Source organism: Cavia porcellus, unplaced genomic scaffold, assembly GCF_034190915.1.
Source record: "Cavia porcellus strain 051 isolate PalLab524CR breed Dunkin Hartley unplaced genomic scaffold, mCavPor4.1 scaffold_13, whole genome shotgun sequence".
Lineage (NCBI taxonomy): Eukaryota > Metazoa > Chordata > Mammalia > Rodentia > Caviidae > Cavia > Cavia porcellus.
Window position 1 is genome coordinate 74,191,354 of NW_026947496.1, and position 72,089 is coordinate 74,263,442.

Below are 72,089 nucleotides of genomic sequence, written 5' to 3' on the forward strand. Positions count from 1 at the left end.
CATTCACTAATAGGAGTGAGAAAAACATCAAGGGGTGGTGCGCATTGTATGGGTGTGTGTTACATTACATTCACTAGTAGGAGTGAGAAAAACATCACGGGGTGGTGCACATTGTATGGGTGTGTGTTACATTACATTCACTAGTAGGAGTGAGGAAAACATCACGGGGTGGTGCGCATTGTATGGGTGTGTGTTACATTACATTCACTAGTAGCAGTGAGAAAAACATCACGGGGTGGTGCGCATTGTATGGGTGTGTGTTACATTACATTCACTAGTAGCAGTGAGAAAAACATCACGGGGTGGTGCGCATTGTATGGGTGTGTGTTACATTACATTCACTAGTAGGAGTGAGAAAAACATCACGGGGTGGTGCGCATTGTATGGGTGTGTGTTACATTACATTCACTAGTAGGAGTGATAAAAACATCACGGGGTGGTGCGCATTGTATGGGTGTGTGTTACATTACATTCACTAGTAGGAGTGATAAAAACATCACGGGTTGGTGCGCATTGTATGGGTGTGTGTTACATTACATTCACTAATAGGAGTAAGAAAAACATCACGGGGTGGTGCGCATTGTATGGGTGTGTGTTACATTACATTCACTAGAAGGAGAGATAAAAACATCACGGGGTGGTGCCCATTGTATGGGTTTGTGTTACATTACATTCACTAGTAGGAGTGATAAAAACATCACGGGGTGGTGCGCATTGTATGGGTGTGTGTTACATTACATTCACTAGTAGGAGTGAGAAAAACATCACGGGGTGGTGCGCATTGTATGGGTGTGTGTTACATTACATTCACTAGTAGGAGTGATAAAAACATCACGGGGTGGTGCGCATTGTATGGGTGTGTGTTACATTACATTTACTAATAGGAGTAAGAAAAACATCACGGGGTGGTGCGCATTGTATGGGTGTGTGTTACATTATATTCACTAGTAGGAGTGAGAAAAACATCACGGGGTGGTGCGCATTGTATGGGTGTGTGTTACATTACATTCACTAATAGGAGTGAGAAAAACATCGCGGGGTGGTGCGCATTGTATGGGTGTGTGTTACATTACATTCACTTGTAGGAGTGAGAAAAACATCACGGTGTGGTGCGCATTGTATGGGTGTGTGTTACATTACATTCACTAGTAGGAGTGAGGAAAACATCACGGGGTGGTGCGCATTGTATGGGTGTGTGTTACATTACATTCACTAGTAGCAGTGAGAAAAACATCACGGGGTGGTGCGCATTGTATGGGTGTGTGTTACATTACATTCACTAGTAGCAGTGAGAAAAACATCACGGGGTGGTGCGCATTGTATGGGTGTGTGTTACATTACATTCACTAGTAGGAGTGAGAAAAACATCACGGGGTGGTGCGCATTGTATGGGTGTGTGTTACGTTACATTCACTAGTAGGAGTGAGAAAAACATCACGGGGTGGTGCGCATTGTATGGGTGTGGGTTATGTTACATTCAGTAGTAGGAGTGAGAAAAACATAACGGGGTGGTGTGCATTGTATGGGTGTGTCTTACATTACATTCACTAGTAGGAGTGAGAAAAACATCACGGGGTGGTGCGCATTGTATGGGTGTGTGTTACATTACATTCACTAGAAGGAGTGAGATAAACATCACGGGGTGGTGTGCATTGTATGGGTGTGTGTTATGTTACATTCACTAGTAGGAGTGAGAAAAACATCACGGGGTGGTGAGCATTGTATGGGTGTGTGTTACGTTACATTCACTAGTAGGAGTGAGAAAAACATCACGGGGTGGTGTGCATTGTATGGGTGTGTGTTACGTTACATTCACTAGTAGGAGTGAGAAAAACATCACGGGGTGGTGCGCATTGTATGGGTGTGTGTTACGTTACATTCACTATTAGGAGTGAGAAAAACATCACGGGGTGGTGCGCATTGTATCGGTGTGTGTTACGTTACATTCACTAGTAGCAGTGAGAAAAACATCACGGGGTGGTGCGCATTGTATGGGTGTGTGTTACATTAGATTCACTAGTAGGAGTGAGAAAAACATCACGGGGTGGTGCGCATTGTATGGCTGTGTGTTACATTACATTCACTAGTAGGAATGAGAAAAACATCACGGGGTGGTGCGCAATTTATGGGTGTGTGTTACAGTACATTCACTAGTAGGAGTGAGAAAAACATCACGGGGTGGTGCGCATTGTATGGGTGTGTGTTTCGGTACATTCACTAGTATGAGTGAGAAAAACATCACGGGGTGGTGCGCATTGTATGGGTGTGTGTTACGTTACATTCACTAGTAGGAGTGAGAAAAACATCACAGGGTGGTGCGCATTGTATGGGTGTGTGTTACGTTACATTCACTAGTAGGAGTGAGAAAAACATCACGGGGTGGTGCGCATTGTATGGGTGTGTGTTACATTACATTCACTAGTAGGAGTGAGAAAAGCATCACGGGGTAGTGCGCATTGTATGGGTGTGTGTTACATTACATTCACTAGTACCAGTGAGAAAAACATCACGGGGTGGTGCGCATTGTATGGGTGTGTGTTACATTATATTCACTAGTAGTAGTGAGAAAAACATCACGGGGTGGTGCGCATTGTATGGGTGTGTGTTACATTACATTCACTAGTAGCAGTGAGAAAAACATCACGGGGTGGTGCGCATTGTATGGGTGTGTGTTACATTACATTCACTAGTAGGAGTGAGAAAAACATCACGGGGTGGTGCGCATTGTATGGGTGTGTGTTACATTACATTCACTAGTAGGAGTGAGAAAAACATCACGGGGTGGTGCGCATTGTATGGGTGTGTGTTACATTACATTCACTAGTAGGAGTGAGAAAAACATCACGGGGTGGTGCGCATTGTATGTTTGTCTGTTACATTACATTCACTAGTAGGAGTGAGAAAAACATCACGGGGTGGTGCGCATTGTATGGGTGTGTGTTTCGTTACATTCACTAGTAGGAGTGAGAAAAACATAACGGGGTGGTGCGCATTGTATGGGTGTGTGTTACATTACATTCACTAGTAGGAGTGAGAAAAACATCACGGGGTGGTGCGCATTGTATGGGTGTGTGTTACATTACATTCACTAGTAGGAGTGAGAAAAACATCACGGGGTGGTGTGAATCGGAGGGTCTGAATTAGGATAGGCAGTGAGTAGCAATGTAGGATAGAGAAAAGCACCGCGGGGTGGTCAGCATGGGCAGGTCAGGGAACATGCAGTGGGAATGCAGGATAGGTTTCTCAAAAACATCGCGGGGTGGTGCGCATTGTATGGGTGTGTGTTACATTAGATTCCCTAGTAGGAGTGAGAAAAACATCACGGGGTGGTGCGCATTGTATGGGTGTGTGTTACATTACATTCACTAATAGGAGTAAGAAAAACATCACGGGGTGGTGCGCATTCTATGGGTGTGTGTTACATTACATTCACTAGTAGGAGTGAGAAAAACATCACTGGGTGGTGCACATTGTATGGGTGTGTGTTACATTACATTCACTAGTAGGAGTGAGGAAAACATCACGGGGTGGTGCGCATTGTATGGGTGTGTGTTAAATTACATTCACTAGTAGCAGTGAGAAAAACATCACGGGGTGGTGCGCATTGTATGGGTGTGTGTTACATTACATTCACTAGTAGCAGTGAGAAAAACATCACGGGGTGGTGCGCATTGTATGGGTGTGTGTTACATTACATTCACTAGTAGGAGTGAGAAAAACATCACGGGGTGGTGTGAATCGGAGGGTCTGAATTAGGATAGGCAGTGAGTGGCAATGTAGGATAGAGAAAACCACCGCGGGGTGGTCAGCATGGGCAGGTCAGAGAACATGCAGTGGGAATGCAGGATAGGTTTCTGAAAAACATCGCGGGGTGGTGCGCATTGTATGGGTGTGTGTTACATTAGATTCACTAGCAGGAGTGAGAAAAACATCACGGGGTGGTGCGCATTGTATAGGTGTGTGTTACATTACATTCACTAGTAGCAGTGAGAAAAACATCACGGGGTGGTGCGCATTGTATGGGTGTGTGTTACATTACATTCACTAGTAGGAGTGAGAAAAACATCACGGGGTGGTGCGCATTGTATGGGTGTGTGTTACATTACATTCACTAGTAGGAGTGAGAAAAACATCACGGGGTGGTGCACATTGTATGGGTGTGTGTTACATTACATTCACTAGTAGGAGTGAGGAAAACATCACGGGCTGGTGCGCATTGTATGGGTGTGTGTTACATTACATTCACTAGTAGCAGTGAGAAAAACATCACGGGGTGGTGCGCATTGTATGGGTGTGTGTTACATTACATTCACTAGTAGGAGTGAGAAAAACATCCCGGGGTGGTGTGAATCGGAGGGTCTGAATTAGGATAGGCAGTGAGTGGCAATGTAGGATAGAGAAAAGCACCGCGGGGTGGTCAGCATGGGCAGGTCAGGGAACATGCAGTGGGAATGCAGGATATGTTTCTGAAAAACATCGCGGTGTGGTGCGCATTGTATGGGTGTGTGTTACATTAGATTCACTAGTAGGAGTGAGAAAAACATCACGGGGTGGTGCGCATTGTATGGGTGTGTGTTACATTACATTCACTAATAGGAGTAAGAAAAACATCACGGGGTGGTGCGCATTGTATGGGTGTGTGTTACATTACATTCACTAGTAGGAGTGAGAAAAACATCACGGGGTGGTGCGCATTGTATGGGTGTGTGTTACATTACATTCACTAATAGGAGTGAGAAAAACATCAAGGGGTGGTGCGCATTGTATGGGTGTGTGTTACATTACATTCACTAGTAGGAGTGAGAAAAACATCACGGGGTGGTGCACATTGTATGGGTGTGTGTTACATTACATTCACTAGTAGGAGTGAGGAAAACATCACGGGGTGGTGCGCATTGTATGGGTGTGTGTTACATTACATTCACTAGTAGCAGTGAGAAAAACATCACGGGGTGGTGCGCATTGTATGGGTGTGTGTTACATTACATTCACTAGTAGCAGTGAGAAAAACATCACGGGGTGGTGCGCATTGTATGGGTGTGTGTTACATTACATTCACTAGTAGGAGTGAGAAAAACATCACGGGGTGGTGCGCATTGTATGGGTGTGTGTTACATTACATTCACTAGTAGGAGTGATAAAAACATCACGGGGTGGTGCGCATTGTATGGGTGTGTGTTACATTACATTCACTAGTAGGAGTGATAAAAACATCACGGGTTGGTGCGCATTGTATGGGTGTGTGTTACATTACATTCACTAATAGGAGTAAGAAAAACATCACGGGGTGGTGCGCATTGTATGGGTGTGTGTTACATTACATTCACTAGAAGGAGAGATAAAAACATCACGGGGTGGTGCCCATTGTATGGGTTTGTGTTACATTACATTCACTAGTAGGAGTGATAAAAACATCACGGGGTGGTGCGCATTGTATGGGTGTGTGTTACATTACATTCACTAGTAGGAGTGAGAAAAACATCACGCGGTGGTGCGCATTGTATGGGTGTGTGTTACATTACATTCACTAGTAGGAGTGATAAAAACATCACGGGGTGGTGCGCATTGTATGGGTGTGTGTTACATTACATTTACTAATAGGAGTAAGAAAAACATCACGGGGTGGTGCGCATTGTATGGGTGTGTGTTACATTACATTCACTAGTAGGAGTGAGAAAAACATCACGGGGTGGTGCGCATTGTATGGGTGTGTGTTACATTACATTCACTAATAGGAGTGAGAAAAACATCGCGGGGTGGTGCGCATTGTATGGGTGTGTGTTACATTACATTCACTTGTAGGAGTGAGAAAAACATCACGGTGTGGTGCGCATTGTATGGGTGTGTGTTACATTACATTCACTAGTAGGAGTGAGGAAAACATCACGGGGTGGTGCGCATTGTATGGGTGTGTGTTACATTACATTCACTAGTAGCAGTGAGAAAAACATCACGGGGTGGTGCGCATTGTATGGGTGTGTGTTACATTACATTCACTAGTAGCAGTGAGAAAAACATCACGAGGTGGTGCGCATTGTATGGGTGTGTGTTACATTACATTCACTAGTAGGAGTGAGAAAAACATCACGGGTTGGTGCGCATTGTATGGGTGTGTGTTACGTTACATTCACTAGTAGGAGTGAGAAAAACATCACGGGGTGGTGCGCATTGTATGGGTGTGGGTTATGTTACATTCAGTAGTAGGAGTGAGAAAAACATAACGGGGTGGTGTGCATTGTATGGGTGTGTCTTACATTACATTCACTAGTAGGAGTGAGAAAAACATCACGGGGTGGTGCGCATTGTATGGGTGTGTGTTACATTACATTCACTAGAAGGAGTGAGATAAACATCACGGGGTGGTGTGCATTGTATGGGTGTGTGTTATGTTACATTCACTAGTAGGAGTGAGAAAAACATCACGGGGTGGTGAGCATTGTATGGGTGTGTGTTACGTTACATTCACTAGTAGGAGTGAGAAAAACATCACGGGGTGGTGCGCATTGTATGGGTGTGTGTTACGTTACATTCACTAGTAGGAGTGAGAAAAACATCACGGGGTGGTGCGCATTGTATGGGTGTGTGTTACGTTACATTCACTATTAGGAGTGAGAAAAACATCACGGGGTGGTGCGCATTGTATCGGTGTGTGTTACGTTACATTCACTAGTAGCAGTGAGAAAAACATCACGGGGTGGTGCGCATTGTATGGGTGTGTGTTACATTAGATTCACTAGTAGGAGTGAGAAAAACATCACGGGGTGGTGCGCATTGTATGGCTGTGTGTTACATTACATTCACTAGTAGGAATGAGAAAAACATCACGGGGTGGTGCGCAATTTATGGGTGTGTGTTACATTACATTCACTAGTAGGAGTGAGAAAAACATCACGGGGTGGTGCGCATTGTATGGGTGTGTGTTTCGGTACATTCACTAGTAGGAGTGAGAAAAACATCACGGGGTGGTGCGCATTGTATGGGTGTGTGTTACGTTACATTCACTAGTAGGAGTGAGAAAAACATCACAGGGTGGTGCGCATTGTATGGGTGTGTGTTACGTTACATTCACTAGTAGGAGTGAGAAAAACATCACGGGGTGGTGCGCATTGTATGGGTGTGTGTTACATTACATTCACTAGTAGGAGTGAGAAAAGCATCACGGGGTAGTGCGCATTGTATGGGTGTGTGTTACATTACATTCACTAGTACCAGTGAGAAAAACATCACGGGGTGGTGCGCATTGTATGGGTGTGTGTTACATTATATTCACTAGTAGTAGTGAGAAAAACATCACGGGGTGGTGCGCATTGTATGGGTGTGTGTTACATTACATTCACTAGTAGCAGTGAGAAAAACATCACGGGGTGGTGCGCATTGTATGGGTGTGTGTTACATTACATTCACTAGTAGGAGTGAGAAAAACATCACGGGGTGGTGCGCATTGTATGGGTGTGTGTTACATTACATTCACTAGTAGGAGTGAGAAAAACATCACGGGGTGGTGCGCATTGTATGGGTGTGTGTTACATTACATTCACTAGTAGGAGTGAGAAAAACATCACGGGGTGGTGCGCATTGTATGTTTGTCTGTTACATTACATTCACTAGTAGGAGTGAGAAAAACATCACGGGGTGGTGCGCATTGTATGGGTGTGTGTTTCGTTACATTCACTAGTAGGAGTGAGAAAAACATAACGGGGTGGTGCGCATTGTATGGGTGTGTGTTACATTACATTCACTAGTAGGAGTGAGAAAAACATCACGGGGTGGTGCGCATTGTATGGGTGTGTGTTACATTACATTCACTAGTAGGAGTGAGAAAAACATCACGGGGTGGTGTGAATCGGAGGGTCTGAATTAGGATAGGCAGTGAGTAGCAATGTAGGATAGAGAAAAGCACCGCGGGGTGGTCAGCATGGGCAGGTCAGGGAACATGCAGTGGGAATGCAGGATAGGTTTCTCAAAAACATCGCGGGGTGGTGCGCATTGTATGGGTGTGTGTTACATTAGATTCCCTAGTAGGAGTGAGAAAAACATCACGGGGTGGTGCGCATTGTATGGGTGTGTGTTACATTACATTCACTAATAGGAGTAAGAAAAACATCACGGGGTGGTGCGCATTCTATGGGTGTGTGTTACATTACATTCACTAGTAGGAGTGAGAAAAACATCACTGGGTGGTGCACATTGTATGGGTGTGTGTTACATTACATTCACTAGTAGGAGTGAGGAAAACATCACGGGGTGGTGCGCATTGTATGGGTGTGTGTTAAATTACATTCACTAGTAGCAGTGAGAAAAACATCACGGGGTGGTGCGCATTGTATGGGTGTGTGTTACATTACATTCACTAGTAGCAGTGAGAAAAACATCACGGGGTGGTGCGCATTGTATGGGTGTGTGTTACATTACATTCACTAGTAGGAGTGAGAAAAACATCACGGGGTGGTGTGAATCGGAGGGTCTGAATTAGGATAGGCAGTGAGTGGCAATGTAGGATAGAGAAAACCACCGCGGGGTGGTCAGCATGGGCAGGTCAGAGAACATGCAGTGGGAATGCAGGATAGGTTTCTGAAAAACATCGCGGGGTGGTGCGCATTGTATGGGTGTGTGTTACATTAGATTCACTAGTAGGAGTGAGAAAAACATCACGGGGTGGTGCGCATTGTATGGGTGTGTGTTACATTACATTCACTAGTAGCAGTGAGAAAAACATCACGGGGTGGTGCGCATTGTATGGGTGTGTGTTACATTACATTCACTAGTAGGAGTGAGAAAAACATCACGGGGTGGTGCGCATTGTATGGGTGTGTGTTACATTACATTCACTAGTAGGAGTGAGAAAAACATCACGGGGTGGTGCACATTGTATGGGTGTGTGTTACATTACATTCACTAGTAGGAGTGAGGAAAACATCACGGGCTGGTGCGCATTGTATGGGTGTGTGTTACATTACATTCACTAGTAGCAGTGAGAAAAACATCACGGGGTGGTGCGCATTGTATGGGTGTGTGTTACATTACATTCACTAGTAGGAGTGAGAAAAACATCCCGGGGTGGTGTGAATCGGAGGGTCTGAATTAGGATAGGCAGTGAGTGGCAATGTAGGATAGAGAAAAGCACCGCGGGGTGGTCAGCATGGGCAGGTCAGGGAACATGCAGTGGGAATGCAGGATATGTTTCTGAAAAACATCGCGGTGTGGTGCGCATTGTATGGGTGTGTGTTACATTAGATTCACTAGTAGGAGTGAGAAAAACATCACGGGGTGGTGCGCATTGTATGGGTGTGTGTTACATTACATTCACTAATAGGAGTAAGAAAAACATCACGGGGTGGTGCGCATTGTATGGGTGTGTGTTACATTACATTCACTAGTAGGAGTGAGAAAAACATCACGGGGTGGTGCGCATTGTATGGGTGTGTGTTACATTACATTCACTAATAGGAGTGAGAAAAACATCAAGGGGTGGTGCGCATTGTATGGGTGTGTGTTACATTACATTCACTAGTAGGAGTGAGAAAAACATCACGGGGTGGTGCACATTGTATGGGTGTGTGTTACATTACATTCACTAGTAGGAGTGAGGAAAACATCACGGGGTGGTGCGCATTGTATGGGTGTGTGTTACATTACATTCACTAGTAGCAGTGAGAAAAACATCACGGGGTGGTGCGCATTGTATGGGTGTGTGTTACATTACATTCACTAGTAGCAGTGAGAAAAACATCACGGGGTGGTGCGCATTGTATGGGTGTGTGTTACATTACATTCACTAGTAGGAGTGAGAAAAACATCACGGGGTGGTGCACATTGTATGGGTGTGTGTTACATTACATTCACTAGTAGGAGTGATAAAAACATAACGGGGTGGTGCGCATTGTATGGGTGTGTGTTACATTACATTCACTAGTAGGAGTGATAAAAACATCACGGGTTGGTGCGCATTGTATGGGTGTGTGTTACGTTACATTCACTAGTAGCAGTGAGAAAAACATCACGGGGTGGTGCGCATTGTATCGGTGTGTGTTACATTACATTCACTAGTAGGAGTGATAAAAACATCACGGGGTGGTGCCCATTGTATGGGTTTGTGTTACATTACATTCACTAGTAGGAGTGATAAAAACATCACGGGGTGGTGCGCATTGTATGGGTGTGTGTTACATTACATTCACTAGTAGGAGTTAGAAAAACATCACGGGGTGGTGCGCATTGTATGGGTGTGTGTTACATTACATTCACTAGTAGGAGTGATAAAAACATCACGGGGTGGTGCGCATTGTATGGGTGTGTGTTACATTACATTTACTAATAGGAGTAAGAAAAACATCACGGGGTGGTGCGCATTGTATGGGTGTGTGTTACATTACATTCACTAGTAGGAGTGAGAAAAACATCACGGGGTGGTGCGCATTGTATGGGTGTGTGTTACATTACATTCACTAATAGGAGTGAGAAAAACATCGTGGGGTGGTGCGCATTGTATGGGTGTGTGTTACATTACATTGACTTGTAGGAGTGAGAAAAACATCACGGTGTGGTGCGCATTGTATGGGTGTGTGTTACATTACATTCACTAGTAGGAGTGAGGAAAACATCACGGGGTGGTGCGCATTGTATGGGTGTGTGTTACATTACATTCACTAGTAGCAGTGAGAAAAACATCACGGGGTGGTGCGCATTGTATGGGTGTGTGTTACATTACATTCACTAGTAGGAGTGATAAAAACATCACGGGGTGGTGCGCATTGTATGGGTGTGTGTTACATTGCATTCACTAGTAGGAGTGATAAAAACATCACGGGGTGCTGCGCATTGTATGGGTGTGTGTTACATTACATTCACTAGTAGGAGTGAGAAAAACATCACGGGGTGGTGCGCATTGTATAGGTGTGTGTTACATTATATTCACTAGTAGGAGTGAGAAAAACATCACGGGGTGGTGCGCATTGTATGGGTGTGTGTTACATTACATTCACTAGTAGGAGTGAGAAAAACATCACTGGGTGGTGTGAATCGGAGGGTCTGAATTAGGATAGGCAGTGAGTAGCAATGTAGGATAGAGAAAAGCACCGCGGGGTGGTCAGGATGGGCAGGTCAGGGAACATGCAGTGGGAATGCAGGATAGGTTTCTGAAAAACATCGCGGGGTGGTGCGCATTGTATGGGTGTGTGTTACATTACATTCACTAGTAGGAGTGATAAAAACATCACGGGGTGGTGCGCATTGTATGGGTGTGTGTTATATTACATTCACTAGTAGGAGTGAGAAAAACATCACGGGGTGGTGCGCATTGTATGGGTGTGTGTTACATTACATTCACTAATAGGAGTGAGAAAACATCACGGGGTGGTGCGCATTGTATGGGTGTGTGTTACATTACATTCACTAGTAGGAGTGATAAAAACATCACGGGGTGGTGCGCATTGTATGATTGTGTGTTACATTACATTCACTAGTAGGAGTGAGAAAAACATCACGGGGTGGTGCGCATTGTATGGGTGTGTGTTACATTACATTCACTAATAGGAGTGAGAAAAACATCACGGGGTGGTGCGCATTGTATGGGTGTGTGTTACATTACATTCACTAGTAGGAGTGAGAAAAACATCACGGGGTGGTGCACATTGTATGGGTGTGTGTTACATTACATTCACTAATAGGAGTGAGAAAAACATCACGGGGTGGTGCGCATTGTATGGGTGTGTGTTACATTACATTCACTAGTAGGAGTGAGAAAAACATCACGGGGTGGTGCGCATTGTATGGGTGTGTGTTACATTACATTCACTAATAGGAGTGAGAAAAACATCACGGGGTGGTGCGCATTGTATGGGTGTGTGTTACATTACATTCACTAGTAGCAGTGAGAAAAACATCACGGGGTGGTGCGCATTGTATGGGTGTGTGTTACATTACATTCACTAGTAGGAGTGAGAAAAACATCACGGGGTGGTGCGCATTGTATGGGTGTGTGTTACATTACATTCACTAGTAGCAGTGAGAAAAACATCACGGGGTGGTGCGCATTGTATGGGTGTGTGTTACATTACATTCACTAGTAGGAGTGAGGAAAACATCACGGGGTGGTGCGCATTGTATGGGTGTGTGTTACATTACATTCACTAGTAGGAGTGAGAAAAACATCACGGGGTGGTGCGCATTGTATGGGAGTGTGTTACATTACATTCACTAGTAGGATTACATTCACTAGTAGGAGTGAGAAAAACATCACGGGGTGGTGCGCATTGTATGGGTGTGTGTTACATTAGATTCACTAGTAGGAGTGAGAAAAACATCACGGGGTGGTGCGCATTGTATGGGTGTGTGTTACATTAGATTCACTACTAGGAGTGAGAAAAACATCACGGGGTGGTGCGCATTGTATGGGTGTGTGTTACATTACATTCACTACTAGGAGTGAGAAAAACATAACGGGGTGGTGCGCATTGTATGGGTGTGTGTTACATTTCATTCACTAGAAGGAGTGAGAAAATCATCACGAGGTGGTGCGCATTGTATGGGTGTGTGTTACATTACATTCACTAGTAGGATTACATTCACTAGTAGGAGTGAGAAAAACATCACGGGGTGGTGCGCATTGTATGGGTGTGTGTTACATTAGATTCACTAGTAGGAGTGAGAAAAACATCACGGGGTGGTGCGCATTGTATGGGTGTGTGTTACATTAGATTCACTAGTAGGAGTGAGAAAAACATCACGGGGTGGTGCGCATTGTATGTGTGTGTTACATTACATTCACTACTAGGAGTGAGAAAAACATCACGGGGTGGTGCGCATTGTATGGGTGTGTGTTACATTACATTCACTAGTAGGAGTGAGAAAAACGTCACGGGGTGGTGCGCATTGTATGGGTGTGTGTTACATTACATTCACTAGAAGGAGTGAGAAAAACATCACGGGGTGGTGCGCATTGTATGGGTGTGTGTTACATTACATTCACTAGTAGCAGTGAGAAAAACATCACGGGGTGGTGCGCATTGTATGGGTGTGTGTTACATTACATTCACTAGTAGGAGTGAGAAAAACATCACGGGGTGGTGCGCATTGTATGGGTGTGTGTTACATTACATTCACTAATAGCAGTGAGAAAAACATCACGGGGTGGTGCGCATTGTATGGGTGTGTGTTACATTACATTCACTAGTAGGAGTGAGAAAAACATCACGTGGTGGTGCGCATTGTATGGGTGTGTGTTACATTACATTCACTAGTAGGAGTGAGAAAAACATCACGGGGTGGTACGCATTGTATGGGTGTGTGTTACATTACATTCACTAGTAGCAGTGAGAAAAACATCACGGGGAGGTGCGCATTGTATGGGTGTGTGTTACATTACATTCACAAGTAGCAGTGAGAAAAACATCACGGGGTGGTGCGCATTGTATGGGTGTGTGTTACATTACATTCACTAGTAGGAGTGAGAAAAATATCACGGGGTGGTGCGCATTGTATGGGTGTGTGTTACATTACATTCACTAGTAGGAGTGAGAAAAACATCACGGGGTGGTGCGCATTGTATGGGTGTGTGTTACATTACATTCACTAGTAGGAATGAGAAAAACATCACGGGGTGGTGCGCATTGTATGGGTGTGTGTTACATTACATTCACTAGTAGCAGTGAGAAAAACATCACGGGGTGGTGCGCATTGTATGGGTGTGTGTTACATTACATTCACTAGTAGCAGTGAGAAAAACATCACTGGGTGGTGCGCATTGTATGGGTATGTGTTACATTACATTCACTAGTAGGAGTGAGAAAAACATCACGGGGTGGTGCGCATTGTATGGGTGTGTGTTACATTACATTCACTAGTGGGAGTGAGAAAAACATCACGGGGTGGTGCGCATTGTATGCGTGTGTGTTACATTACATTCACTAATAGGAGTGAGAAAAACATCACGGGGTGGTGCGCATTGTATGGGTGTGTGTTACATTACATTCACTATTAGGAGTGAGAAAAACATCACGGGGTGGTGCGCATTGTATGGGTGTGTGTTACATTACATTCACTAATAGGAGTGAGAAAAACATCACGGGGTGGTGCGCATTGTATGGGTGTGTGTTACATTACATTCACTAGTAGGAGTGAGAAAAACATCACGGGGTGGTGCACATTGTATGGGTGTGTGTTACATTACATTCACTAGTAGGAGTGAGGAAAACATCACGGGGTGGTGCGCATTGTATGGGTGTGTGTTACATTACATTCACTAGTAGCAGTGAGAAAAACATCACGGGGTGGTGCGCATTGTATGGGTGTGTGTTACATTACATTCACTAGTAGCAGTGAGAAAAACATCACGGGGTGGTGCGCATTGTATGGGTGTGTGTTACATTACATTCACTAGTAGGAGTGAGGAAAACATCACGGGGTGGTGCGCATTGTATGGGTGTGTGTTACATTACATTCACTAGTAGGAGTGAGAAAAACATCACGGGGTGGTGCGCATTGTATGGGAGTGTGTTACATTACATTCACTAGTAGGATTACATTCACTAGTAGGAGTGAGAAAAACATCACGGGGTGGTGCGCATTGTATGGGTGTGTGTTACATTACATTCACTAGTAGGAGTGAGAAAAACATCACGGGGTGGTGCGCATTGTATGGGTGTGTGTTACATTACATTCACTACTAGGAGTGAGAAAAACATAACGGGGTGGTGCGCATTGTATGGGTGTGTGTTACATTTCATTCACTAGAAGGAGTGAGAAAATCATCACGGGGTGGTGCGCATTGTATGGGTGTGTGTTACATTACATTCACTAGTAGCAGTGAGAAAAACATCACGGGGTGGTGCGCATTGTATGGGTGTGTGTTACATTACATTCACTAGTAGGAGTGAGGAAAACATCACGGGGTGGTGCGCATTGTATGGCTGTGTGTTACATTACATTCACTAGTAGGAGTGAGAAAAACGTCACGGGGTGGTGCGCATTGTATGGGTGTGTGTTACATTACATTCACTAGAAGGAGTGAGAAAAACATCACGGGGTGGTGCGCATTGTATGGGTGTGTGTTACATTACATTCACTAGTAGCAGTGAGAAAAACATCACGGGGTGGTGCGCATTGTATGGGTGTGTGTTACATTACTTTCACTAGTAGGAGTGAGAAAAACATCACGGGGTGGTGCGCATTGTATGGGTGTGTGTTACATTACATTCACTAATAGCAGTGAGAAAAACATCACGGGGTGGTGCGCATTGTATGGGTGTGTGTTACATTACATTCACTAGTAGGAGTGAGAAAAACATCACGTGGTGGTGCGCATTGTATGGGTGTGTGTTACATTACATTCACTAGTAGGAGTGAGAAAAACATCACGGGGTGGTACGCATTGTATGGGTGTGTGTTACATTACATTCACTAGTAGCAGTGAGAAAAACATCACGGGGAGGTGCGCATTGTATGGGTGTGTGTTACATTACATTCACAAGTAGCAGTGAGAAAAACATCACGGGGTGGTGCGCATTGTATGGGTGTGTGTTACATTACATTCACTAGTAGGAGTGAGAAAAATATCACGGGGTGGTGCGCATTGTATGGGTGTGTGTTACATTACATTCACTAGTAGGAGTGAGAAAAACATCACGGGGTGGTGCGCATTGTATGGGTGTGTGTTACATTACATTCACTAGTAGGAATGAGAAAAACATCACGGGGTGGTGCGCATTGTATGGGTGTGTGTTACATTACATTCACTAGTAGCAGTGAGAAAAACATCACGGGGTGGTGCGCATTGTATGGGTGTGTGTTACATTACATTCACTAGTAGCAGTGAGAAAAACATCACGGGGTGGTGCGCATTGTATGGGTATGTGTTACATTACATTCACTAGTAGGAGTGAGAAAAACATCACGGGGTGGTGCGCATTGTATGGGTGTGTGTTACATTACATTCACTAGTGGGAGTGAGAAAAACATCACGGGGTGGTGCGCATTGTATGCGTGTGTGTTACATTACATTCACTAATAGGAGTGAGAAAAACATCACGGGGTGGTGCGCATTGTATGGGTGTGTGTTACATTACATTCACTATTAGGAGTGAGAAAAACATCACGGGGTGGTGCGCATTGTATGGGTGTGTGTTACATTACATTCACTAATAGGAGTGAGAAAAACATCACGGGGTGGTGCGCATTGTATGGGTGTGTGTTACATTACATTCACTAGTAGGAGTGAGAAAAACATCACGGGGTGGTGCACATTGTATGGGTGTGTGTTACATTACATTCACTAGTAGGAGTGAGGAAAACATCACGGGGTGGTGCGCATTGTATGGGTGTGTGTTACATTACATTCACTAGTAGCAGTGAGAAAAACATCACGGGGTGGTGCGCATTGTATGGGTGTGTGTTACATTACATTCACTAGTAGCAGTGAGAAAAACATCACGGGGTGGTGCGCATTGTATGGGTGTGTGTTACATTACATTCACTAGTAGGAGTGAGGAAAACATCACGGGGTGGTGCGCATTGTATGGGTGTGTGTTACATTACATTCACTAGTAGGAGTGAGAAAAACATCACGGGGTGGTGCGCATTGTATGGGAGTGTGTTACATTACATTCACTAGTAGGATTACATTCACTAGTAGGAGTGAGAAAAACATCACGGGGTGGTGCGCATTGTATGGGTGTGTGTTACATTAGATTCACTAGTAGGAGTGAGAAAAACATCACGGGGTGGTGCGCATTGTATGGGTGTGTGTTACATTACATTCACTACTAGGAGTGAGAAAAACATAACGGGGTGGTGCGCATTGTATAGGTGTGTGTTACATTTCATTCACTAGAAGGAGTGAGAAAATCATCACGGGGTGGTGCGCATTGTATGGGTGTGTGTTACATTACATTCACTAGTAGGATTACATTCACTAGTAGGAGTGAGAAAAACATCACGGGGTGGTGCGCATTGTATGGGTGTGTGTTACATTAGATTCACTAGTAGGAGTGAGAAAAACATCACGGGGTGGTGCGCATTGTATGTGTGTGTTACATTACATTCACTACTAGGAGTGAGAAAAACATCACGGGGTGGTGCGCATTGTATGGGTGTGTGTTACATTACATTCACTAGTAGGAGTGAGAAAAACGTCACGGGGTGGTGCGCATTGTATGGGTGTGTGTTACATTACATTCACTAGAAGGAGTGAGAAAAACATCACGGGGTGGTGCGCATTGTATGGGTGTGTGTTACATTACATTCACTAGTAGCAGTGAGAAAAACATCACGGGGTGGTGCGCATTGTATGGGTGTGTGTTACATTACATTCACTAGTAGGAGTGAGAAAAACATCACGGGGTGGTGCGCATTGTATGGGTGTGTGTTATATTACATTCACTACTAGGAGTGAGAAAAACATAACGGGGTGGTGCGCATTGTATGGGTGTGTGTTACATTTCATTCACTAGAAGGAGTGAGAAAATCATCACGGGGTGGTGCGCATTGTATGGGTGTGTGTTACATTACATTCACTAGTAGGATTACATTCACTAGTAGGAGTGAGAAAAACATCACGGGGTGGTGCGCATTGTATGGGTGTGTGTTACATTAGATTCACTAGTAGGAGTGAGAAAAACATCACGGGGTGGTGCGCATTGTATGGGTGTGTGTTACATTAGATTCACTAGTAGGAGTGAGAAAAACATCACGGGGTGGTGCGCATTGTATGTGTGTGTTACATTACATTCACTACTAGGAGTGAGAAAAACATCACGGGGTGGTGCGCATTGTATGGGTGTGTGTTACATTACATTCACTAGTAGGAGTGAGAAAAACGTCACGGGGTGGTGCGCATTGTATGGGTGTGTGTTACATTACATTCACTAGAAGGAGTGAGAAAAACATCACGGGGTGGTGCGCATTGTATGGGTGTGTGTTACATTACATTCACTAGTAGCAGTGAGAAAAACATCACGGGGTGGTGCACATTGTATGGGTGTGTGTTACATTACATTCACTAGTAGGAGTGAGAAAAACATCACGGGGTGGTGCGCATTGTATGGGTGTGTGTTACATTACATTCACTAATAGCAGTGAGAAAAACATCACGGGGTGGTGCGCATTGTATGGGTGTGTGTTACATTACATTCACTAGTAGGAGTGAGAAAAACATCACGTGGTGGTGCGCATTGTATGGGTGTGTGTTACATTACATTCACTAGTAGGAGTGAGAAAAACATCACGGGGTGGTACGCATTGTATGGGTGTGTGTTACATTACATTCACTAGTAGCAGTGAGAAAAACATCACGGGGAGGTGCGCATTGTATGGGTGTGTGTTACATTACATTCACAATTAGCAGTGAGAAAAACATCACGGGGTGGTGCGCATTGTATGGGTGTGTGTTACATTACATTCACTAGTAGGAGTGAGAAAAATATCACGGGGTGGTGCGCATTGTATGGGTGTGTGTTACATTATATTCACTAGTAGTAGTGAGAAAAACATCACGGGGTGGTGCGCATTGTATGGGTGTGTGTTACATTACATTCACTAGTAGCAGTGAGAAAAACATCACGGGGTGGTGCGCATTGTATGGGTGTGTGTTACATTACATTCACTAGTAGGAGTGAGAAAAACATCACGGGGTGGTGCGCATTGTATGGGTGTGTGTTACATTACATTCACTAGTAGGAGTGAGAAAAACATCACGGGGTGGTGCGCATTGTATGGGTGTGTGTTACATTACATTCACTAGTAGGAGTGAGAAAAACATCACGGGGTGGTGCGCATTGTATGTTTGTCTGTTACATTACATTCACTAGTAGGAGTGAGAAAAACATCACGGGGTGGTGCGCATTGTATGGGTGTGTGTTTCGTTACATTCACTAGTAGGAGTGAGAAAAACATAACGGGGTGGTGCGCATTGTATGGGTGTGTGTTACATTACATTCACTAGTAGGAGTGAGAAAAACATCACGGGGTGGTGCGCATTGTATGGGTGTGTGTTACATTACATTCACTAGTAGGAGTGAGAAAAACATCACGGGGTGGTGTGAATCGGAGGGTCTGAATTAGGATAGGCAGTGAGTAGCAATGTAGGATAGAGAAAAGCACCGCGGGGTGGTCAGCATGGGCAGGTCAGGGAACATGCAGTGGGAATGCAGGATAGGTTTCTCAAAAACATCGCGGGGTGGTGCGCATTGTATGGGTGTGTGTTACATTAGATTCCCTAGTAGGAGTGAGAAAAACATCACGGGGTGGTGCGCATTGTATGGGTGTGTGTTACATTACATTCACTAATAGGAGTAAGAAAAACATCACGGGGTGGTGCGCATTCTATGGGTGTGTGTTACATTACATTCACTAGTAGGAGTGAGAAAAACATCACTGGGTGGTGCACATTGTATGGGTGTGTGTTACATTACATTCACTAGTAGGAGTGAGGAAAACATCACGGGGTGGTGCGCATTGTATGGGTGTGTGTTAAATTACATTCACTAGTAGCAGTGAGAAAAACATCACGGGGTGGTGCGCATTGTATGGGTGTGTGTTACATTACATTCACTAGTAGCAGTGAGAAAAACATCACGGGGTGGTGCGCATTGTATGGGTGTGTGTTACATTACATTCACTAGTAGGAGTGAGAAAAACATCACGGGGTGGTGTGAATCGGAGGGTCTGAATTAGGATAGGCAGTGAGTGGCAATGTAGGATAGAGAAAACCACCGCGGGGTGGTCAGCATGGGCAGGTCAGAGAACATGCAGTGGGAATGCAGGATAGGTTTCTGAAAAACATCGCGGGGTGGTGCGCATTGTATGGGTGTGTGTTACATTAGATTCACTAGTAGGAGTGAGAAAAACATCACGGGGTGGTGCGCATTGTATGGGTGTGTGTTACATTACATTCACTAGTAGCAGTGAGAAAAACATCACGGGGTGGTGCGCATTGTATGGGTGTGTGTTACATTACATTCACTAGTAGGAGTGAGAAAAACATCACGGGGTGGTGCGCATTGTATGGGTGTGTGTTACATTACATTCACTAGTAGGAGTGAGAAAAACATCACGGGGTGGTGCACATTGTATGGGTGTGTGTTACATTACATTCACTAGTAGGAGTGAGGAAAACATCACGGGCTGGTGCGCATTGTATGGGTGTGTGTTACATTACATTCACTAGTAGCAGTGAGAAAAACATCACGGGGTGGTGCGCATTGTATGGGTGTGTGTTACATTACATTCACTAGTAGGAGTGAGAAAAACATCCCGGGGTGGTGTGAATCGGAGGGTCTGAATTAGGATAGGCAGTGAGTGGCAATGTAGGATAGAGAAAAGCACCGCGGGGTGGTCAGCATGGGCAGGTCAGGGAACATGCAGTGGGAATGCAGGATATGTTTCTGAAAAACATCGCGGTGTGGTGCGCATTGTATGGGTGTGTGTTACATTAGATTCACTAGTAGGAGTGAGAAAAACATCACGGGGTGGTGCGCATTGTATGGGTGTGTGTTACATTACATTCACTAATAGGAGTAAGAAAAACATCACGGGGTGGTGCGCATTGTATGGGTGTGTGTTACATTACATTCACTAGTAGGAGTGAGAAAAACATCACGGGGTGGTGCGCATTGTATGGGTGTGTGTTACATTACATTCACTAATAGGAGTGAGAAAAACATCAAGGGGTGGTGCGCATTGTATGGGTGTGTGTTACATTACATTCACTAGTAGGAGTGAGAAAAACATCACGGGGTGGTGCACATTGTATGGGTGTGTGTTACATTACATTCACTAGTAGGAGTGAGGAAAACATCACGGGGTGGTGCGCATTGTATGGGTGTGTGTTACATTACATTCACTAGTAGCAGTGAGAAAAACATCACGGGGTGGTGCGCATTGTATGGGTGTGTGTTACATTACATTCACTAGTAGCAGTGAGAAAAACATCACGGGGTGGTGCGCATTGTATGGGTGTGTGTTACATTACATTCACTAGTAGGAGTGAGAAAAACATCACGGGGTGGTGCGCAGTGTATGGGTGTGTGTTACATTACATTCACTAGTAGGAGTGATAAAAACATAACGGGGTGGTGCGCATTGTATGGGTGTGTGTTACATTACATTCACTAGTAGGAGTGATAAAAACATCACGGGTTGGTGCGCATTGTATGGGTGTGTGTTACGTTACATTCACTAGTAGCAGTGAGAAAAACATCACGGGGTGGTGCGCATTGTATCGGTGTGTGTTACATTACATTCACTAGTAGGAGTGATAAAAACATCACGGGGTGGTGCCCATTGTATGGGTTTGTGTTACATTACATTCACTAGTAGGAGTGATAAAAACATCACGGGGTGGTGCGCATTGTATGGGTGTGTGTTACATTACATTCACTAGTAGGAGTTAGAAAAACATCACGGGGTGGTGCGCATTGTATGGGTGTGTGTTACATTACATTCACTAGTAGGAGTGATAAAAACATCACGGGGTGGTGCGCATTGTATGGGTGTGTGTTACATTACATTTACTAATAGGAGTAAGAAAAACATCACGGGGTGGTGCGCATTGTATGGGTGTGTGTTACATTACATTCACTAGTAGGAGTGAGAAAAACATCACGGGGTGGTGCGCATTGTATGGGTGTGTGTTACATTACATTCACTAATAGGAGTGAGAAAAACATCGTGGGGTGGTGCGCATTGTATGGGTGTGTGTTACATTACATTGACTTGTAGGAGTGAGAAAAACATCACGGTGTGGTGCGCATTGTATGGGTGTGTGTTACATTACATTCACTAGTAGGAGTGAGGAAAACATCACGGGGTGGTGCGCATTGTATGGGTGTGTGTTACATTACATTCACTAGTAGCAGTGAGAAAAACATCACGGGGTGGTGCGCATTGTATGGGTGTGTGTTACATTACATTCACTAGTAGGAGTGATAAAAACATCACGGGGTGGTGCGCATTGTATGGGTGTGTGTTACATTGCATTCACTAGTAGGAGTGATAAAAACATCACGGGGTGCTGCGCATTGTATGGGTGTGTGTTACATTACATTCACTAGTAGGAGTGAGAAAAACATCACGGGGTGGTGCGCATTGTATAGGTGTGTGTTACATTATATTCACTAGTAGGAGTGAGAAAAACATCACGGGGTGGTGCGCATTGTATGGGTGTGTGTTACATTACATTCACTAGTAGGAGTGAGAAAAACATCACTGGGTGGTGTGAATCGGAGGGTCTGAATTAGGATAGGCAGTGAGTAGCAATGTAGGATAGAGAAAAGCACCGCGGGGTGGTCAGGATGGGCAGGTCAGGGAACATGCAGTGGGAATGCAGGATAGGTTTCTGAAAAACATCGCGGGGTGGTGCGCATTGTATGGGTGTGTGTTACATTACATTCACTAGTAGGAGTGATAAAAACATCACGGGGTGGTGCGCATTGTATGGGTGTGTGTTATATTACATTCACTAGTAGGAGTGAGAAAAACATCACGGGGTGGTGCGCATTGTATGGGTGTGTGTTACATTACATTCACTAATAGGAGTGAGAAAACATCACGGGGTGGTGCGCATTGTATGGGTGTGTGTTACATTACATTCACTAGTAGGAGTGATAAAAACATCACGGGGTGGTGCGCATTGTATGATTGTGTGTTACATTACATTCACTAGTAGGAGTGAGAAAAACATCACGGGGTGGTGCGCATTGTATGGGTGTGTGTTACATTACATTCACTAATAGGAGTGAGAAAAACATCACGGGGTGGTGCGCATTGTATGGGTGTGTGTTACATTACATTCACTAGTAGGAGTGAGAAAAACATCACGGGGTGGTGCACATTGTATGGGTGTGTGTTACATTACATTCACTAATAGGAGTGAGAAAAACATCACGGGGTGGTGCGCATTGTATGGGTGTGTGTTACATTACATTCACTAGTAGGAGTGAGAAAAACATCACGGGGTGGTGCGCATTGTATGGGTGTGTGTTACATTACATTCACTAATAGGAGTGAGAAAAACATCACGGGGTGGTGCGCATTGTATGGGTGTGTGTTACATTACATTCACTAGTAGCAGTGAGAAAAACATCACGGGGTGGTGCGCATTGTATGGGTGTGTGTTACATTACATTCACTAGTAGGAGTGAGAAAAACATCACGGGGTGGTGCGCATTGTATGGGTGTGTGTTACATTACATTCACTAGTAGCAGTGAGAAAAACATCACGGGGTGGTGCGCATTGTATGGGTGTGTGTTACATTACATTCACTAGTAGGAGTGAGGAAAACATCACGGGGTGGTGCGCATTGTATGGGTGTGTGTTACATTACATTCACTAGTAGGAGTGAGAAAAACATCACGGGGTGGTGCGCATTGTATGGGAGTGTGTTACATTACATTCACTAGTAGGATTACATTCACTAGTAGGAGTGAGAAAAACATCACGGGGTGGTGCGCATTGTATGGGTGTGTGTTACATTAGATTCACTAGTAGGAGTGAGAAAAACATCACGGGGTGGTGCGCATTGTATGGGTGTGTGTTACATTAGATTCACTACTAGGAGTGAGAAAAACATCACGGGGTGGTGCGCATTGTATGGGTGTGTGTTACATTACATTCACTACTAGGAGTGAGAAAAACATAACGGGGTGGTGCGCATTGTATGGGTGTGTGTTACATTTCATTCACTAGAAGGAGTGAGAAAATCATCACGGGGTGGTGCGCATTGTATGGGTGTGTGTTACATTACATTCACTAGTAGGATTACATTCACTAGTAGGAGTGAGAAAAACATCACGGGGTGGTGCGCATTGTATGGGTGTGTGTTACATTAGATTCACTAGTAGGAGTGAGAAAAACATCACGGGGTGGTGCGCATTGTATGGGTGTGTGTTACATTAGATTCACTAGTAGGAGTGAGAAAAACATCACGGGGTGGTGCGCATTGTATGTGTGTGTTACATTACATTCACTACTAGGAGTGAGAAAAACATCACGGGGTGGTGCGCATTGTATGGGTGTGTGTTACATTACATTCACTAGTAGGAGTGAGAAAAACGTCACGGGGTGGTGCGCATTGTATGGGTGTGTGTTACATTACATTCACTAGAAGGAGTGAGAAAAACATCACGGGGTGGTGCGCATTGTATGGGTGTGTGTTACATTACATTCACTAGTAGCAGTGAGAAAAACATCACGGGGTGGTGCGCATTGTATGGGTGTGTGTTACATTACATTCACTAGTAGGAGTGAGAAAAACATCACGGGGTGGTGCGCATTGTATGGGTGTGTGTTACATTACATTCACTAATAGCAGTGAGAAAAACATCACGGGGTGGTGCGCATTGTATGGGTGTGTGTTACATTACATTCACTAGTAGGAGTGAGAAAAACATCACGTGGTGGTGCGCATTGTATGGGTGTGTGTTACATTACATTCACTAGTAGGAGTGAGAAAAACATCACGGGGTGGTACGCATTGTATGGGTGTGTGTTACATTACATTCACTAGTAGCAGTGAGAAAAACATCACGGGGAGGTGCGCATTGTATGGGTGTGTGTTACATTACATTCACAAGTAGCAGTGAGAAAAACATCACGGGGTGGTGCGCATTGTATGGGTGTGTGTTACATTACATTCACTAGTAGGAGTGAGAAAAATATCACGGGGTGGTGCGCATTGTATGGGTGTGTGTTACATTACATTCACTAGTAGGAGTGAGAAAAACATCACGGGGTGGTGCGCATTGTATGGGTGTGTGTTACATTACATTCACTAGTAGGAATGAGAAAAACATCACGGGGTGGTGCGCATTGTATGGGTGTGTGTTACATTACATTCACTAGTAGCAGTGAGAAAAACATCACGGGGTGGTGCGCATTGTATGGGTGTGTGTTACATTACATTCACTAGTAGCAGTGAGAAAAACATCACGGGGTGGTGCGCATTGTATGGGTATGTGTTACATTACATTCACTAGTAGGAGTGAGAAAAGCATCACGGGGTGGTGCGCATTGTATGGGTGTGTGTTACATTACATTCACTAGTGGGAGTGAGAAAAACATCACGGGGTGGTGCGCATTGTATGCGTGTGTGTTACATTACATTCACTAATAGGAGTGAGAAAAACATCACGGGGTGGTGCGCATTGTATGGGTGTGTGTTACATTACATTCACTATTAGGAGTGAGAAAAACATCACGGGGTGGTGCGCATTGTATGGGTGTGTGTTACATTACATTCACTAATAGGAGTGAGAAAAACATCACGGGGTGGTGCGCATTGTATGGGTGTGTGTTACATTACATTCACTAGTAGGAGTGAGAAAAACATCACGGGGTGGTGCACATTGTATGGGTGTGTGTTACATTACATTCACTAGTAGGAGTGAGGAAAACATCACGGGGTGGTGCGCATTGTATGGGTGTGTGTTACATTACATTCACTAGTAGCAGTGAGAAAAACATCACGGGGTGGTGCGCATTGTATGGGTGTGTGTTACATTACATTCACTAGTAGCAGTGAGAAAAACATCACGGGGTGGTGCGCATTGTATGGGTGTGTGTTACATTACATTCACTAGTAGGAGTGAGGAAAACATCACGGGGTGGTGCGCATTGTATGGGTGTGTGTTACATTACATTCACTAGTAGGAGTGAGAAAAACATCACGGGGTGGTGCGCATTGTATGGGAGTGTGTTACATTACATTCACTAGTAGGATTACATTCACTAGTAGGAGTGAGAAAAACATCACGGGGTGGTGCGCATTGTATGGGTGTGTGTTACATTAGATTCACTAGTAGGAGTGAGAAAAACATCACGGGGTGGTGCGCATTGTATGGGTGTGTGTTACATTACATTCACTACTAGGAGTGAGAAAAACATAACGGGGTGGTGCGCATTGTATGGGTGTGTGTTACATTTCATTCACTAGAAGGAGTGAGAAAATCATCACGGGGTGGTGCGCATTGTATGGGTGTGTGTTACATTACATTCACTAGTAGCAGTGAGAAAAACATCACGGGGTGGTGCGCATTGTATGGGTGTGTGTTACATTACATTCACTAGTAGGAGTGAGGAAAACATCACGGGGTGGTGCGCATTGTATGGCTGTGTGTTACATTACATTCACTAGTAGGAGTGAGAAAAACGTCACGGGGTGGTGCGCATTGTATGGGTGTGTGTTACATTACATTCACTAGAAGGAGTGAGAAAAACATCACGGGGTGGTGCGCATTGTATGGGTGTGTGTTACATTACATTCACTAGTAGCAGTGAGAAAAACATCACGGGGTGGTGCGCATTGTATGGGTGTGTGTTACATTACATTCACTAGTAGGAGTGAGAAAAACATCACGGGGTGGTGCGCATTGTATGGGTGTGTGTTACATTACATTCACTAATAGCAGTGAGAAAAACATCACGGGGTGGTGCGCATTGTATGGGTGTGTGTTACATTACATTCACTAGTAGGAGTGAGAAAAACATCACGTGGTGGTGCGCATTGTATGGGTGTGTGTTACATTACATTCACTAGTAGGAGTGAGAAAAACATCACGGGGTGGTACGCATTGTATGGGTGTGTGTTACATTACATTCACTAGTAGCAGTGAGAAAAACATCACGGGGAGGTGCGCATTGTATGGGTGTGTGTTACATTACATTCACAAGTAGCAGTGAGAAAAACATCACGGGGTGGTGCGCATTGTATGGGTGTGTGTTACATTACATTCACTAGTAGGAGTGAGAAAAATATCACGGGGTGGTGCGCATTGTATGGGTGTGTGTTACATTACATTCACTAGTAGGAGTGAGAAAAACATCACGGGGTGGTGCGCATTGTATGGGTGTGTGTTACATTACATTCACTAGTAGGAATGAGAAAAACATCACGGGGTGGTGCGCATTGTATGGGTGTGTGTTACATTACATTCACTAGTAGCAGTGAGAAAAACATCACGGGGTGGTGCGCATTGTATGGGTGTGTGTTACATTACATTCACTAGTAGCAGTGAGAAAAACATCACGGGGTGGTGCGCATTGTATGGGTATGTGTTACATTACATTCACTAGTAGGAGTGAGAAAAACATCACGGGGTGGTGCGCATTGTATGGGTGTGTGTTACATTACATTCACTAGTGGGAGTGAGAAAAACATCACGGGGTGGTGCGCATTGTATGCGTGTGTGTTACATTACATTCACTAATAGGAGTGAGAAAAACATCACGGGGTGGTGCGCATTGTATGGGTGTGTGTTACATTACATTCACTATTAGGAGTGAGAAAAACATCACGGGGTGGTGCGCATTGTATGGGTGTGTGTTACATTACATTCACTAATAGGAGTGAGAAAAACATCACGGGGTGGTGCGCATTGTATGGGTGTGTGTTACATTACATTCACTAGTAGGAGTGAGAAAAACATCACGGGGTGGTGCACATTGTATGGGTGTGTGTTACATTACATTCACTAGTAGGAGTGAGGAAAACATCACGGGGTGGTGCGCATTGTATGGGTGTGTGTTACATTACATTCACTAGTAGCAGTGAGAAAAACATCACGGGGTGGTGCGCATTGTATGGGTGTGTGTTACATTACATTCACTAGTAGCAGTGAGAAAAACATCACGGGGTGGTGCGCATTGTATGGGTGTGTGTTACATTACATTCACTAGTAGGAGTGAGGAAAACATCACGGGGTGGTGCGCATTGTATGGGTGTGTGTTACATTACATTCACTAGTAGGAGTGAGAAAAACATCACGGGGTGGTGCGCATTGTATGGGAGTGTGTTACATTACATTCACTAGTAGGATTACATTCACTAGTAGGAGTGAGAAAAACATCACGGGGTGGTGCGCATTGTATGGGTGTGTGTTACATTAGATTCACTAGTAGGAGTGAGAAAAACATCACGGGGTGGTGCGCATTGTATGGGTGTGTGTTACATTACATTCACTACTAGGAGTGAGAAAAACATAACGGGGTGGTGCGCATTGTATGGGTGTGTGTTACATTTCATTCACTAGAAGGAGTGAGAAAATCATCACGGGGTGGTGCGCATTGTATGGGTGTGTGTTACATTACATTCACTAGTAGGATTACATTCACTAGTAGGAGTGAGAAAAACATCACGGGGTGGTGCGCATTGTATGGGTGTGTGTTACATTAGATTCACTAGTAGGAGTGAGAAAAACATCACGGGGTGGTGCGCATTGTATGTGTGTGTTACATTACATTCACTACTAGGAGTGAGAAAAACATCACGGGGTGGTGCGCATTGTATGGGTGTGTGTTACATTACATTCACTAGTAGGAGTGAGAAAAACGTCACGGGGTGGTGCGCATTGTATGGGTGTGTGTTACATTACATTCACTAGAAGGAGTGAGAAAAACATCACGGGGTGGTGCGCATTGTATGGGTGTGTGTTACATTACATTCACTAGTAGCAGTGAGAAAAACATCACGGGGTGGTGCGCATTGTATGGGTGTGTGTTACATTACATTCACTAGTAGGAGTGAGAAAAACATCACGGGGTGGTGCGCATTGTATGGGTGTGTGTTATATTACATTCACTACTAGGAGTGAGAAAAACATAACGGGGTGGTGCGCATTGTATGGGTGTGTGTTACATTTCATTCACTAGAAGGAGTGAGAAAATCATCACGGGGTGGTGCGCATTGTATGGGTGTGTGTTACATTACATTCACTAGTAGGATTACATTCACTAGTAGGAGTGAGAAAAACATCACGGGGTGGTGCGCATTGTATGGGTGTGTGTTACATTAGATTCACTAGTAGGAGTGAGAAAAACATCACGGGGTGGTGCGCATTGTATGGGTGTGTGTTACATTAGATTCACTAGTAGGAGTGAGAAAAACATCACGGGGTGGTGCGCATTGTATGTGTGTGTTACATTACATTCACTACTAGGAGTGAGAAAAACATCACGGGGTGGTGCGCATTGTATGGGTGTGTGTTACATTACATTCACTAGTAGGAGTGAGAAAAACGTCACGGGGTGGTGCGCATTGTATGGGTGTGTGTTACATTACATTCACTAGAAGGAGTGAGAAAAACATCACGGGGTGGTGCGCATTGTATGGGTGTGTGTTACATTACATTCACTAGTAGCAGTGAGAAAAACATCACGGGGTGGTGCGCATTGTATGGGTGTGTGTTACATTACATTCACTAGTAGGAGTGAGAAAAACATCACGGGGTGGTGCGCATTGTATGGGTGTGTGTTACATTACATTCACTAATAGCAGTGAGAAAAACATCACGGGGTGGTGCGCATTGTATGGGTGTGTGTTACATTACATTCACTAGTAGGAGTGAGAAAAACATCACGTGGTGGTGCGCATTGTATGGGTGTGTGTTACATTACATTCACTAGTAGGAGTGAGAAAAACATCACGGGGTGGTGCGCATTGTATGGGTGTGTGTTACATTACATTCACTAGTAGCAGTGAGAAAAACATCACGGGGAGGTGCGCATTGTATGGGTGTGTGTTACATTACATTCACAATTAGCAGTGAGAAAAACATCACGGGGTGGTGCGCATTGTATGGGTGTGTGTTACATTACATTCACTAGTAGGAGTGAGAAAAATATCACGGGGTGGTGCGCATTGTATGGGTGTGTGTTACATTACATTCACTAGTAGGAGTGAGAAAAACATCACGGGGTGGTGCGCATTGTATGGGTGTGTGTTACATTACATTCACTAGTAGGAATGAGAAAAACATCACGGGGTGGTGCGCATTGTATGGGTGTGTGTTACATTACATTCACTAGTAGCAGTGAGAAAAACAACACGGGGTGGTGCGCATTGTATGGGTGTGTGTTACATTACATTCACTAGTAGCACTGAGAAAAACATCACGGGGTGGTGCGCATTGTATGGGTGTGTGTTACATTACATTCACTAGTAGCAGTGAGAAAAACATCACGGGGTGGTGCGCATTGTATGGGTATGTGTTACATTACATTCACTAGTAGGAGTGAGAAAAACATCACGGGGTGGTGCGCATTGTATGGGTGTGTGTTACATTACATTCACTAGTAGCAGTGAGAAAAACATCACGGGGTGGTGCGCATTGTATGGGTGTGTGTTACATTACATTCACTAGTAGGAGTGAGAAAAACATCACGTGGTGGTGCGCATTGTATGGGTGTGTGTTACATTACATTCACTAGTAGGAGTGAGAAAAACATCACGGGGTGGTGCGCATTGTATGGGTGTGTGTTACATTACATTCACTAGTAGCAGTGAGAAAGACATCACGGGGTGGTGCGCATTGTATGGGTGTGTGTTACATTACATTCACAAGTAGCAGTGAGAAAAACATCACGGGGTGGTGCGCATTGTATGGGTGTGTGTTACATTACATTCACTAGTAGGAGTGAGAAAAATATCACGGGGTGGTGCGCATTGTATGGGTGTGTGTTACATTACATTCACTAGTAGGAGTGAGAAAAACATCACGGGGTGGTGCGCATTGTATGGGTGTGTGTTATATTACATTTACTACTAGGAATAAGAAAAACATCACGGGGTGGTGCGCATTGTATGGGTGTGTGTTACATTACATTTACTACTAGGAATGAGAAAAACATCACGGGGTGGTGCGCATTGTATGGGTGTGTGTTACATTACAATCACTAGTAGGAGTGAGAAAAACATCACGGGGTGGTGCGCATTGTATGGGTGTGTGTTACATTACATTCACTAGAAGGAGTGAGAAAAACATCACGGGGTGGTGCGCATTGTATGTCTGTGTGTGTTACATTACATACACTAGTAGCAGTGAGAAAAGCATCACGCGGTGGTGCGCATTGTATGGGTGTGTGTTACGTTACATTCACTAGTAGGAGTGAGAAAAACATCACGGGGTGGTGCGCATTGTATGGGTGTGTCTTACATTACATTCACTTGTAGGAGTGAGAAAAACATCACGGGGTGGTGCGCATTGAATGGGTGTGTGTTACATTACATTCACTAGTAGGAGTGAGAAAAACATCACGGGGTGGTGCGCATTGTATGGGTGTGTGTTACATTACATTCACTAGTAGGAGTGAGAAAAACATCGCGGGGTGGTGCGCATTGTATGGGTGTGTGTTACATTACTTTCACTAGTAGGAGTGAGAAAAACATCACGGGGAGGTGCGCATTATATGGGTGTGTGTTAAATTAGATTCACTAGTAGGAGTGAGAAAAACATCACGGGGGGGTGCGCATTGTATGGGTGTGTGTTACATTACATTCACTAGTAGGAGTGAGAAAAACATCACGGGGTGGTGCGCATTGTATGGGTGTGTTTTACATTACATTTACTACTAGGAATAAGAAAAACATCACGGGGTAGTGCGCATTGTATGGGTGTGTGTTACATTACATTTACTACTAGGAATGAGAAAAACATCACAGGGTGGTGCACATTGTATGGGTGTGTGTTACATTACAATCACTAGTAGGAGTGAGAAAAACATCACGGGGTGGTGCGAATTGTATGGGTGTGTGTTACATTACATTCACTAGAAGGAGTGAGAAAAACATCACGGGGTGGTGCGCATTGTATGGGTGTGTGTTACATTACATACACTAGTAGCAGTGAGAAAAGCATCACGCGGTGGTGCGCATTGTATGGGTGTGTGTTACATTACATTCACTTGTAGGAGTGAGAAAAACATCACGGGGTGGTGCGCATTGTATGGGTGTGTGTTGCATTACATTCACTTGTAGGAGTGAGAAAAACATCACAGGGTGGTGCGCATTGAATGGGTGTGTGTTACATTACATTCACTAGTAGGAGTGAGAAAAACATCACGGGGTGGTGCGCATTATATGGGTGTGTGTTAAATTAGATTCACTAGTAGGAGTGAGAAAAACATCACGGGGGGGTGCGCATTGTATGGGTGTGTGTTACATTACATTCACTAGCAGGAGTGAGAAAAACATCACGGGGTGTTGCGCACTGTATGGGTGTGTGTTACATTACATTCACTAATAGGAGTGAGAAAAACATCACGGGGTGGTGCGCATTGTATGGGTGTGTGTTACATTACATTCACTAGTAGGAGTGAGAAAAACATCACGGGGTGGTGCGCATTGTATGGGTGTGTGTTACATTACATTCACTAGTAGGAGTGAGAAAAACATCACGGGGTGGTGCGCATTGTATGGGTGTGTGTTACATTACATTCACTAGTAGCAGTGAGAAAAACATCACGGGCTGGTGCGCATTGTATGGGTGTGTGTTACATTACATTCACTAGTAGGAGTGAGAAAAACATCACGGGGTGGTGTGAATCGGAGGGTCTGAATTAGGATAGGCAGTGAGTGGCAATGTAGGATGGAGAAAAGCACCGCGGGGTGGTCAGCATGGGGAGGTGAGGGAACATGCAGTGGCAATGTAGGATCGGTTTCTGAAAAACATCGCGAGGTGGTGCGCATAGTATGGGTGTGTGTTACATTAGATTCACTAGTAGCAGTGAGAAAAACATCACGGGGTGGTGCGCATTGTATGGGTGTGTGTTACATTACATTCACTAGTAGGAGTGAGAAAAACTTCAAGGGGTGGTGCGCATTGTATGGGTGTGTGTTACATTACATTCACTAGTAGGAGTGAGAAAAACATCACGGGGTGGTGCGCATTGTATGGGTGTGTGTTACATTACATTCACTAGTAGGAGTGAGAAAAACATCGCGGGGTGGTGCGCATTGTATGGGTGTGTGTTACATTACATTCACTATTAGGAGTGAGAAAAACATCACGGCGTGGTGCGCATTATATGGGTGTGTGTTAAATTAGATTCACTAGTAGGAGTGAGAAAAACATCACGGGGGGGTGCGCATTGTATGGGTGTGTGTTACATTAAATTCACTAGTAGGAGTGATAAAAACATCACGGGGTGGTGCGCATTGTATGGGTGTGTGTTACATTACATTCACTAGTAGGAGTGATAAAAACATCACGGGGTGGTGCGCATTGTATGCGTGTGTGTTACATTACATTCACTAGTAGGAGTGAGAAAAACATCACGGGATGGTGCGCATTGTATGGGTGTGTGTTACATTACATTCACTAGTAGGAGTGATACAAACATCATGGGGTGGTGCGCATTGTATGGGTGTGTGTTACATTACATTCACTAATAGGAGTAAGAAAAACATCACGGGGTGGTGAGCATTGTATGGGTGTGTGTTACATTACATTCACTAGTAGGAGTGAGAAAAACATCACGGGGTGGTGCGCATTGTATGGGTGTGTGTTACATTACATTCACTAATAGGAGTGAGAAAAACATCACGGGGTGGTGCGCATTGTATGGGTGTGTGTTACATTACATTCACTAGTAGGAGTGAGAAAAACATCACGGGGTGGTGCACATTGTATGGGTGTGTGTTACATTACATTCACTAGTAGGAGTGAGGAAAACATCACGGGGTGGTGCGCATTGTATGGGTGTGTGTTACATTACATTCACTAGTAGCAGTGAGAAAAACATCACGGGGTGGTGCGCATCGTATGGGTGTGTGTTACATTACATTCACTAGTAGCAGTGAGAAAAACATCACGGGGTGGTGCGCATCGTATGGGTGTGTGTTACATTACATTCACTAGTAGGAGTGATAAAAACATCACGGGGTGGTGCGCATCGTATGGGTGTGTGTTACATTACATTCACTAGTAGGAGTGATAAAAACATCACGGGGTGGTGCGCATTGTATGGGTGTGTGTTACATTACATTCACTAGAAGGAGTGAGAAAAACATCACGGGGTGGTGCACATTGTATGGGTGTGTGTTACATTTCATTCACTAGTAGGAGTGAGAAAAACATTACGGGGTGGTGCCCATTGTATGGGTGTGTGTTACATTACATTCACTAGTAGGAGTGAGAAAAACATCACGGGGTGGTGTGAATCGGAGGGTCTGAATTAGGATAGGCAGTGAGTGGCAATGTAGGATAGAGAAAAGCACCTTGGGGTGGTCAGCATGGGCAGGTCAGGGAACATGCAGTGGGAATGCAGGATAGGTTTCTGAAAAACATCGCGAAGGTGGTGCGCATTGTATGGGTGTGTGTTACATTACATTCACTAGTAGGAGTGATAAAAACATCACGGGGTGGTGCGCATTGTATGGGTGTGTGTTACATTACATTCGCTAGTAGGAGTGAGAAAAACATCACGGGGTGGTGCGCATTGTATGGGTGTGTGTTACATTACATTCACTAGTAGGAGTGAGAAAAACATCACGGGGTGGTGCGCATTGTATGGGTGTGTGTTACATTACATTCACTAGTAGGAGTGATAAAAACATCACGGGGTGGTGCGCATTGTATGGGTGTGTGTTACATTACATTCACTAGTAGCAGTGAGAAAAACATCACGGGGTGGTGCGCATTGTATGGGTGTGTGTTACATTACATTCACTAATAGGAGTGAGAAAAACATCACGGGGTGGTGCGCATTGTATGGGTGTGTGTTACATTACATTCACTAGTAGGAGTGATAAAAACATCACGGGGTGGTGCGCATTGTATGGGTCTGTGTTACAGTACATTCACTAGTAGGAGTGAGAAAAACATCACGGGGTGGTGCGCATTGTATGGGTGTGTGTTACATTACATTCACTAATAGGAGTGAGAAAAACATCAAGGGGTGGTGCGCATTGTATGGGTGTGTGTTACATTACATTCACTAGTAGGAGTGGGAAAAACATCACGGGGTAGTGCGCATTGTATGGGTGTGTGTTACATTACATTCACTAATAGGAGTAAGAAAAACATCACGGGGTGGTGCGCATTGTATGGGTGTGTGTAAAATTACATTCACTAGTAGGAGTGAGAAAAACATCACGGGGTGGTGCGCATTGTATGGGTGTGTGTTACATTACATTCACTAATAGGAGTGAGAAAAACATCACGGGGTGGTGCGCATTGTATTGGTGTGTGTTACATTACATTCACTAGTAGGAGTGAGAAAAACATCACCGGGTGGTGTGCATTGTATGGGTGTGTGTTACATTACATTCACTAGTAGGAGTGAGGAAAACATCACGGGGTGGTGCGCATTGTATGGGTGTGTGTTACATTACATTCACTAGTAGCAGTGAGAAAAACATCACGGGGTGGTGCGCATTGTATGGGTGTGTGTTACATTGCATTCACTAGTAGGAGTGATAAAAACATCACGGGGTGGTGCGCATTGTATGGGTGTGTGTTACATTACATTCACTAGTAGGAGTGAGAAAAACATCACGGGGTGGTGCGCATTGTATGGGTGTGTGTTACATTACATTCACTAGTAGGAGTGAGAAAAACATCACGGGGTGGTGCGCATTGTATGGGTGTGTGTTACATTACATTCACTAGTAGGAGTGAGAAAAACATCACGGGGTGGTGCGCATTGTATGGGTGTGTGTTACATTACATTCACTAGTAGGAGTGAGAAAAACATCACGGGGTGGTGCACATTGTATGGGTGTGTGTTACATTACATTCACGAGTAGGAGTGAGGAAAACATCACGGGGTGGTGCGCATTGTATGGGTGTGTGTTACATTACATTCACTAGTAGCAGTGAGAAAAACATCACGGGGTGGTGTGCATTGTATGGGTGTGTGTTACATTACATTCACTAGTAGCAGTGAGAAAAACATCAAGGGGTGGTGCGCATTGTATGGGTGTGTGTTACATTAGATTCACTAGTAGGAGTGAGAAAAACATCACGGGGTGGTGCGCATTGTATGGGTGTGTGTTACATTACATTCACTAGTAGGAGTGATAAAAACATCACGGGGTGGTGCGCATTGTATGGGTGTGTGTTACATTACATTCACTAATAGGAGTAAGAAAAACATCACGGGGTGGTGCGCATTGTATGGGTGTGTGTTACATTACATTCACTACTAGGAGTGATAAAAACATCACGGGGTGGTGCGCATTGTATGGGTGTGTGTTACATTACATTCACTAGTAGGAGTGATAAAAACATCACGTGGTGGTGCGCATTGTATGGGTGTGTGTTACATTACATTCACTAGTAGGAGTGAGAAAAACATCACGGGGTGGTGCGCATTGTATGGGTGTGTGTTACATTACATTCACTAGTAGGAGTGATAAAAACATCACGGGGTGGTGCGCATTGTATGGGTGTGTGTTACATTACATTCACTAGTAGGAGTGAGAAAAACATCACGGGCTGGTGCGCATTGTATGGGTGTGTGTTACATTACATTCACTAGTAGGAGTGAGAAAAACATCACGGGGTGGTGTGAATCGGAGGGTCTGAATTAGGATAGGCAGTGAGTGGCAATGTAGGATGGAGAAAAGCACCGCGGGGTGGTCAACATGGGGAGGTGAGGGAACATGCAGTGGCAATGTAGGATCGGTTTCTGAAAAACATCGCGAGGTGGTGCGCATAGTATGGGTGTGTGTTACATTAGATTCACTAGTAGCAGTGAGAAAAACATCACGGGGTGGTGCGCATTGTATGGGTGTGTGTTACATTACATTCACTAGTAGGAGTGAGAAAAACTTCAAGGGGTGGTGCGCATTGTATGGGTGTGTGTTACATTACATTCACTAGTAGGAGTGAGAAAAACATCACGGGGTGGTGCGCATTGTATGGGTGTGTGTTACATTACATTCACTAGTAGGAGTGAGAAAAACATCACGGGGTGGTGCGCATTATATGGGTGTGTGTTAAATTAGATTCACTAGTAGGAGTGAGAAAAACATCACAGGGGGGTGCGCATTGTATGGGTGTGTGTTACATTACATTTACTACTAGGAATGAGAAAAACATCACGGGGTGGTGCGCATTGTATGGGTGTGTGTTAAATTACAATCACTAGTAGGAGTGAGAAAAACATCACGGGGTGGTGCGAATTGTATGGGTGTGTGTTACATTACATTCACTAGAAGGAGTGAGAAAAACATCACGGGGTGGTGCGCATTGTATGGGTGTGTGTTACATTACATACACTAGTAGCAGTGAGAAAAGCATCACGCGGTGGTGCGCATTGTATGGGTGTGTGTTACATTACATTCACTAGTAGGAGTGAGAAAAACATCACGGGGTGGTGCGCATTGTATGGGTGTGTGTTGCATTACATTCACTTGTAGGAGTGAGAAAAACATCACGGGGTGGTGCGCATTGAATGGGTGTGTGTTACATTACATTCACTAGTAGGAGTGAGAAAAACATCACGGGGTGGTGCGCATTGTATGGGTGTGTGTTACATTACATTCACTAGTAGGAGTGAGAAAAACATCGCGGGGTGGTGCGCATTGTATGGGTGTGTGTTACATTACATTCACTATTAGGAGTGAGAAAAACATCACGGCGTGGTGCGCATTATATGGGTGTGTGTTAAATTAGATTCACTAGTAGGAGTGAGAAAAACATCACGGGGGGGTGCGCATTGTATGGGTGTGTGTTACATTAAATTCACTAGTAGGAGTGATAAAAACATCACGGGGTGGTGCGCATTGTATGGGTGTGTGTTACATTACATTCACTAGTAGGAGTGATAAAAACATCACGGGGTGGTGCGCATTGTATGCGTGTGTGTTACATTACATTCACTAGTAGGAGTGAGAAAAACATCACGTAATGGTGCGCATTGTATGGGTGTGTGTTACATTACATTCACTAGTAGGAGTGATACAAACATCATGGGGTGGTGCGCATTGTATGGGTGTGTGTTACATTACATTCACTAATAGGAGTAAGAAAAACATCACGGGGTGGTGAGCATTGTATGGGTGTGTGTTACATTACATTCACTAGTAGGAGTGAGAAAAACATCACGGGGTGGTGCGCATTGTATGGGTGTGTGTTACATTACATTCACTAATAGGAGTGAGAAAAACATCACGGGGTGGTGCGCATTGTATGGGTGTGTGTTACATTACATTCACTAGTAGGAGTGAGAAAAACATCACGGGGTGGTGCACATTGTATGGGTGTGTGTTACATTACATTCACTAGTAGGAGTGAGTAAAACATCATGGGGTGGTGCGCATTGTATGGGTGTGTGTTACATTACATTCACTAGTAGCAGTGAGAAAAACATCACGGGGTGGTGCGCATCGTATGGGTGTGTGTTACATTACATTCACTAGTAGCAGTGAGAAAAACATCACGGGGTGGTGCGCATCGTATGGGTGTGTGTTACATTACATTCACTAGTAGGAGTGATAAAAACATCACGGGGTGGTGCGCATCGTATGGGTGTGTGTTACATTACATTCACTAGTAGGAGTGATAAAAACATCACGGGGTGGTGCGCATTGTATGGGTGTGTGTTACATTACATTCACTAGTAGGAGTGAGAAAAACATCACGGGGTGGTGCGCATTGTATGGGTGTGTGTTACATTTCATTCACTAGTAGGAGTGAGAAAAACATTACGGGGTGGTGCCCATTGTATGGGTGTGTGTTACATTACATTCACTAGTAGGAGTGAGAAAAACATCACGGGGTGGTGTGAATCGGAGGGTCTGAATTAGGATAGGCAGTGAGTGGCAATGTAGGATAGAGAAAAGCACCTTGGGGTGGTCAGCATGGGCAGGTCAGGGAACATGCAGTGGGAATGCAGGATAGGTTTCTGAAAAACATCGCGAAGGTGGTGCGCATTGTATGGGTGTGTGTTACATTACATTCACTAGTAGGAGTGATAAAAACATCACGGGGTGGTGCGCATTGTATGGGTGTGTGTTACATTACATTCGCTAGTAGGAGTGAGAAAAACATCACGGGGTGGTGCGCATTGTATGGGTGTGTGTTACATTACATTCACTAGTAGGAGTGAGAAAAACATCACGGGGTGGTGCGCATTGTATGGGTGTGTGTTACATTACATTCACTAGTAGGAGTGATAAAAACATCACGGGGTGGTGCGCATTGTATGGGTGTGTGTTACATTACATTCACTAGTAGCAGTGAGAAAAACATCACGGGGTGGTGCGCATTGTATGGGTGTGTGTTACATTACATTCACTAATAGGAGTGAGAAAAACATCACGGGGTGGTGCGCATTGTATGGGTGTGTGTTACATTACATTCACTAGTAGGAGTGATAAAAACATCACGGGGTGGTGCGCATTGTATGGGTCTGTGTTACAGTACATTCACTAGTAGGAGTGAGAAAAACATCACGGGGTGGTGCGCATTGTATGGGTGTGTGTTACATTACATTCACTAATAGGAGTGAGAAAAACATCAAGGGGTGGTGCGCATTGTATGGGTGTGTGTTACATTACATTCACTAGTAGGAGTGGGAAAAACATCACGGGGTGGTGCGCATTGTATGGGTGTGTGTTACATTACATTCACTAATAGGAGTAAGAAAAACATCACGGGGTGGTGCGCATTGTATGGGTGTGTGTAAAATTACATTCACTAGTAGGAGTGAGAAAAACATCACGGGGTGGTGCGCATTGTATGGGTGTGTGTTACATTACATTCACTAATAGGAGTGAGAAAAACATCACGGGGTGGTGCGCATTGTATTGGTGTGTGTTACATTACATTCACTAGTAGGAGTGAGAAAAACATCACCGGGTGGTGTGCATTGTATGGGTGTGTGTTACATTACATTCACTAGTAGGAGTGAGGAAAACATCACGGGGTGGTGCGCATTGTATGGGTGTGTGTTACATTACATTCACTAGTAGCAGTGAGAAAAACATCACGGGGTGGTGCGCATTGTATGGGTGTGTGTTACATTGCATTCACTAGTAGGAGTGAGAAAAACATCACGGGGTGGTGCGCATTGTATGGGTGTGTGTTACATTACATTCACTAGTAGGAGTGAGAAAAACATCACGGGGTGGTGCGCATTGTATGGGTGTGTGTTACATTACATTCACTAGTAGGAGTGATAAAAACATCACGGGGTGGTGCGCATTGTATGGGTGTGTGTTACATTACATTCACTAGTAGGAGTGAGAAAAACATCACGGGGTGGTGCGCATTGTATGGGTGTGTGTTACATTACATTCACTAGTAGGAGTGAGAAAAACATCACGGGGTGGTGCACATTGTATGGGTGTGTGTTACATTACATTCACGAGTAGGAGTGAGGAAAACATCACGGGGTGGTGCGCATTGTATGGGTGTGTGTTACATTACATTCACTAGTAGCAGTGAGAAAAACATCACGGGGTGGTGTGCATTGTATGGGTGTGTGTTACATTACATTCACTAGTAGCAGTGAGAAAAACATCAAGGGGTGGTGCGCATTGTATGGGTGTGTGTTACATTAGATTCACTAGTAGGAGTGAGAAAAACATCACGGGGTGGTGCGCATTGTATGGGTGTGTGTTACATTACATTCACTAGTAGGAGTGATAAAAACATCACGGGGTGGTGCGCATTGTATGGGTGTGTGTTACATTACATTCACTAATAGGAGTAAGAAAAACATCACGGGGTGGTGCGCATTGTATGGGTGTGTGTTACATTACATTCACTACTAGGAGTGATAAAAACATCACGGGGTGGTGCGCATTGTATGGGTGTGTGTTACATTACATTCACTAGTAGGAGTGATAAAAACATCACGTGGTGGTGCGCATTGTATGGGTGTGTGTTACATTACATTCACTAGTAGGAGTGAGAAAAACATCACGGGGTGGTGCGCATTGTATGGGTGTGTGTTACATTACATTCACTAGTAGGAGTGATAAAAACATCACGGGGTGGTGCGCATTGTATGGGTGTGTGTTACATTACATTCACTAATAGGAGTAAGAAAAACATCACGGGGTGGTGAGCATTGTATGGGTGTGTGTTACATTACATTCACTAGTAGCAGTGAGAAAAACATCACGGGGTGGTGCGCATTGTATGGGTGTGTGTTACATTACATTCACTAATAGGAGTGAGAAAAACATCACGGGGTGGTGCGCATTGTATGGGTGTGTGTTACATTACATTCACTAGTAGGAGTGAGAAAAACATCACGGGGTGGTGCACATTGTATGGGTGTGTGTTACATTACATTCACTAGTAGGAGTGAGGAAAACATCACGGGGTGGTGCGCATTGTATGGGTGTGTGTTACATTACATTCACTAGTAGCAGTGAGAAAAACATCACGGGGTGGTGCGCATTGTATGGGTGTGTGTTACATTACATTCACTAGTAGCAGTGAGAAAAACATCACGGAGTGGTGCGCATTGTATGGGTGTGTGTTACATTACATTCAGTAGTAGGAGTGATAAAAACATCACGGGGTGGTGCGCATTGTATGGGTGTGTGTTACATTATATTCACTAGTAGGAGTGAGAAAAACATCACGGGGTGGTGCGCATGGTATGGGTGTGTGTTACATTACATTCACTACTAGGAGTGACAAAAACATCACGAGGTGGTGTGAATTGGAAGGTCTGAATTAGGATAGGCAGTGAGTGGCAATGTAGGATGGAGAAAAGCACCGCGGGGTGGTCAGCATGGGGAGGTCAGGGAACATGCAGTGGGAATGTAGGATAGGTTTCTGAAAAACATCGCGGGGTGGTGCGCATTGTATGGGTGTGTGTTACATTAGATTCACTAGTAGGAGTGAGAAAAACATCACGGGGTGGTGCGCATTGTATGGGTGTGTGTTACATTACATTCACTAATAGGAGTAAGAAAAACATCACGGGGTGGTGCGCATTGTATGGGTGTGTGTTATATTACATTCACTAGTAGGAGTGAGAAAAACATCACGGGGTGGTGCGCATTGTATGGGTGTGTGTTACATTACATTCACTAATAGGAGTGAGAAAAACATCACGGGGTGGTGCGCATTGTATGGGTGTGTGTTACATTACATTCACTAGTAGGAGTGAGAAAAACATCACGGGGTGGTGCGCATTGTATGGGTGTGTGTTACATTAGATTCACTAGTAGGAGTGAGAAAAACATCACGGCGTGGTGCGCATTGTATGGGTGTGTGTTACATTACATTCACTAGTAGGAGTGAGAAAAACATCACGGGGTGGTGCGCATTGTATGGGTGTGTGTTACATTACATTCACTAGTAGGAGTGATAAAAACATCACGGGGTGGTGCGCATTGTATGGGTGTGTGTTACATTACATTCACTAGTAGGAGTGAGAAAAACATCACGGGTGGTGCGCATTGAATGGGTGTGTGTTACATTACATTCACTAGTAGGAGTGAGAAAAACATCACGGGGTGGTGCGCATTGTATGGGTGTGTGTTACATTACATTCACTAGTAGGAGTGAGAAAAACATCACGGGGTGGTGTGAATCGGAGGGTCTGAATTAGGATAGGCAGTGAGTGGCAATGTATGATAGAGAAAAGCACCGCGGGGTGGTCAGCATGGGCAGGTCAGGGAACATGCATTGGGAATGTAGGATAGGTTTCTGAAAAACATCGCGGGGTGGTGCGCATTGTATGGGTGTGTGTTACATTATATTCACTAGTAGGAGTGAGAAAAACATCACGGGGTGGTGCGCATTGTATGGGTGTGTGTTACATTACATTCACTAATAGGAGTAAGAAAAACATCACGGGGTGGTGCGCATTGTATGGGTGTGTGTTATATTACATTCACTAGTAGGAGTGAGAAAAACATCACGGGGTGCTGCGCATTGTATGGGTGTGTGTTACATTACATTCACTAATAGGAGTGAGAAAAACATCACGGGGTGGTGCGCATTGTATGGGAGTGTGTTACATTAGATTCACTAGTAGGAGTGAGAAAAACATCACGGGGTGGTGCGCATTGTATGGGTGTGTGTTACATTAGATTCACTAGTAGGAGTGAGAAAAACATCACGGGGTGGTGCGCATTGTATGGGTGTGTGTTACATTAGATTCACTACTAGGAGTGAGAAAAACATCACGGGGTGGTGCGCATTTTATGGGTGTGTGTTACATTACATTCACTACTAGGAGTGAGAAAAACATCACGGAGTGGTGCGCATTGTATGGGTGTGTGTTACATTTCATTCACTAGAAGGAGTGAGAAAAACATCACGGGGTGGTGCGCATTGTATGGGTGTGTGTTACATTACATTCACTAGTAGGATTACATTCACTAGTAGGAGTGAGAAAAACATCACGGGGTGGTGCGCATTGTATGGGTGTGTGTTACATTAGATTCACTAGTAGGAGTGAGAAAAACATCACGGGGTGGTGCGCATTGTATGGGTGTGAGTTACATTAGATTCACTAGTAGGAGTGAGAAAAACATCACGGGGTGGTGCGCATTGTATGTGTGTGTTACATTACATTCACTACTAGGAGTGAGAAAAACATCACGGGGTGGTGCGCATTGTATGGGTGTGTGTTACATTACATTCACTAGTAGGAGTGAGAAAAACATCACGGGGTGGTGCGCATTGTATGGGTGTGTGTTACATTACATTCACTAGAAGGAGTGAGAAAAACATCACGGGGTGGTGCGCATTGTATGGGTGTGTGTTACATTACATTCACTAGTAGGAGTGAGAAAAACATCACGGGGTGGTGCGCATTGTATGGGTGTGTGTTACATTACATTCACTAGCAGGAGTGAGAAAAACATCACGGGGTGGTGCGCATTGTATGGGTGTGTGTTACATTACATTCACTAGTAGCAGTGAGAAAAACATCACGGGGTGGTGCGCATTGTATGGGTGTGTGTTACATTACATTCACTAGTAGGAGTGAGAAAAACATCACGTGGTGGTGCGCATTGTATGGGTGTGTGTTACATTACATTCACTAGTAGGAGTGAGAAAAACATCACGGGTGGTGCGCATTGAATGGGTGTGTGTTACATTACATTCACTAGTAGGAGTGAGAAAAACATCACGGGGTGGTGCGCATTGTATGGGTGTGTGTTACATTACATTCACTAGTAGGAGTGAGAAAAACATCACGGGGTGGTGTGAATCGGAGGGTCTGAATTAGGATAGGCAGTGAGTGGCAATGTATGATAGAGAAAAGCACCGCGGGGTGGTCAGCATGGGCAGGTCAGGGAACATGCATTGGGAATGTAGGATAGGTTTCTGAAAAACATCGCGGGGTGGTGCGCATTGTATGGGTGTGTGTTACATTATATTCACTAGTAGGAGTGAGAAAAACATCACGGGGTGGTGCGCATTGTATGGGTGTGTGTTACATTACATTCACTAATAGGAGTAAGAAAAACATCACGGGGTGGTGCGCATTGTATGGGTGTGTGTTATATTACATTCACTAGTAGGAGTGAGAAAAACATCACGGGGTGCTGCGCATTGTATGGGTGTGTGTTACATTACATTCACTAATAGGAGTGAGAAAAACATCACGGGGTGGTGCGCATTGTATGGGAGTGTGTTACATTAGATTCACTAGTAGGAGTGAGAAAAACATCACGGGGTGGTGCGCATTGTATGGGTGTGTGTTACATTAGATTCACTAGTAGGAGTGAGAAAAACATCACGGGGTGGTGCGCATTGTATGGGTGTGTGTTACATTAGATTCACTACTAGGAGTGAGAAAAACATCACGGGGTGGTGCGCATTTTATGGGTGTGTGTTACATTACATTCACTACTAGGAGTGAGAAAAACATCACGGAGTGGTGCGCATTGTATGGGTGTGTGTTACATTTCATTCACTAGAAGGAGTGAGAAAAACATCACGGGGTGGTGCGCATTGTATGGGTGTGTGTTACATTACATTCACTAGTAGGATTACATTCACTAGTAGGAGTGAGAAAAACATCACGGGGTGGTGCGCATTGTATGGGTGTGTGTTACATTAGATTCACTAGTAGGAGTGAGAAAAACATCACGGGGTGGTGCGCATTGTATGGGTGTGAGTTACATTAGATTCACTAGTAGGAGTGAGAAAAACATCACGGGGTGGTGCGCATTGTATGTGTGTGTTACATTACATTCACTACTAGGAGTGAGAAAAACATCACGGGGTGGTGCGCATTGTATGGGTGTGTGTTACATTACATTCACTAGTAGGAGTGAGAAAAACATCACGGGGTGGTGCGCATTGTATGGGTGTGTGTTACATTACATTCACTAGAAGGAGTGAGAAAAACATCACGGGGTGGTGCGCATTGTATGGGTGTGTGTTACATTACATTCACTAGTAGGAGTGAGAAAAACATCACGGGGTGGTGCGCATTGTATGGGTGTGTGTTACATTACATTCACTAGCAGGAGTGAGAAAAACATCACGGGGTGGTGCGCATTGTATGGGTGTGTGTTACATTACATTCACTAGTAGCAGTGAGAAAAACATCACGGGGTGGTGCGCATTGTATGGGTGTGTGTTACATTACATTCACTAGTAGGAGTGAGAAAAACATCACGTGGTGGTGCGCATTGTATGGGTGTGTGTTACATTACATTCACTAGTAGGAGTGAGAAAAACATCACGGGGTGGTACGCATTGTATGGGTGTGTGTTACATTACATTCACTAGTAGCAGTGAGAAAAACATCACGGGGTGGTGCGCATTGTATGGGTGTGTGTTACATTACATTCACAAGTAGCAGTGAGAAAAACATCACGGGGTGGTGCGCATTGTATGGGTGTGTGTTACATTACATTCACTAGTAGGAGTGAGAAAAACATCACGGGGTGGTGCGCATTGTATGGGTGTGTGTTACATTACATTCACTAGTAGGAGTGAGAAAAACATCACGGGGTGGTGCGCATTGTATGGGTGTGTGTTACATTACATTCACTAGTAGGAATGAGAAAAACATCACGGGGTGGTGCGCATTGTATGGGTGTGTGTTACATTACATTCACTAATAGGAGTGAGAAAAACATCACGGGGTGGTGCGCATTGTATGGGTGTGTGTTATATTACTTTCACTAGTAGGAGTGAGAAAAACATCACGGGGTGGTGCGCATTGTATGGGTGTGTGTTACATTACATTCACTAGTAGGAGGGAGAAAAACATCACGGGGTTGTGCGCATTGTATGGGTGTGTGTTACATTACATTCACTAGTAGGAGTGAGAAAAACATCACGGGGAGGTGCGCATTGTATGGGTATGTGTTACATTACATTCACTAGTAGGAGTAAGAAAAACATCACGGTGTGGTGCGCATTGTATGGGTGTTTGTTACATTACATTCACTAGTACGAGTGAGAAAAACATCACGGGGTGGTGCGCATTGTATGGGTGTGTGTTACATTACATTCACTAATAGCAGTGAGAAAAACATCACGGGGTGGTGCGCATTGTATGGGTGTGTGTTACATTACATTCACTAGTAGCAGTGAGAAAAACATCACGGGGTGGTGCGCATTGTATGGGTGTGTGTTACATTACATTCACTAGTAGGAGTGAGAAAAACATCACGGGGTGGTGCGCATTGTATGGGTGTGTGTTACATTACATTCACTAGTAGCAGTGAGAAAAACATCACGGGGTGGTGCGCATTGTATGGGTGTGTGTTACATTACATTCACTAGTAGGAGTGAGAAAAACATCACGTGGTGGTGCGCATTGTATGGGTGTGTGTTACATTACATTCACTAGTAGGAGTGAGAAAAACATCACGGGGTGGTACGCATTGTATGGGTGTGTGTTACATTACATTCACTAGTAGCAGTGAGAAAAACATCACGGGGTGGTGCGCATTGTATGGGTGTGTGTTACATTACATTCACTAGTAGGAGTGAGAAAAATATCACGGGGTGGTGCGCATTGTATGGGTGTGTGTTACATTACATTCACTAGTAGGAGTGAGAAAAACATCACGGGGTGGTGCGCATTGTATGGGTGTGTGTTACATTACATTTACTACTAGGAATAAGAAAAACATCACGGGGTGGTGCGCATTGTATGGGTGTGTGTTACATTACATTTACTACTAGGAATGAGAAAAACATCACGGGGTGGTGCGCATTGTATGGGTGTGTGTTACATTACAATCACTAGTAGGAGTGAGAAAAACATCACGGGGTGGTGCGCATTGTATGGGTGTGTGTTACATTACTTTCACTAGAAGGAGTGAGAAAAACATCACGGGGTGGTGCGCATTGTATGGGTGTGTGTTACATTACATACACTAGTAGCAGTGAGAAAAGCATCACGCGGTGGTGCGCATTGTATGGGTGTGTGTTACATTACATTCACTAGTAGGAGTGAGAAAAACATCACGGGGTGGTGCGCATTGTATGGGTGTGTGTTACATTACATTCAATTGTAGGAGTGAGAAAAACATCACGGGGTGGTGCGCATTGAATGGGTGTGTGTTACATTACATTCACTAGTAGGAGTGAGAAAAACATCACGGGGTGGTGCGCATTGTATGGGTGTGTGTTACATTACATTCACTAGTAGGAGTGAGAAAAACATCGCGGGGTGGTGCGCATTGTATGGGTGTGTGTTACATTACATTCACTAGTAGGAGTGAGAAAAACATCACGGGGTGGTGCGCATTATATGGGTGTGTGTTAAATTAGATTCACTAGTAGGAGTGAGAAAAACATCACGGGGGGGTGCGCATTGTATGGGTGTGTGTTACATTACATTCACTAGTAGGAGTGAGAAAAACATCACTGGGTGGTGCGCATTGTATGGGTTTGTTTTACATTACATTTACTACTAGGAATAAGAAAAACATCACGGGGTGGTGCGCATTGTATGGGTGTGTGTTACATTACATTTACTACTAGGAATGAGAAAAACATCACGGGGTGGTGCGCATTGTATGGGTGTGTGTTACATTACAATCACTAGTAGGAGTGAGAAAAACATCACGGGGTGGTGCGCATTGTATGGGTGTGTGTTGCATTACATTCACTTGTAGGAGTGAGAAAAACATCACGGGGGGGTGCGCATTGAATGGGTGTGTGTTACATTACATTCACTAGTAGGAGTGAGAAAAACATCACGGGGTGGTGCGCATTATATGGGTGTGTGTTAAATTAGATTCACTAGTAGGAGTGAGAAAAACATCACGGGGGGGTGCGCATTGTATGGGTGTGTGTTACATTACATTCACTAGTAGGAGTGAGAAAAACATCACTGGGTGGTGCGCATTGTATGGGTTTGTTTTACATTACATTTACTACTAGGAATAAGAAAAACATCACGGGGTGGTGCGCATTGTATGGGTGTGTGTTACATTACATTTACTACTAGGAATGAGAAAAACATCACGGGGTGGTGCGCATTGTATGGGTGTGTGTTACATTACAATCACTAGTAGGAGTGAGAAAAACATCACGGGGTGGTGCGCATTGTATGGGTGTGTGTTGCATTACATTCACTTGTAGGAGTGAGAAAAACATCACGGGGTGGTGCGCATTGAATGGGTGTGTGTTACATTACATTCACTAGTAGGAGTGAGAAAAACATCACGGGGTGGTGCGCATTGTATGGGTGTGTGTTACATTACATTCACTAGTAGGAGTGAGAAAAACATCGCGGGGTGGTGCGCATTGTATAGGTGTGTGTTACATTACATTCACTAGTAGGAGTGAGAAAAACATCACGGGGTGGTGCGCATTATATGGGTGTGTGTTAAATTAGATTCACTAGTAGGAGTGAGAAAAACATCACGGGGGGGTGCGCATTGTATGGGTGTGTGTTACATTACATTCACTAGTAGGAGTGAGAAAAACATCACGGGGTGTTGCGCACTGTATGGGTGTGTGTTACATTACATTCACTAGTAGGAGTGAGAAAAACATCACGGGGTGGTGCGCATTGTATGGGTGTGTGTTATATTACATTCACTAGTAGGAGTGAGAAAAACATCACGATGTGGTGCGCATTGTATTGGTGTGTGTTACATTACATTCACTAGTAGGAGTGAGAAAAACATCACGGGGTGGTGCGCATTGTATGGGTGTGTGTTACATTACATTCACTAGTAGGAGTGAGAAAAACATCACGGGGTGGTGCGCATTGTATGGGTGTGTGTTACATTACATTCACTAGTAGGAGTGAGAAAAACATCACGGGGTGGTGTGAATCGGAGGGTCTGAATTAGGATAGGCAGTGAGTGGCAATGTAGGATGGAGAAAAGCACCGCGGGGTGGTCAGCATGGGGAGGTCAGGGAACATGCAGTGGCAATGTAGGATAGGTTTCTGAAAAACATCGCGAGGTGGTGCGCATAGTATGGGTGTGTGTTACATTAGATTCACTAGTAGCAGTGAGAAAAACATCACGGGGTGGTGCGCATTGTATGGGTGTGTGTTACATTACATTCACTAGTAGGAGTGAGAAAAACATCAAGGGGTGGTGCGCATTGTATGGGTGTGTGTTACATTAGATTCACTAGTAGGAGTGAGAAAAACATCGCGGGGTGGTGCGCATTATATGGGTGTGTGTTAAATTAGATTCACTAGTAGGAGTGAGAAAAACATCACGGGGGGGTGCGCATTGTATGGGTGTGTGTTACATTACATTCACTAGTAGGAGTGAGAAAAACATCACGGGGTGGTGCGCATTGTATGGGTGTGTGTTACATTACATTTACTACTAGGAATAAGAAAAACATCACGGGGTGGTGCGCATTGTATGGGCGTGTATTACATTACATTTACTACTAGGAATGAGAAAAACATCACGGGGTGGTGCGCATTGTATGGGTGTGTGTTACATTACAATCACTAGTAGGAGTGAGAAAAACATCACGGGGTGGTGCGAATTGTATGGGTGTGTGTTACATTACATTCACTAGAAGGAGTGAGAAAAACATCACGGGGTGGTGCGCATTGTATGGCTGTGTGTTACATTACATACACTAGTAGCAGTGAGAAAAGCATCACGCGGTGGTGCGCATTGTATGGGTGTGTGTTACATTACATTCACTAGTAGGAGTGAGAAAAACATCACGGGGTGGTGCGCATTGTATGGGTGTGTGTTGCATTACATTCACTTGTAGGAGTGAGAAAAACATCACGGGGTGGTGCGCATTGAATGGGTGTGTGTTACATTACATTCACTAGTAGGAGTGAGAAAAACATCACGGGGTGGTGCGCATTGTATGGGTGTGTGTTACATTACATTCACTAGTAGGAGTGAGAAAAACATCGCGGGGTGGTGCGCATTGTATGGGTGTGTGTTACATTACATTCACTAGTAGGAGTGAGAAAAACATCACGGGGTGGTGCGCATTATATGGGTGTGTGTTAAATTAGATTCACTAGTAGGAGTGAGAAAAACATCACGGCGGGGTGCGCATTGTATGGGTGTGTGTTACATTACATTCACTAGTAGGAGTGAGAAAAACATCACGGGGTGGTGCGCATTGTATGGGTGTGTGTTACATTACATTCACTAGTAGGAGTGAGAAAAACATCACGGGGTGGTGCGCATTATATGGGTGTGTGTTAAATTAGATTCACTAGTAGGAGTGAGAAAAACATCACGGGGGGGTGCGCATTGTATGGGTGTGTGTTACATTACATTCACTAGTAGCAGTGAGAAAAACATCACGGGGTGGTGCGCATTGTATGGGTGTGTGTTACATTACATTCACTAGTAGGAGTGAGAAAAACATCATGGGGTGGTGCGCATTGTATGGGTGTGTGTTACATTACATTCACTAGTAGGAGTGAGAAAAACATCACGGGGTGTTGCGCATTGTATGGGTGTGTGTTACATTACATTCACTAGTAGGAGTGAGAAAAACATCACGGGGTGGTGCGCATTGTATAGGTGTGTGTTACATTACATTCACTAGTAGGAGTGAGAAAAACATCACGGGGTGGTGCGCATTGTATGGGTGTGTGTTACATTACATTCACTAGTAGGAGTGAGAAAAACATCACGGGGTGGTGTGAATCGGAGGGTCTGAATTAGGATAGGCAGTGAGTGGCAATGTAAAATGGAGAAAAGCACCGCGGGGTGGTCAGCATGGGGAGGTCAGGGAACATGCAGTGGCAATGTAGGATAGGTTTCTGAAAAACATCGCGAGGTGGTGCGCATAGTATGGGTGTGTGTTACATTAGATTCACTAGTAGCAGTGAGAAAAACATCACGGGGCGGTGCGCATTGTATGGGTGTGTGTTACATTACATTCACTAGTAGGAGTGAGAAAAACTTCAAGAGGTGGTGCGCATTGTATGGGTGTGTGTTACATTACATTCACTAGTAGGAGTGAGAAAAACATCACGGGGTGGTGCGCATTGTATGGGTGTGTGTTACATTACATTCACTAGTAGCAGTGAGAAAAACATCACGGGGTGGTGAGCATTGTATGGGTGTGTGTTACATTACATTCCCTAGTAGCAGTGAGAAAAACATCACGGGGTGGTGAGCATTGTATGGGTGTGTGTTACATTACATTCACTAGTAGCAGTGAGAAAAACATCACGGGGTGGTGCGCATTGTATGGCTGTGTGTTACATTACATTCACTAGTAGGAGTGAGAAAAACATCACGGGGTGGTGCGCATTGTATGGGTGTGTGTTACATTACATTCACTAGTAGGAGTGAGAAAAACATCACGGGGTGGTGCGCATTATATGGGTGTGTGTTAAATTAGATTCACTAGTAGGAGTGAGAAAAACATCACGAGGGGGTGCGGATTGTATGGGTGTGTGTTACATTAGATTCACTAGTAGCAGTGAGAAAAACATCACGGGGTGGTGCGCATTGTATGGGTGTGTGTTACATTACATTCACTAGTAGGAGTGAGAAAAACATCACGGGGTGGTGCGCATTGTATGGGTGTGTGTTACATTACATTCACTAGTAGGAGTGAGAAAAACATCACGGGGTGTTGCGCATTGTATGGGTGTGTGTTACATTACATTCACTAGTAGGAGTGAGAAAAACATCACGGGGTGGTGTGAATCGGAGGGTCTGAATTAGGATAGGCAGTGAGTGGCAATGTATGATAGAGAAAAGCACCGCGGGGTGGTCAGCATGGGCAGGTCAGGGAACATGCATTGGGAATGTAGGATAGGTTTCTGAAAAACATCGCGGGGTGGTGCGCATTGTATGGGTGTGTGTTACATTATATTCACTAGTAGGAGTGAGAAAAACATCACGGGGTGGTGCGCATTGTATGGGTGTGTGTTACATTACATTCACTAATAGGAGTAAGAAAAACATCACGGGGTGGTGCGCATTGTATGGGTGTGTGTTATATTACATTCACTAGTAGGAGTGAGAAAAACATCACGGGGTGCTGCGCATTGTATGGGTGTGTGTTACATTACATTCACTAATAGGAGTGAGAAAAACATCACGGGGTGGTGCGCATTGTATGGGAGTGTGTTACATTAGATTCACTAGTAGGAGTGAGAAAAACATCACGGGGTGGTGCGCATTGTATGGGTGTGTGTTACATTAGATTCACTAGTAGGAGTGAGAAAAACATCACGGGGTGGTGCGCATTGTATGGGTGTGTGTTACATTAGATTCACTACTAGGAGTGAGAAAAACATCACGGGGTGGTGCGCATTTTATGGGTGTGTGTTACATTACATTCACTACTAGGAGTGAGAAAAACATCACGGAGTGGTGCGCATTGTATGGGTGTGTGTTACATTTCATTCACTAGAAGGAGTGAGAAAAACATCACGGGGTGGTGCGCATTGTATGGGTGTGTGTTACATTACATTCACTAGTAGGATTACATTCACTAGTAGGAGTGAGAAAAACATCACGGGGTGGTGCGCATTGTATGGGTGTGTGTTACATTAGATTCACTAGTAGGAGTGAGAAAAACATCACGGGGTGGTGCGCATTGTATGGGTGTGAGTTACATTAGATTCACTAGTAGGAGTGAGAAAAACATCACGGGGTGGTGCGCATTGTATGTGTGTGTTACATTACATTCACTACTAGGAGTGAGAAAAACATCACGGGGTGGTGCGCATTGTATGGGTGTGTGTTACATTACATTCACTAGTAGGAGTGAGAAAAACATCACGGGGTGGTGCGCATTGTATGGGTGTGTGTTACATTACATTCACTAGAAGGAGTGAGAAAAACATCACGGGGTGGTGCGCATTGTATGGGTGTGTGTTACATTACATTCACTAGTAGGAGTGAGAAAAACATCACGGGGTGGTGCGCATTGTATGGGTGTGTGTTACATTACATTCACTAGCAGGAGTGAGAAAAACATCACGGGGTGGTGCGCATTGTATGGGTGTGTGTTACATTACATTCACTAGTAGCAGTGAGAAAAACATCACGGGGTGGTGCGCATTGTATGGGTGTGTGTTACATTACATTCACTAGTAGGAGTGAGAAAAACATCACGTGGTGGTGCGCATTGTATGGGTGTGTGTTACATTACATTCACTAGTAGGAGTGAGAAAAACATCACGGGGTGGTACGCATTGTATGGGTGTGTGTTACATTACATTCACTAGTAGCAGTGAGAAAAACATCACGGGGTGGTGCGCATTGTATGGGTGTGTGTTACATTACATTCACAAGTAGCAGTGAGAAAAACATCACGGGGTGGTGCGCATTGTATGGGTGTGTGTTACATTACATTCACTAGTAGGAGTGAGAAAAACATCACGGGGTGGTGCGCATTGTATGGGTGTGTGTTACATTACATTCACTAGTAGGAGTGAGAAAAACATCACGGGGTGGTGCGCATTGTATGGGTGTGTGTTACATTACATTCACTAGTAGGAATGAGAAAAACATCACGGGGTGGTGCGCATTGTATGGGTGTGTGTTACATTACATTCACTAATAGGAGTGAGAAAAACATCACGGGGTGGTGCGCATTGTATGGGTGTGTGTTATATTACTTTCACTAGTAGGAGTGAGAAAAACATCACGGGGTGGTGCGCATTGTATGGGTGTGTGTTACATTACATTCACTAGTAGGAGGGAGAAAAACATCACGGGGTTGTGCGCATTGTATGGGTGTGTGTTACATTACATTCACTAGTAGGAGTGAGAAAAACATCACGGGGAGGTGCGCATTGTATGGGTATGTGTTACATTACATTCACTAGTAGGAGTAAGAAAAACATCACGGTGTGGTGCGCATTGTATGGGTGTTTGTTACATTACATTCACTAGTACGAGTGAGAAAAACATCACGGGGTGGTGCGCATTGTATGGGTGTGTGTTACATTACATTCACTAATAGCAGTGAGAAAAACATCACGGGGTGGTGCGCATTGTATGGGTGTGTGTTACATTACATTCACTAGTAGCAGTGAGAAAAACATCACGGGGTGGTGCGCATTGTATGGGTGTGTGTTACATTACATTCACTAGTAGGAGTGAGAAAAACATCACGGGGTGGTGCGCATTGTATGGGTGTGTGTTACATTACATTCACTAGTAGCAGTGAGAAAAACATCACGGGGTGGTGCGCATTGTATGGGTGTGTGTTACATTACATTCACTAGTAGGAGTGAGAAAAACATCACGTGGTGGTGCGCATTGTATGGGTGTGTGTTACATTACATTCACTAGTAGGAGTGAGAAAAACATCACGGGGTGGTACGCATTGTATGGGTGTGTGTTACATTACATTCACTAGTAGCAGTGAGAAAAACATCACGGGGTGGTGCGCATTGTATGGGTGTGTGTTACATTACATTCACTAGTAGGAGTGAGAAAAATATCACGGGGTGGTGCGCATTGTATGGGTGTGTGTTACATTACATTCACTAGTAGGAGTGAGAAAAACATCACGGGGTGGTGCGCATTGTATGGGTGTGTGTTACATTACATTTACTACTAGGAATAAGAAAAACATCACGGGGTGGTGCGCATTGTATGGGTGTGTGTTACATTACATTTACTACTAGGAATGAGAAAAACATCACGGGGTGGTGCGCATTGTATGGGTGTGTGTTACATTACAATCACTAGTAGGAGTGAGAAAAACATCACGGGGTGGTGCGCATTGTATGGGTGTGTGTTACATTACTTTCACTAGAAGGAGTGAGAAAAACATCACGGGGTGGTGCGCATTGTATGGGTGTGTGTTACATTACATACACTAGTAGCAGTGAGAAAAGCATCACGCGGTGGTGCGCATTGTATGGGTGTGTGTTACATTACATTCACTAGTAGGAGTGAGAAAAACATCACGGGGTGGTGCGCATTGTATGGGTGTGTGTTACATTACATTCAATTGTAGGAGTGAGAAAAACATCACGGGGTGGTGCGCATTGAATGGGTGTGTGTTACATTACATTCACTAGTAGGAGTGAGAAAAACATCACGGGGTGGTGCGCATTGTATGGGTGTGTGTTACATTACATTCACTAGTAGGAGTGAGAAAAACATCGCGGGGTGGTGCGCATTGTATGGGTGTGTGTTACATTACATTCACTAGTAGGAGTGAGAAAAACATCACGGGGTGGTGCGCATTATATGGGTGTGTGTTAAATTAGATTCACTAGTAGGAGTGAGAAAAACATCACGGGGGGGTGCGCATTGTATGGGTGTGTGTTACATTACATTCACTAGTAGGAGTGAGAAAAACATCACTGGGTGGTGCGCATTGTATGGGTTTGTTTTACATTACATTTACTACTAGGAATAAGAAAAACATCACGGGGTGGTGCGCATTGTATGGGTGTGTGTTACATTACATTTACTACTAGGAATGAGAAAAACATCACGGGGTGGTGCGCATTGTATGGGTGTGTGTTACATTACAATCACTAGTAGGAGTGAGAAAAACATCACGGGGTGGTGCGCATTGTATGGGTGTGTGTTGCATTACATTCACTTGTAGGAGTGAGAAAAACATCACGGGGTGGTGCGCATTGAATGGGTGTGTGTTACATTACATTCACTAGTAGGAGTGAGAAAAACATCACGGGGTGGTGCGCATTATATGGGTGTGTGTTAAATTAGATTCACTAGTAGGAGTGAGAAAAACATCACGGGGGGGTGCGCATTGTATGGGTGTGTGTTACATTACATTCACTAGTAGGAGTGAGAAAAACATCACTGGGTGGTGCGCATTGTATGGGTTTGTTTTACATTACATTTACTACTAGGAATAAGAAAAACATCACGGGGTGGTGCGCATTGTATGGGTGTGTGTTACATTACATTTACTACTAGGAATGAGAAAAACATCACGGGGTGGTGCGCATTGTATGGGTGTGTGTTACATTACAATCACTAGTAGGAGTGAGAAAAACATCACGGGGTGGTGCGCATTGTATGGGTGTGTGTTGCATTACATTCACTTGTAGGAGTGAGAAAAACATCACGGGGTGCTGCGCATTGAATGGGTGTGTGTTACATTACATTCACTAGTAGGAGTGAGAAAAACATCACGGGGTGGTGCGCATTGTATGGGTGTGTGTTACATTACATTCACTAGTAGGAGTGAGAAAAACATCGCGGGGTGGTGCGCATTGTATGGGTGTGTGTTACATTACATTCACTAGTAGGAGTGAGAAAAACATCACGGGGTGGTGCGCATTATATGGGTGTGTGTTAAATTAGATTCACTAGTAGGAGTGAGAAAAACATCACGGGGGGGTGCGCATTGTATGGGTGTGTGTTACATTACATTCACTAGTAGGAGTGAGAAAAACATCACGGGGTGTTGCGCACTGTATGGGTGTGTGTTACATTACATTCACTAGTAGGAGTGAGAAAAACATCACGGGGTGGTGCGCATTGTATGGGTGTGTGTTATATTACATTCACTAGTAGGAGTGAGAAAAACATCACGATGTGGTGCGCATTGTATTGGTGTGTGTTACATTACATTCACTAGTAGGAGTGAGAAAAACATCACGGGGTGGTGCGCATTGTATGGGTGTGTGTTACATTACATTCACTAGTAGGAGTGAGAAAAACATCACGGGGTGGTGCGCATTGTATGGGTGTGTGTTACATTACATTCACTAGTAGGAGTGAGAAAAACATCACGGGGTGGTGTGAATCGGAGGGTCTGAATTAGGATAGGCAGTGAGTGGCAATGTAGGATGGAGAAAAGCACCGCGGGGTGGTCAGCATGGGGAGGTCAGGGAACATGCAGTGGCAATGTAGGATAGGTTTCTGAAAAACATCGCGAGGTGGTGCGCATAGTATGGGTGTGTGTTACATTAGATTCACTAGTAGCAGTGAGAAAAACATCACGGGGTGGTGCGCATTGTATGGGTGTGTGTTACATTACATTCACTAGTAGGAGTGAGAAAAACATCAAGGGGTGGTGCGCATTGTATGGGTGTGTGTTACATTAGATTCACTAGTAGGAGTGAGAAAAACATCGCGGGGTGGTGCGCATTATATGGGTGTGTGTTAAATTAGATTCACTAGTAGGAGTGAGAAAAACATCACGGGGGGGTGCGCATTGTATGGGTGTGTGTTACATTACATTCACTAGTAGGAGTGAGAAAAACATCACGGGGTGGTGCGCATTGTATGGGTGTGTGTTACATTACATTTACTACTAGGAATAAGAAAAACATCACGGGGTGGTGCGCATTGTATGGGCGTGTATTACATTACATTTACTACTAGGAATGAGAAAAACATCACGGGGTGGTGCGCATTGTATGGGTGTGTGTTACATTACAATCACTAGTAGGAGTGAGAAAAACATCACGGGGTGGTGCGAATTGTATGGGTGTGTGTTACATTACATTCACTAGAAGGAGTGAGAAAAACATCACGGGGTGGTGCGCATTGTATGGCTGTGTGTTACATTACATACACTAGTAGCAGTGAGAAAAGCATCACGCGGTGGTGCGCATTGTATGGGTGTGTGTTACATTACATTCACTAGTAGGAGTGAGAAAAACATCACGGGGTGGTGCGCATTGTATGGGTGTGTGTTGCATTACATTCACTTGTAGGAGTGAGAAAAACATCACGGGGTGGTGCGCATTGAATGGGTGTGTGTTACATTACATTCACTAGTAGGAGTGAGAAAAACATCACGGGGTGGTGCGCATTGTATGGGTGTGTGTTACATTACATTCACTAGTAGGAGTGAGAAAAACATCGCGGGGTGGTGCGCATTGTATGGGTGTGTGTTACATTACATTCACTAGTAGGAGTGAGAAAAACATCACGGGGTGGTGCGCATTATATGGGTGTGTGTTAAATTAGATTCACTAGTAGGAGTGAGAAAAACATCACGGCGGGGTGCGCATTGTATGGGTGTGTGTTACATTACATTCACTAGTAGGAGTGAGAAAAACATCACGGGGTGGTGCGCATTGTATGGGTGTGTGTTACATTACATTCACTAGTAGGAGTGAGAAAAACATCACGGGGTGGTGCGCATTATATGGGTGTGTGTTAAATTAGATTCACTAGTAGGAGTGAGAAAAACATCACGGGGGGGTGCGCATTGTATGGGTGTGTGTTACATTACATTCACTAGTAGCAGTGAGAAAAACATCACGGGGTGGTGCGCATTGTATGGGTGTGTGTTACATTACATTCACTAGTAGGAGTGAGAAAAACATCATGGGGTGGTGCGCATTGTATGGGTGTGTGTTACATTACATTCACTAGTAGGAGTGAGAAAAACATCACGGGGTGTTGCGCATTGTATGGGTGTGTGTTACATTACATTCACTAGTAGGAGTGAGAAAAACATCACGGGGTGGTGCGCATTGTATAGGTGTGTGTTACATTACATTCACTAGTAGGAGTGAGAAAAACATCACGGGGTGGTGCGCATTGTATGGGTGTGTGTTACATTACATTCACTAGTAGGAGTGAGAAAAACATCACGGGGTGGTGTGAATCGGAGGGTCTGAATTAGGATAGGCAGTGAGTGGCAATGTAAAATGGAGAAAAGCACCGCGGGGTGGTCAGCATGGGGAGGTCAGGGAACATGCAGTGGCAATGTAGGATAGGTTTCTGAAAAACATCGCGAGGTGGTGCGCATAGTATGGGTGTGTGTTACATTAGATTCACTAGTAGCAGTGAGAAAAACATCACGGGGCGGTGCGCATTGTATGGGTGTGTGTTACATTACATTCACTAGTAGGAGTGAGAAAAACTTCAAGAGGTGGTGCGCATTGTATGGGTGTGTGTTACATTACATTCACTAGTAGGAGTGAGAAAAACATCACGGGGTGGTGCGCATTGTATGGGTGTGTGTTACATTACATTCACTAGTAGCAGTGAGAAAAACATCACGGGGTGGTGAGCATTGTATGGGTGTGTGTTACATTACATTCCCTAGTAGCAGTGAGAAAAACATCACGGGGTGGTGAGCATTGTATGGGTGTGTGTTACATTACATTCACTAGTAGCAGTGAGAAAAACATCACGGGGTGGTGCGCATTGTATGGCTGTGTGTTACATTACATTCACTAGTAGGAGTGAGAAAAACATCACGGGGTGGTGCGCATTGTATGGGTGTGTGTTACATTACATTCACTAGTAGGAGTGAGAAAAACATCACGGGGTGGTGCGCATTATATGGGTGTGTGTTAAATTAGATTCACTAGTAGGAGTGAGAAAAACATCACGAGGGGGTGCGGATTGTATGGGTGTGTGTTACATTAGATTCACTAGTAGCAGTGAGAAAAACATCACGGGGTGGTGCGCATTGTATGGGTGTGTGTTACATTACATTCACTAGTAGGAGTGAGAAAAACATCACGGGGTGGTGCGCATTGTATGGGTGTGTGTTACATTACATTCACTAGTAGGAGTGAGAAAAACATCACGGGGTGTTGCGCATTGTATGGGTGTGTGTTACATTACATTCACTAGTAGGAGTGAGAAAAACATCACGGGGTGGTGCGCATTGTATAGGTGTGTGTTACATTACATTCACTAGTAGGAGTGAGAAAAACATCACGGGGTGGTGCGCATTGTATGGGTGTGTGTTGCATTACATTCACTAGTAGGAGGGAGAAAAACATCACGGGGTGGTGTGCATTGTATGGGTGTGTGTTACATTACATTCACTAGTAGGAGTGAGAAAAACATCACGGGTGGTGCGCATTGTATGGGTGTGTGTTACATTACATTCACTAGTAGGAGTGAGAAAAACATCACGGGGTGGTGTGAATCGGAGGGTCTGAATAAGGATAGGCAGTGAGTGGCAATGTAGGATAGAGAAAAGCACCGCGGGGTGGTCAGCATGGGCAGGTCAGGGAACATGCAGTGGGAATGTAGGATAGGTTCTGAAAAACATCGCGGGGTGGTGCTCATTGTATGGGTGTGTGTTACATTAGATTCACTAGTAGGAGTGAGAAAAACATCACGGGGTTGTGCGCATTGTATGGGTTTGTGTTACATTACATTCACTAATAGGAGTAAGAAAAACCTCACGGGGTGGTGCGCATTGTATGGGTGTGTGTTATATTACATTCACTAGTAGGAGTGAGAAAAACATCACGGGGTGGTGCGCATTGTATGGGTGTGTGTTACGTTACATTCACTAATAGGAGTGAGAAAAACATCACGGGGTGGTGCGCATTGTATGGGTGTGTGTTACATTACATTCACTAGTAGGAGTGAGAAAAACATCACGGGGTGGTGCACATTGTATTGGTGTGTGTTACATTACATTCACTAGTAGGAGTGAGGAAAACATCACGGGGTGGTGCGCATTGTATGGGGGTGTGTTACATTACATTCACTAGTAGCAGTGCGAAAAACATCACGGGGTGGTGCGCATTGTATGGGTGTGTGTTACATTACATTCACTAGTAGCAGTGAGAAAAACATCACGGGGTGTTGCGCATTGTATGGGAGTGTGTTACATTACATTCACTAGTAGGATTACATTCACTAGTAGGAGTGAGAAAAACATCACGGGGTGGTGCGCATTGTATGGGTGTGTGTTACATTAGATTCACTAGTAGGAGTGAGAAAAACATCACGGGGTGGTGCGCATTGTATGGGTGTGTGTTACATTAGATTTACTAGTAGGAGTGAGAAAAACATCACGGGGTGGTGCGCATTGTATGTGTGTGTTACATTACATTCACTACTAGGAGTGAGAAAAACATCACGGGGTGGTGCGCATTGTATGGGTGTGTGTTACATTACATTCACTACTAGGAGTGAGAAAAACATCACGGGGTGGTGCGCATTGTATGGGTGTGTGTTATATTACATTCACTAGAAGGAGTGAGAAAAACATCACGGGGTGGTGCGCATTGTATGGGTGTGTGTTACATTACATTCACTAGTAGCAGTGAGAAAAACATCACGGGGTGGTGCGCATTGTATTGGTGTGTGTTACATTACATTCACTAGTAGGAGTGAGAAAAACATCACGGGGTGGTGCGCATTGTATGGGTGTGTGTTACATTACATTCACTAGTAGGCGTGAGAAAAACATCACGGGGTGGTGCGCATTGTATTGGTGTGTGTTACATTACATTCACTAGTAGGAGTGAGAAAAACATCACGGGGTGGTGCGCATTGTATGGGTGTGTGTTACATTAGTTTCACTAGTAGGAATGAGAAAAACTTCACGGGGTGGTGCGCATTGTATGGGTGTGTGTTACATTAGATTCACTAGTAGGAGTGAGAAAAACATCACGGGGTGGTGCGCATTTTATGGGTGTGTGTTACATTAGATTCACTAGTAGGAGTGAGAAAAACATCACGGGGTGGTGCGCATTGTATGGGTGTGTGTTACATTAGATTCACTAGTAGGAGTGAGAAAAACATCACAGGGTGGTGCGCATTGTATGGGTGTGTGTTACATTACATTCACTAGTAGGAGTGAGAAAAACATCACGGGGTGGTGAGCATTGTATGGGTGTGTGTTACATTACATTCACTAGTAAGAGTGAGAAAAACATCACGGGGTGGTGCGCATTGTATGGGTGTGTGTTACATTACATTCACTAGTAGGAGTGAGAAAAACATCACGGGGTGGTGAGCATTGTATGGGTGTGTGTTATATTACTTTCACTAGTAGGAGTGAGAAAAACATCTCGGGGTGGTGCGCATTGTATGGGTGTGTGTTACATTACATTCACTAATAGGAGGGCGAAAAACATCACGGGGTTGTGCGTATTGTATGGGTGTGTGTTACATTACATTCACTAGTAGCAGTGAGAAAAACATCACGGGGTGGTGCGCATTGTATGGGTGTGTGTTACATTACATTCACTAGTAGGAGTGAGAAAAACATCACGGGGTGGTGCGCATTGTATGGGTGTGTGTTACATTACATTCACTAGTAGCAGTGAGAAAAACATCACGGCGTGGTGCGCATTGTATGGGTTTGTTTTACATTACATTTACTACTAGGAATAAGAAAAACATCACGGGGTGGTGCGCATTGTATGGGTTTGTGTTACATTACATTTACTACTAGGAATGAGAAAAACATCACGGGGTGGTGCGCATTGTATGGGTGTGTGTTGCATTACATTCACTTGTAGGAGTGAGAAAAACATCACGGGGTGGTGCGCATTGAATGGGTGTGTGTTACATTACATTCACTAGTAGGAGTGAGAAAAACATCACGGGGTGGTGCGCATTGTATGGGTGTGTGTTACATTACATTCACTAGTAGGAGTGAGAAAAACATCGCGGGGTGGTGCGCATTGTATGGGTGTGTGTTACATTACATTCACTAGTAGGAGTGAGAAAAACATCACGGGGTGGTGCGCATTATATGGGTGTGTGTTAAATTAGATTCACTAGTAGGAGTGAGAAAAACATCACGGGGGGGTGCGCATTGTATGGGTGTGTGTTACATTACATTCACTAGTAGGAGTGAAAAAAAAACATCACGGGGTGTTGCGCACTGTATGGGTGTGTGTTACATTACATTCACTAGTAGGAGTGAGAAAAACATCACGGGGTGGTGCGCATTGTATGGGTGTGTGTTATATTACATTCACTAGTAGGAGTGAGAAAAACATCACGATGTGGTGCGCATTGTATGGGTGTGTGTTACATTACATTCACTAGTAGGAGTGAGAAAAACATCACGGGGTGGTGCGCATTGTATGGGTGTGTGTTACATTACATTCACTAGTAGGAGTGAGAAAAACATCACGGGGTGGTGCGCATTGTATGGGTGTGTGTTACATTACATTCACTAGTAGGAGTGAGAAAAACATCACGGGGTGGTGTGAATCGGAGGGTCTGAATTAGGATAGGCAGTGAGTGGCAATGTAGGATGGAGAAAAGCACCGCGGGGTGGTCAGCATGGGGAGGTCAGGGAACATGCAGTGGCAATGTAGGATAGGTTTCTGAAAAACATCGCGAGGTGGTGCGCATAGTATGGGTGTGTGTTACATTAGATTCACTAGTAGCAGTGAGAAAAACATCACGGGGTGGTGCGCATTGTATGGGTGTGTGTTACATTACATTCACTAGTAGGAGTGAGAAAAACATCGCGGGGTGGTGCGCATTGTATGGGTGTGTGTTACATTAGATTCACTAGTAGGAGTGAGAAAAACATCGCGGGGTGGTGCGCATTGTATGGGTGTGTGTTACATTACATTCACTAGTAGGAGTGAGAAAAACATCACGGGGTGGTGCGCATTATATGGGTGTGTGTTAAATTAGATTCACTAGTAGGAGTGAGAAAAACATCACGGGGGGGTGCGCATTGTATGGGTGTGTGTTACATTACATTCACTAGTAGGAGTGAGAAAAACATCACGGGGTGGTGCGCATTGTATGGGTGTGTGTTACATTACATTTACTACTAGGAATAAGAAAAACATCACGGGGTGGTGCGCATTGTATGGGTGTGTGTTACATTACATTTACTACTAGGAAAGAGAAAAACATCACGGGGTGGTGCGCATTGTATGGGTGTGTGTTACATTACAATCACTAGTAGGAGTGAGAAAAACATCACGGGGTGGTGCGAATTGTATGGGTGTGTGTTACATTACATTCACTAGAAGGAGTGAGAAAAACATCACGGGGTGGTGCGCATTGTATGGGTGTGTGTTACATTACATACACTAGTAGCAGTGAGAAAAGCATCACGCGGTGGTGCGCATTGTATGGGTGTGTGTTACATTACATTCACTAGTAGGAGTGAGAAAAACATCACGGGGTGGTGCGCATTGTATGGGTGTGTGTTGCATTACATTCACTTGTAGGAGTGAGAAAAACATCACGGGGTGGTGCGCATTGAATGGGTGTGTGTTACATTACATTCACTAGTAGGAGTGAGAAAAACATCACGGGGTGGTGCGCATTGTATGGGTGTGTGTTACATTACATTCACTAGTAGGAGTGAGAAAAACATCGCGGGGTGGTGCGCATTGTATGGGTGTGTGTTACATTACATTCACTAGTAGGAGTGAGAAAAACATCACGGGGTGGTGCGCATTATATGGGTGTGTGTTAAATTAGATTCACTAGTAGGAGTGAGAAAAACATCACGGCGGGGTGCGCATTGTATGGGTGTGTGTTACATTACATTCACTAGTAGGAGTGAGAAAAACATCACGGGGTGGTGCGCATTGTATGGGTGTGTGTTACATTACATTCACTAGTAGGAGTGAGAAAAACATCACGGGGTGGTGCGCATTATATGGGTGTGTGTTAAATTAGATTCACTAGTAGGAGTGAGAAAAACATCACGGGGGGGTGCGCATTGTATGGGTGTGTGTTACATTACATTCACTAGTAGCAGTGAGAAAAACATCACGGGGTGGTGCGCATTGTATGGGTGTGTGTTACATTACATTCACTAGTAGGAGTGAGAAAAACATCATGGGGTGGTGCGCATTGTATGGGTGTGTGTTACATTACATTCACTAGTAGGAGTGAGAAAAACATCACGGGGTGTTGCGCATTGTATGGGTGTGTGTTACATTACATTCACTAGTAGGAGTGAGAAAAACATCACGGGGTGGTGCGCATTGTATAGGTGTGTGTTACATTACATTCACTAGTAGGAGTGAGAAAAACATCACGGGGTGGTGCGCATTGTATGGGTGTGTGTTACATTACATTCACTAGTAGGAGTGAGAAAAACATCACGGGGTGGTGTGAATCGGAGGGTCTGAATTAGGATAGGCAGTGAGTGGCAATGTAAAATGGAGAAAAGCACCGCGGGGTGGTCAGCATGGGGAGGTCAGGGAACATGCAGTGGCAATGTAGGATAGGTTTCTGAAAAACATCGCGAGGTGGTGCGCATAGTATGGGTGTGTGTTACATTAGATTCACTAGTAGCAGTGAGAAAAACATCACGGGGCGGTGCGCATTGTATGGGTGTGTGTTACATTACATTCACTAGTAGGAGTGAGAAAAACTTCAAGAGGTGGTGCGCATTGTATGGGTGTGTGTTACATTACATTCACTAGTAGGAGTGAGAAAAACATCACGGGGTGGTGCGCATTGTATGGGTGTGTGTTACATTACATTCACTAGTAGCAGTGAGAAAAACATCACGGGGTGGTGAGCATTGTATGGGTGTGTGTTACATTACATTCCCTAGTAGCAGTGAGAAAAACATCACGGGGTGGTGAGCATTGTATGGGTGTGTGTTACATTACATTCACTAGTAGCAGTGAGAAAAACATCACGGGGTGGTGCGCATTGTATGGCTGTGTGTTACATTACATTCACTAGTAGGAGTGAGAAAAACATCACGGGGTGGTGCGCATGTATGGGTGTGTGTTACATTACATTCACTAGTAGGAGTGAGAAAAACATCACGGGGTGGTGCGCATTATATGGGTGTGTGTTAAATTAGATTCACTAGTAGGAGTGAGAAAAACATCACGAGGGGGTGCGCATTGTATGGGTGTGTGTTACATTACATTCACTAGTAGCAGTGAGAAAAACATCACGGGGTGGTGCGCATTGTATGGGTGTGTGTTACATTACATTCACTAGTAGGAGTGAGAAAAACATCACGGGGTGGTGCGCATTGTATGGGTGTGTGTTACATTACATTCACTAGTAGGAGTGAGAAAAACATCACGGGGTGTTGCGCATTGTATGGGTGTGTGTTACATTACATTCACTAGTAGGAGTGAGAAAAACATCACGGGGTGGTGCGCATTGTATAGGTGTGTGTTACATTACATTCACTAGTAGGAGTGAGAAAAACATCACGGGGTGGTGCGCATTGTATGGGTGTGTGTTACATTACATTCACTAGTAGGAGTGAGAAAAACATCACGGGGTGGTGTGCATTGTATGGGTGTGTGTTACATTACATTCACTAGTAGGAGTGAGAAAAACATCACGGGTGGTGCGCATTGTATTGGTGTGTGTTACATTACATTCACTAGTAGGAGTGAGAAAAACATCACGGGGTGGTGTGAATCGGAGGGTCTGAATAAGGATAGGCAGTGAGTGGCAATGTAGGATAGAGAAAAGCACCGCGGGGTGGTCAGCATGGGCAGGTCAGGGAACATGCAGTGGGAATGTAGGATAGGTTCTGAAAAACATCGCGGGGTGGTGCTCATTGTATGGGTGTGTGTTACATTAGATTCACTAGTAGGAGTGAGAAAAACATCACGGGGTTGTGCGCATTGTATGGGTGTGTGTTACATTACATTCACTAATAGGAGTAAGAAAAACATCACGGGGTGGTGCGCATTGTATGGGTGTGTGTTATATTACATTCACTAGTAGGAGTGAGAAAAACATCACGGGGTGGTGCGCATTGTATGGGTGTGTGTTACGTTACATTCACTAATAGGAGTGAGAAAAACATCACGGGGTGGTGCGCATTGTATGGGTGTGTGTTACATTACATTCACTAGTAGGAGTGAGAAAAACATCACGGGGTGGTGCACATTGTATGGGTGTGTGTTACATTACATTCACTAGTAGGAGTGAGGAAAACATCACGGGGTGGTGCGCATTGTATGGGGGTGTGTTACATTACATTCACTAGTAGCAGTGCGAAAAACATCACGGGGTGGTGCGCATTGTATGGGTGTGTGTTACATTACATTCACTAGTAGCAGTGAGAAAAACATCACCGGGTGTTGCGCATTGTATGGGAGTGTGTTACATTACATTCACTAGTAGGATTACATTCACTAGTAGGAGTGAGAAAAACATCACGGGGTGGTGCGCATTGTATGGGTGTGTGTTACATTAGATTCACTAGTAGGAGTGAGAAAAACATCACGGGGTGGTGCGCATTGTATGGGTGTGTGTTACATTAGATTTACTAGTAGGAGTGAGAAAAACATCACGGGGTGGTGCGCATTGTATGTGTGTGTTACATTACATTCACTACTAGGAGTGAGAAAAACATCACGGGGTGGTGCGCATTGTATGGGTGTGTGTTACATTACATTCACTACTAGGAGTGAGAAAAACATCACGGGGTGGTGCGCATTGTATGGGTGTGTGTTATATTACATTCACTAGAAGGAGTGAGAAAAACATCACGGGGTGGTGCGCATTGTATGGGTGTGTGTTACATTACATTCACTAGTAGCAGTGAGAAAAACATCACGGGGTGGTGCGCATTGTATTGGTGTGTGTTACATTACATTCACTAGTAGGAGTGAGAAAAACATCACGGGGTGGTGCGCATTGTATGGGTGTGTGTTACATTACATTCACTAGTAGGCGTGAGAAAAACATCACGGGGTGGTGCGCATTGTATTGGTGTGTGTTACATTACATTCACTAGTAGGAGTGAGAAAAACATCACGGGGTGGTGCGCATTGTATGGGTGTGTGTTACATTAGTTTCACTAGTAGGAATGAGAAAAACTTCACGGGGTGGTGCGCATTGTATGGGTGTGTGTTACATTAGATTCACTAGTAGGAGTGAGAAAAACATCACGGGGTGGTGCGCATTTTATGGGTGTGTGTTACATTAGATTCACTAGTAGGAGTGAGAAAAACATCACGGGGTGGTGCGCATTGTATGGGTGTGTGTTACATTAGATTCACTAGTAGGAGTGAGAAAAACATCACGGGGTGGTGCGCATTGTATGGGTGTGTGTTACATTACATTCACTAGTAGGAGTGAGAAAAACATCACGGGGTGGTGCGCATTGTATGGGTGTGTGTTACATTACATTCACTAGTAAGAGTGAGAAAAACATCACGGGGTGGTGCGCATTGTATGGGTGTGTGTTACATAACATTCACTAGTAGGAGTGAGAAAAACATCACGGGGTGGTGCGCATTGTATGGGTGTGTGTTATATTACTTTCACTAGTAGGAGTGAGAAAAACATCTCGGGGTGGTGCGCATTGTATGGGTGTGTGTTACATTACATTCACTAATAGGAGGGCGAAAAACATCACGGGGTTGTGCGTATTGTATGGGTGTGTGTTACATTACATTCACTAGTAGCAGTGAGAAAAACATCACGGGGTGGTGCGCATTGTATGGGTGTGTGTTACATTACATTCACTAGTAGGAGTGAGAAAAACATCACGGGGTGGTGCGCATTGTATGGGTGTGTGTTACATTACATTCACTAGTAGCAGTGAGAAAAACATCACGGCGTGGTGCGCATTGTATGGGTGTGTGTTACATTACATTCACTAGTAGCAGTGAGAAAAACATCACAGGGTGGTGTGCATTGTATGGGTGTATGTTACATTACATTCACTAGTAGGAGTGAGAAAAACATCACGGGGTGGTGCGCATTGTATGGGTGTGTGTTACATTACATTCACTAGTAGCAGTGAGAAAAACATCACGGGGTGGTGCGCATTGTATGGGTGTGTGTTACATTACATTCACTAGTAGGAGTGAGAAAAACATCTCGTGGTGGTGCGCATTGTATGGGTGTGTGTTACATTACATTCACTAGTAGGAGTGAGAAAAACATCACGGGGTGGTACGCATTGTATGGGTGTGTGTTACATTACATTCACTAGTAGCAGTGAGAAAAACATCACGGGGTGGTGCGCATTGTATGGGTGTGTGTTACATTACATTCACTAGTAGCAGTGAGAAAAACATCACGGGGTGGTGCGCATTGTATGGGTGTGTGTAACATTACATTCACTAGTAGCAGTGAGAAAAACATCACGGGGTGGTGCGCATTGTATGGGTGTGTGTTACATTACATTCACTAGTAGGAGTGAGAAAAATATCACGGGGTGGTGCGCATTGTATGGGTGTGTGTTACATTACATTTACTACTAGGAATAAGAAAAACATCACGGGGTGCTGCACATTGTATGGGTGTGTGTTACATTACATTCACTAGTAGGAGTGAGAAAAACATCACGGGGTGGTACGCATTGTATGGGTGTGTGTTACATTACATTCACTAGTAGCAGTGAGAAAAACATCACGGGGTGGTGCGCATTGTATGGGTGTGTGTTACATTACATTCACTAGTAGGAGTGAGAAAAACATCACGTGGTGGTGCGCATTGTATGGGTGTGTGTAACATTACATTCACTAGTAGCAGTGAGAAAAACATCACGGGGTGGTGCGCATTGTATGGGTGTGTGTTACATTACATTCACTAGTAGCAGTGAGAAAAACATCACGGGGTGGTGCGCATTGTATGGGTGTGTGTTACATTACATTTACTACTAGGAATAAGAAAAACATCACGGGGTGGTGCGCATTGTATGGGTGTGTGTTACATTACATTTACTACTGGGAATGAGAAAAACATCACGGGGTGGTGCGCATTGTATGGGTGTGTGTTACATTACATTCACTAGTACCAGTGAGAAAAACATCACGGGGTGGTGCGCATTGTATGGGTGTGTGTTACATTACATTCACTAGTAGCAGTGAGAAAAACATCACGGGGTGGTGCGCATTGTATGGGTGTGTGTTACATTACATTCACTAGTAGGAGTGAGAAAAATATCACGGTGTGGTGCGCATTGTATGGGTGTGTGTTACATTACATTCACTAGTAGGAGTGAGAAAAACATCACGGGGTGGTGCGAATTGTATGGGTGTGTGTTACATTACATTCACTAGTAGCAGTGAGAAAAACATCACGGGGTGGTGCGCATTGTATGGGTGTGTGTTACATTACATTCACTAGTAGGAGTGAGAAAAACATCACGTGGTGGTGCGCATTGTATGGGTGTGTGTTACATTACATTCACTAGTAGGAGTGAGAAAAACATCACGGGGTGGTACGCATTGTATGGGTGTGTGTTACATTACATTCACTAGTAGCAGTGAGAAAAACATCACGGGGTGGTGCGCATTGTATGGGTGTGTGTTACATTACATTCACTAGTAGCAGTGAGAAAAACATCACGGGGTGGTGCGCATTGTATGGGTGTGTGTTACATTACATTCACTACTAGGAGTGAGAAAAATATCACGGGGTGGTGCGCATTGTATGGGTGTGTGTTACATTACATTCACTAGTAGGAGTGAGAAAAACATCACGGGGTGGTGCGCATTGTATGGGTGTGTGTTACATTACATTTACTACTAGGAATAAGAAAAATATCACGGGGTGGTGCACATTGTATGGGTGTGTGTTACATTACATTTACTACTGGGAATGAGAAAAACATCACGGGGTGGTGCGCATTGTATGGGTGTGTGTTACATTACAATCACTAGTAGGAGTGAGAAAAACATCACGGGGTGGTGCGCATTGTATGGGTGTGTGTTACAGTACATTCACTAGTAGGAGTGAGAAAAACATCACGGGGTGGTGCGCATTGTATGGGTGTGTGTTACATTACATTCACTAGAAGGAGTGAGAAAAACATCACGGGGTGGTGCGCATTGTATGGGTGTGTGTTACATTACATACACTAGTAGCAGTGAGAAAAGCATCACGCCGTGGTGCGCATTGTATGGGTGTGTGTTACATTACATTCACTAGTAGGAGTGAGAAAAACATCACGGGGTGGTGCGCATTGTATGGGTGTGTGTTACATTACATTCACTTGTAGGAGTGAGAAAAACATCACGTGGTGGTGCGCATTGAATGGGTGTGTGTTACATTACATTCACTAGTAGGAGTGAGAAAAACATCACGGGGTGGTGCGCATTGTATGGGTGTGTGTTACATTACATTCACTACTAGGAGTGAGAAAAACATCACGGGGTGGTGCGCATTGTATGGGTGTGTGTTATATTACATTCACTAGAAGGAGTGAGAAAAACATCACGGGGTGGTGCGCATTGTATGGGTGTGTGTTACATTACATTCACTAGTAGCAGTGAGAAAAACATCACGGGGTGGTGCGCATTGTATTGGTGTGTGTTACATTACATTCACTAGTAGGAGTGAGAAAAACATCACGGGGTGGTGCGCATTGAATGGGTGTGTGTTACATTACATTCACTAGTAGGAGTGAGAAAAACATCACGGGGTGTTGCGCATTGTATGCGAGTGTGTTACATTACATTCACTAGTAGGATTACATTCACTAGTAGGAGTGAGAAAAACATCACGGGGTGGTGCGCATTGTATGGGTGTGTGTTACATTAGTTTCACTAGTAGGAATGAGAAAAACTTCACGGGGTGGTGCGCATTGTATGGGTGTGTGTTACATTAGATTCACTAGTAGGAGTGAGAAAAACATCACGGGGTGGTGCGCATTTTATGGGTGTGTGTTACATTAGATTCACTAGTAGGAGTGAGAAAAACATCACGGGGTGGTGCGCATTGTATGGGTGTGTGTTACATTAGATTCACTAGTAGGAGTGAGAAAAACATCACGGGGTGGTGCGCATTGTATGGGTGTGTGTTACATTACATTCACTAGTAGGAGTGAGAAAAACATCACGGGGTGGTGCGCATTGTATGGGTGTGTGTTACATTACATTCACTAGTAAGAGTGAGAAAAACATCACGGGGTGGTGCGCATTGTATGGGTGTGTGTTACATTACATTCACTAGTAGGAGTGAGAAAAACATCACGGGGTGGTGCGCATTGTATGGGTGTGTGTTATATTACTTTCACTAGTAGGAGTGAGAAAAACATCTCGGGGTGGTGCGCATTGTATGGGTGTGTGTTACATTACATTCACTAATAGGAGGGCGAAAAACATCACGGGGTTGTGCGTATTGTATGGGTGTGTGTTACATTACATTCACTAGTAGCAGTGAGAAAAACATCACGGGGTGGTGCGCATTGTATGGGTGTGTGTTACATTACATTCACTAGTAGGAGTGAGAAAAACATCACGGGGTGGTGCGCATTGTATGGGTGTGTGTTACATTACATTCACTAGTAGCAGTGAGAAAAACATCACGGCGTGGTGCGCATTGTATGGGTGTGTGTTACATTACATTCACTAGTAGCAGTGAGAAAAACATCACAGGGTGGTGCGCATTGTATGGGTGTAT